The 72089-nt window shown below is 38.4% G+C and overlaps 2 protein-coding genes across 2 annotated transcripts; one reads left to right on the top strand and one right to left on the bottom strand.

Annotated features, from left to right (window-relative positions):
• Nucleotides 1-907: 907 nt before the first annotated feature.
• On the bottom strand, nucleotides 908-33694 carry atp8b1 (ATPase phospholipid transporting 8B1). The gene is made up of 28 exons (XM_034311358.2): nucleotides 33321-33694; nucleotides 21790-21944; nucleotides 21273-21370; nucleotides 20327-20440; nucleotides 19031-19129; nucleotides 18736-18797; nucleotides 16927-16999; nucleotides 16704-16774; nucleotides 14925-15007; nucleotides 14481-14639; nucleotides 14132-14220; nucleotides 13236-13426; nucleotides 12360-12568; nucleotides 11211-11254; nucleotides 10896-11052; nucleotides 10507-10695; nucleotides 8745-8857; nucleotides 8348-8512; nucleotides 7792-7903; nucleotides 7637-7712; nucleotides 7364-7490; nucleotides 6109-6394; nucleotides 5774-5997; nucleotides 5302-5385; nucleotides 4956-5201; nucleotides 4700-4838; nucleotides 3997-4127; nucleotides 908-2835 (listed from the first exon to the last, which is right to left on the bottom strand). The coding sequence occupies exons 2-28, from the start codon at nucleotides 21926-21928 to the stop codon at nucleotides 2614-2616; spliced, it is 3702 nt and encodes a 1233-aa protein (XP_034167249.1). The 5' UTR covers nucleotides 21929-21944; nucleotides 33321-33694; the 3' UTR covers nucleotides 908-2613.
• Nucleotides 33695-49698: 16004 nt separating this feature from the next.
• Nucleotides 49699-71839, top strand: mmp11b (matrix metallopeptidase 11b). Its single transcript, XM_026929191.3, has 8 exons — nucleotides 49699-50189; nucleotides 60775-61064; nucleotides 64468-64611; nucleotides 66772-66905; nucleotides 67484-67698; nucleotides 67806-68010; nucleotides 68817-69077; nucleotides 70196-71839. Exons 1-8 carry the CDS (start codon nucleotides 50094-50096, stop codon nucleotides 70321-70323), a joined length of 1473 nt encoding a protein of 490 aa, XP_026784992.1. The 5' UTR covers nucleotides 49699-50093; the 3' UTR covers nucleotides 70324-71839.
• The last annotated feature ends 250 nt before the right edge of the window (nucleotides 71840-72089 follow it).

The raw sequence follows: 72089 nt of genomic DNA, 5'->3' as shown, positions 1-72089 counted from the left end.
TTTGTTTCCCTGTTGAAAATGGATATATTTTGCTCTAAATTGGGTAGCAGGTTTTTTTAAAGCATAGAATTAGCAAATAACATCGGTGTTATGGCATAAGAAAATTAAAGACACTCTCATAATGAATAGATTATGTTGAGTATATAATCTGGTACCAGGGTTGTATGTTCAAAGTGATCTCATCTGTCAATGATCACAATATCACTGAAAATAGAGCAAAAAGAATGAGAGAGAAAATTGACTTTGTATGATCTTCAGGATATCCGGATGATGCAACTTTCTCTCGAACATGTGACTCGTACCATCTTTAGTATATATGTTTCACCTGGGAAGGTGCATGTGATGTACCTTTAATTACCTTTTAGAATAAAGCTTTAAAGGTAAATCAGTGCACCTTAAGGCCTTAATATGTGCCTTCGATTATTTTTAAAAGGTATACAACACTCTGAACAATTTATTAGGAACCACTGTACATCTGTTCATTCACACAATTATCTAATAAGCCTATCACGAAGCGTCAGCTCAGTGCACAAATGCATGCAGGCACGGGTCAAGAGCGTCAGTTAATATTAAGATCAAACGTCAGACTGGGGGCAATGTGATCTCAGTGATTTGACTATGGCTTGGTTGCTGGTGCCGGACAGGCTGGCTTGAGTGTTTCAGAAACTGCTGATCCCTTGGGATTTTCACAGATAACTGTCTCTAGATTTTACATTAGAGAATGTTTGTTGTAGAAACACACAGGAAGGGTACAGTAACTCAAATAATCACTCTTTACATCAGTTGTGAACAGAAAAGCATCTCCGAATGCACAGCGTTTCCCAGTTTCAGAATGGTTCCTAATAATTTGATCATTGAGTGTATATTCACATTTCCAGATGCACAAGGTACAAAGTACAAGGAAAAGTACAGTATGCTAACTTTTTATTCTCATTCTGGGATGCAACACAATCCTCAAACAAATTAACAGTTATTTGTACACCTTTATTTATAGTTATTTGTACAAAGTATATTACAATACATTAAAAACAACATTCTGTAAAATGTAGTTTTTTCCTTTTAAGCATACGGCACTGGCATTGCTGGCCATTCAGGCACCCGTTCAGAAAACAGCAGTGTTAAAAAGACACAGAACAAATAATCATCCGTTATGGCAGATTGAGTTTAAATATGTAACAGTTCTTTTTTTTTTGTTTTGTTAAAAATAGACACTTTTCTCAACTAACAAATTCCATTACCAATGTATTGATATTCCTACCTGGATCCGAATAAACTGTTGTTCATAAAGAGAATTGTGGGCTCTAAAGTAAGGGAAATGTTTGACACAAAACAAACATGAAGGAAAGAAAATGACAAACACTAGTCATAGTGTGCAAAGAAAATGATACCATTCTGATCAGAGCTGATCTTCTCAGCTAGAGGAGACGGAAGTGCAAAAGTAGTAAGATTAGTGTAAACATGATCAGAAGTTCTCCACCTGGAAGGCATCCCACATACACCCAGTCATCCCTTAATGCAAAAATAAAGTGTGCTTGAGCATAATCCATCATGCAGAGCGAAGTCATTAATATGGTAAAGATTAAAGCCTTACAGTCGAGAGTCATGTGATAGATGAAAAATATTCACAAATGTATATAAATTAAGAGACATTATATCGTGAGCTCCTTCTCTGCCCGATGAAGCTGCAGGTCATTACGTTACAACTGAGAAAGAAACAGAACATGACCTTGGTTAAGGTGTACGAGGCTGAGATCAGGGCATTAAATAAGCTTTTAAAGGTGCATTATGTAGAAACATTTCCACAGTACAAAATTTTATCCTATAGTCTGTGTGTTAGTGGATTTTGTAACAATATATAATTATATTCGTGGAACAAGGATAATGGCTCTTTTCATGTATAATATGTTTGATTTTTACATCAATATTTACAATTCTGGCATAAATATGTGAAGTCAGGAAATATGAAGCTACTTTTTAGTGATAACGAAATGAGCAGACTGAATTTTTGCATTTTAATCCTATTAAATGTACCAACTGAATAGTTACCCTTGTGTTTTTAAGCAATTACCTTTTTTATCTTTATTTTGTAATGAATTAAATTCCTATATAATGCACCTTCTAAAATAGTGGAAAGATAAAATCCTGAGATATCTAGTTTGTCATGCACAGTGTACTCTTTTTAAAACCAGTGCTGGTTTTTTTTGGGGAGTGGGAGAAAGTCTCGCTCACTACCCTTTGTGTAAACGTTCTCATTGGCTCATTCTGCTCTTTTATAGCTATTTCAAATCATGCTGTATAGAGTTCAAGTCCCTAAGTGTCCTTCCCTACTCCCTTTCCCCTGGGCTCGGTTTCATTTTCAATGGAAAGAAGGAAGCAGATCAAGTGGTACCAGGACCAGCAGTTTAAGAGCCAAAATGGAAAACAACCTGGAATCTCTTCAGATGGCAGGTGACAAAATGTGTCATGCGTCACGCCCATTTAGCTTTCGAAATTAAAACCAAGCTGAATGAGTGTTTCCTTAAACATTTTGATTCCACAATCAGGCTGCATATATAAAATAGGGAGAAATATTTCATTGTTCCTGCCTGTCCAAATATCTCAAGGTCAAATGTCTCATAAGGTTTCGGCTATGGGTTCCTCCCGGATGCTATCCCTAAGATCCGGGCGCCTCCGTGGCTTCTGGCGGATACTCCGGCCTGAAGAGATGAGGTCGGCGTAACCTCGGGAGTGAGAGAAGGCATACGCAGAGCGGCGTGAGCGAGCACCACGTTGCAAAGTAGGAACCCTCTTCTTCTCCTCTTCCTCCATCTCGTACTTCTTCCTGCTTCTAAGAACCTACAGGTTGAAAAGCAGATACGGAAAGAACGGGATGAAGTGCAACCAACTAAATGAAGCATAAACAGACTTCAGAATAATGAATATAGAATATATACCTAAAGAAATAGGTTATTTATGTAATTTAATGATTGTTTAAAATCTCTTGTGTTAACAAGAAGCACTACCTAAGAAATACTCCAAGATTTTTCAATCTCCATCTCCCACATATGAGCAATTTTCAACTGAATAATTTTTTCATTTTTTTGAAGGAATAATTTCCTGCGTTAATTTAAAATTCACTGGTAATAAAATTCTAATAGCAGTTTCTGAATTACATTGAATGTCTTCCTGAAACACGCTTTCGCGAGGCAGTAAGTAATGAATGAACACAACGGGATGTGTTGTTATAGGAAAATAATCAACGACAAGGTATTGTGATAAAGCAGCATTACTGTTTTTCCAATAACAGCATGCCCTGAAGTGTTTTATTCCAGTTATACCAGAGCAATTTGGCAGTTAATTAAAAAAAGTTATACTTTTTGTCTGTTTATAATTGTGCTTAAAGTTGTACACTGTTCACAAAACAAATTAGTTCCTGTTATTAATTTTTTTAACAGCTATAAACAGTCGTTCCCTCATCAGCCTCTCTTTTTTCCCTCTCAATTAAAGTTAAAAAGATTTTAAAAATGCAGCTTGTCACATTACCAAAAAAACCACAGAGCCCTGAAGACTTATCTGTATAGGAAAACTTAAAGTTACAGCTTTACCACTAACTGTTACAAAGCACTGACAGTGGTGACTAATTCCAAAAATGCTAAATAACCGTCTCCTAACAGAAAACTTTACCATATCAACAATTACAGGTTTTTTTTAATCACCCATAAAACCTTCGGGAAAGGAAGTACTTAGAATTCTTTTTTATTGTGCTCTCGTGTATAGAAATCCAATGACTGCTATTGTGCTTTTATCAGACAGGTTTTCCCCAGATTTGTAAGCACAGGGAAATATGTCAAAATGTTTGTGTGCTACAGATGTGGTGGATGAAGATTAGGCTGAAGACAAACTAGAGTGTTCCTTTAACTATGCAGAATTGAAAAGACATACAGAATAGGATTTATCGCTACAATCTTTTCAGTTCAGTATCCTGAAGCCGTGTACTTCAACAGGTTAATCCTGTACCTTGTCTCCAACAGTGGGCCAGATGGTCTTACAGAGGAACTGGGTACAGATGGCTGGCAGGAGGCTGATTCCCACCGTTAGAATGATGGTGAGCCACAGGTACGGCTGGCGAAGTGCATTAGCGGCAACACCTGCGGGGAAGAAAAGCACCGTTTATAATGTGGTCTAACCAAGCCTTATATTTAATGCAAACTGTGCAGTTAATAAATACGGTCCTCGGTTCTTGCTCACATCCACATAATTTATACTGAGTGCTTTGAAATGTACAAATGTACCACATAAAAGGGAAATACTTAGACCTGGATGTTTGTGGAATACAAGCTACCTCTATATTATTATACTTTTATACCACAGCACTGGTGAATTCATCCAATTGGTCAGAAGGTGTTGATTTATTTTCTCTAACAGCCGCTCTGACATTAGTTCAAGTTTTATATTAATATGCTCATTATAATACGTTATCGTATTCTATAGAAGCAACGAATTGACAGGATTTGTATGGCAGACGTGCCAAAAAATTTAAGATTAGTACCACACTGTTCTTGATTAGTTTCCAATGACAGCATGCCTTGTGATGTTTTATTCCTTACTTTTGATAAGACACCAATATTGAGTCCAAGTCAACCATTCTGTATCCATCCTACAGCCAGTGAACATTTTATACACATTTCTAATTTATGGCATTTCAGGGAGTGTTACACACCAGTGAATTTGAAGGATGATGGGAAGATGACGTGTATTCCTGCACTCTGTATATCGAACATGATGCCGAAGTAAATGGCTATACTGCCCAACACAGCAAAGCAGTTCACAAACGTCCAGTACGAGGTGTCCAAGGAGATCTGGTTGAAGACAGGAAATGACATCAATATGCAATCACCACCATTAAAATTTTTGGACTGCCTCTGGTACCGCTATTCACTAAACCGTTCAGTACATTTCATTTCAGGATCAGATACCTGCAGGTTGACTATCATGATAAGTGAGGATGCAGTGACCACAGCGAAGGACTGGTAATCAGACGGCGCCTCTCCGTCCTGACCCATCGTCTGCAGAAAAGCTCCATATGGGATGAAGAAGATGATGAGGGACGTGAAGATGCCATGAAAGAGGCTGATGAAGAAGTTCTTGTAATTAAACAGCGACCCTTGCTGACCCGGAAGATACAACCTCGGAAAGCGCAAACTCAATTTGTCGTTCACGTCCTACATATGAGAGATAAAAGAAATATTTGAGTTGGAATGCAGATCTTCCTTTATGGAGGAAGTATTTGTAGGATAAAGCAGTTTGTCAACAAAATGTCACCTGATCCAGCAACCCAACAAGGAGGACGGGTAAACTGCTATACAACACGTTGTAAAGGGTGATGAACCAGTCTTCATAGGCAATCTAGCAAAATAACAAAATGACAGTCAATCACAATGTCACAATGTCAGACTTTTCACAATGGTGCCAAAGTCTGTAAAGATAAAAAAAGCACAATGAATATTATTAAACATTTCTACACAAAAATTGACTATATAGAACAGTAAGTAAGGGAAAAAAACACTCGGTGTACTGTTATAGGAAAATAATCAATGTAGGGTTGGTGTAATGATTTAATGATGTACACACACCTGCTAGACCTGATAATTAACTTAATGAGGTGCATTTGAATCACCAAACTGTGCTCATCTCTCATCTTTCAATGCTAGGACGGGAATTAAAAACGCCTGATCTGATTTTAAAGTCCTACGAAGCCCTCTGCTAATGCTGAAATTTACATTTTGTCCCTCACCTGTGCAGAGTATCCACTGAAGAAGGAGTACCAGAAGTGAACCAGGGTGAAGGCAAAGTTCTTGTAAAAGAAGAAGCGCAAGAACTTGCACATGCGGATGTAGGACCAGCGGCCGTGCACCAGCAGGAGGCGCTGGAGGTAGCGGAACTGAGCGAGAGCATAGTCACTGGACATCACTGCCTGCATGCCTTCCTGCCCGCTGATGCCCACGCCGATGTCTGCAGCTGCACGGCGGAAAATAGAAAAGAAAAGTAGAGTTACATGATATCATTCCTTTGGCACTGCTCTGACCTGGCACTAACATTTAGATCTCAAGTGTTCCTTTAGCTACTCACTCTTTATCATGTTGACGTCGTTGGCTCCGTCGCCGATGGACAGAGTGACGGCCTTCTTGTAGCGCTTCACCAGGCTCACCACGTTGGCCTTCTGTTTGGGGGTGACACGGCAGCAGATGACAGCGCTGCACTCACAGGCCATGTCCACAAAGTCACGCTGCCTCATCTCCTTCTCCCGGTCGTTGATGGGTTGGCCGTCCTGAGGGGTGGCGGGGGGGACGCGCTTCCCGAGACGACGCAGACGCAGACGACGGCGCTTCTTCTTCTTCTCATACAGAATCTCATTCTGCAGATAAAGGCAAAGGAGAGAGAGAGAGAGAGAGAGAGAGAGAGAGAGAGAGAGAGTGGTGATCAGTACTGATGTTGCTGCTTGTTTGGCCTCCCAGTTTCCACACTTTGAGAGCTGAACAATTACACAACTACTTCTGGGTTGTAACACATGAGGTGTAGTTCAGTCTGGGTCTGTACTCTCTGTCCACCTGTCTGTTTCCCTCTATCGTTTTCTCTGTCTGTCTCTCTCTTCACTGCCCGTGTCTCTGTTTCTCTCTGACTGTCTTTCTCTCTGTCCATCTCTGTCTGCCTCTATTTCTCTCTCTATCTGTCATTCTCTCTGTCTGTCTGTCCCTTTCTGTGTCTCTTGCTGTCTGTCTGTCTTGTTGTGTTCATCTCTCTGTTTCTCTCTGACCACGTCTGTTTCTCTGTCTTTCTCTTGCTCTTTGTCTGTCTCTCTCTCACTGTGACTGTCTCCCCATTTCTCTCTGTCTGTCTGTCTCTCTGTCAATCTCGATCCATCTGTTTCTCTGTTTTTTTTCTGTCTATCTATCCGTCTGTCTCCCTCTCTTTCGCTCTCTCTCTCTGCCTGTCTCTCTCTGCCATGTCTGTCACTGTCTGTCTTTCCGTCCCTCTCTGTCTGTCCATCTGTGTGTCTCCATTTCAGTCTCTTTCCCTCTCTGTCTCTCTGTTTATCTGTCTCTCTCTGTCAGTGCAAAAGTTGCTTCGTCTCCATCTCTTGCACTCTGTCTCTCTGAATCGGTGTCTCTCTTCGTTTCTGTCTGTCTCGCTCCCATCCAGTCATTTAGCTTCAATTATGTAGAGTGTTTAATGTTTTTGTGCATTCATGCATTCATGTAACTGCATGGTAGAAAAGCATCATGAGTAATGACCAATTCTTTTTAAAAATGTATTGAGAAAATGACGGTTAATGTCCAGAGCTGAAGAAACATTGTGACATGCTGAATGAAATTTCTCCTCTTACCAGCCAACCTCCAGTGATGATGAGAGCATTCTTGCCAGGTTCGGGGAAAAATGGCTCCTGTGTCTTGTTCTTGCGCGCCGCTCCTGCCTCGTTCCTCCGGTTTGCCTGTCTGGCTGACAACTTCTGACTACACACAGGAAAAGACAGAAACGGCAATATAGGTAAGACATTTCTCTCTCTTTCTCTCTGTCTTTCACACACACACACACACACACACACACACACACATGCAGGGAGCAACAAAAGATGTGTATAGACCATCAGGAAGCTTACTTTACGTCCTCTCCATAGTGAATAGTCATGTCATCTGTCAGCAGCTCACAAGAATATCCAATGTTCTCAGCGGTCTCTGTTAAACCAAGAAACATTAACTACTCATGCTAAACTGAAAACATTTTCCACAAATTTACTCTTAGCTGGCCACCAACCTTTCTTGTCCCCAGTAAGAACCCAAATTTTGATCTCAGCCTTGGCCAGGTTGGCGATGGTCTCAGGAACTCCATCTTGAAGCTTGTCTTCAATGGCTGTCGCTCCAATCAGCTACACAAATGAAGAAACAAAATCAAGTTATCTAAAATTACATCCTACTGAGAAAGTAAGCGTTTTCACGCTGGAGGAAATTAAATCAAAATGAAGCACACGACCAGTAACAAATGTGTCGTAGAGCAGAATGAAAAATGTGCCAATTCAAGCTGAACTGAAATTTTTGCATTTGTAAGTGAAGGATTAAAATTGAATCACGTCAAATTGAAATTGTATTCTATGGCTTGTTTTTGTGTGCAAGGTTTAAAACTGTTATAACCAGGTGTAGAAAATTCAATTTTCAAAATACAAAATGTGAAATTATGCAGCCTCTTTACATTCCACAATGCCATAATGCCTCATGATCAAAGCAAACAAACAATATATATATATATATATATATATATATATATATATATATATATATATATATAAAATATAGAAATTCAAAGCAACTTTTACCATCAGGTTTGTCTCGATGAGTTCGTAGACGGCATCCAGAGCCTCGTCCCGGTTGATCATGGCCACGCTGGCCTCCTTGTGTTTAGAAGCCCACAAGTTAAACTCATCATTGCTGATGTCTTTATAACACAGACACAACGTGCGCAGAGTCTCATTGGCAAAAATCTACAAAATATATGAAACCAGGTCAAATTTTATAGGTTAAGCTTCAATACTGATCTGCATAAGACAGAATTCTTCCCCGCTTTTTTTCCCCTGTAGTCGACATTAGTCACTCTTTAGGGTGATTATCCTATTTTAGACATTACTGATTTGCTACTGTCATCATCTCTGACTTGAAATATCAACTATATATTATCTTATATAATATATATAATGAATATGAGATCACACTTACACCCAGGGCCTCCTCTGTGCTGTCACTGTGTTGGGAGTTAGGACTGAGGCGCTGGTAGATCACTGTGTCGGCTCCCTTACAATACAGACGGATACGTCCATCTGGAAACCTCACTATACAGAAAAAAAAAACAAGAGTTATTCTAGAGTATTAATGTGTTTACTTACAAAATTTGTGATATTTTCATACATATCATATCTGCACAATATCATGCCTATAAAAGTAATGATATTTATAATCAATTTTCTATTCTATCCAAGATGTTTTTCCTATTTGTTCTTTTATTGGACAATCATCTATACATAGCAGAAGTCCTGCCTCCCATCAAGGATGCAGTGGTTCAACAAACAACAAAAAAGATAAAGAAGTGAGTAGAGTTTTAGCACAATCAGGAAATCCAGATCTTTGAATACGTAAACAGGAAACATCCCCTTACACCACACGCACCTCCTGCTTTCTGATGAACTGGTGTAATAACAGATTTGCATACTGGCATATTTCCTTTTATGTTTTATGTACAGAATAAAACACTTGGAGATATGCTGTTATAGAAAAATTATCAACAACTGGGTGATGTGATGAAGCGGAGGTTGATTTTCCTAAAACAGCAGATCCTAAAGTGTTTTATTCCTCTTATACCACAGCAATCTGCCAAAGCTAAGAATTCTCATTTATTAAAAAAAAAAAGGACATATTGTACTTTTAATCCATTTACAGTTACATTTACGGTTGTGGAACATCCACAAAACAAGTTACTTCCTTTTGTCATAGCAGCTATTAACAGTCGCCCCCTCACCAGCCTCTCTTTTTTACTCTCTCTTGGACTTAATAAGACAAAAAAAAAAAAAAAAAAAGCAGCTTGTCATGTGATCAAGAAATCGCAAAGCGCAAGAGTTGAAAACTTTCCCTTGGTGCAAATCTTACAGCTTTACCTCTCATACTGGTGACTCCTTCCATACATGATAAATAAGCATCTTCTCACAGAAAACTTTACCATATCAACAATTACACACCTTATTTAGTGTGATTCTGTGGAGCGTCCACCATTAAAGTCTCTCTGCAAGCTGTTACCATAGAAACAACAAGCAGAACTATTATCAGTGCTGTTGTTATAGAAACACATTCTGACCCATCAGAATTGAGAATTCATAAGCGCTGTGGTATAAGACGCAGTAACATTTTATTGTTACGTGTTTGTCTAAGTCAGATTTTGCAATGAGATCTCCAGCTCCCCTTATTTCTTAAGATGCAGGAAATGCATGACGTTACCCCTAAAACAGCCACTGTATCAGGTTTACAGTGATTTTAACCTATGAGCTATGAATACAGCAAACTCTCTGTGTTTGTGGCTGGTGTGGGTTGATAAGGGCAACGGCACAAGTGCTGTGGAAATACTTTGGCTTTAAAGCAAATAATCCTAGCAAGCCAAATCAGGCCAGTATGCAAAGGATTCTAGAGAGCAGAACCAACACTGGGTGCTTAAAAAAAAAACAACAAATTTTACATAGCACCTAAAGGACTGACGTGTTAACGTTGTCATTGAAGATGTCAAAAATTACACAAGCAGCGTCAGAAACGCAATGCTGTTGGTTATATTGATTAACACCAGAGCAAATGAGTGAGAAAAGAAGCAGATAAAGAAGTTACAAAGGGAAGGAGTAGTAATGAATGAGCAAGGAGCATAGAGTGAAAAAGAAGAGAGAAAAGTAAAAATTTTTTTAAAAAAAGGAGAAAGAGTACTATGTAGGCATGGAGCACTCACAGATGACAGACATGCGCTTTCGGTCGCTGTTGAAGTCGAGGAGAGCGAGCATCTCGTATGTGGTCTCCGTTCCCATCTCACTGATCGTGATGGTGTCCTGCGTGCGTGACAGGAACACAAAGCCAAAACAGCGCGCCGCTGTGACCAAAGCACCTTCATCTGGAGATGCAGCCTGGTACACCAGATCACCTGAGAAAGATCATCATCATCATTACTATCAGATGTGTCACAATCGTTTTCACAATTATTTGAGCTGAAGGAAACAGCATTCTCATGCAAAAACAATTACTGCAGCCCTGGAACCCTTGCACTGTCTAGAGTGCTCTAGCATAGTGTCTCTACAGAACAGTGTAAAATCATTGTGACAGATGAATGTTAAACTTTCTCACCATCCTTCTGCTCCACCATAACAGTGTGGCAGAGTGAGAGCAGCTTGAAGAACTCCAGCATGTCCGAGTCTTTTTTTGAGCGGATGAGGGAAACGAGCTGATGGTCAAAGAACTGGAACTTTCTGTCGGTGTGCTTGTTCCAGCTGAAGTCAACAGGCTGCACAGTAAAGAACAGGGAGGATTCAAATAATCATAAGACTCCAAATGGCTTTTTCAAACAAAGTACAATGTAAAAGGAACTAACAAGCTACAATCACTTTGTGAAGACTTTTAAACTCAGTGTATGTAGTAAGAAAATAATGAGATGCTCAGTACATTTGTACGGTCCACGGTCATCCCGTCGTTATTTGTCGGATTTCCTATAGATCAGACAAAAAGAGCCATGTTATTGCATAAAACTCAGCTGATAAACATTATTATCAAAAGCAAAGGTATGAAAAAACACAAAATTAGTTAGCACAATAGAAAAATAATCAACAACAAGGTGCTATGATGTGGCCTGTGAAGTTACTGTTACCACCTCACATTATTTTGCAATAACAGCATGAACTTTACTCCTTTACTTTATTCCTCTTATACCACAGAACATGCTCTGACACCGGAGACTCCTTCCAAAAATGCTAAATAAACATCTCCGCTAATCTAGTTATGTGGTGGGTCCACCTGTGTAAGCTGTTTCAACAGTAAAAACATCACATTTGAACTAGTGCATTAATAAAAACCTGTGATTACTTTGAGCCGAAACAACTGTCAGAGCTGTTGTTACAGAACATTAATGAACACCTTCTGACCAATCAGAATCGAGAATTCAATAGCTGTGGTATATGACTGTTTGACCCCTGTGACTACGTGACTCAACCTGCGGTAACTGAATTACTCTGAAACTTAAACCTGACAAACTGTCGTGCAAAATACAAAGACACACAGACACAGACACACACACACACACACACACACAGGCACACACACACAGCCAAACTTACTAGCGTGCAACAGAATATCAAATACCCATCCCTCTAAAGATATTATGACAAATTGTCCAGGGTCCAAACAAACACACCTGACCCGAGATCCAGGGATTGAGTGTCTTATTAAGCTCAAACTGGAGTTAAGCCTTGCAAACTGACCTTCATTTACTGTAAACACTGTGCAGGTTTGATCAAGCTGAGGACGAGGTACCGTGTACACACTGCCCTATGCTTAACATTTACTGCAACGTCAAACAGCAGAGTCTTACTCCTTTGAATAATTCATACTTAGCAAATAAAAGGATCCTGTTTGACATTTCAGAAGCTCTTGCACTGTTTCACAGCTCACATGGCATAAGCAAGACGTCCCTGCTATCTCGGAGTTCAACAGGAATTATCTCTCAGCTGCATGACCAACAGTGCTTATCAAATAGCTCACGTTTAACCACACAAGCATTAAGCATTTAATCCCTCGGTGACGCTGCAATGCTCTTACCGTATGTGCGCCCGCTGATGGAGCACTTCTTGAAGGCCATGATGTTTTGCGTGAGAGTGCCCGTCTTGTCCGAGAAGATGTACTCGATCTGGCCGAGCTGCTCGTTCAAGGTGGTGGTTCGAGCCTTGGCTGGAGTGTCCTTCTCAGCGTAGTACATCTGCAGATCCCAGTTTATGAACTTACTCTGACCCAGACGAATCACCTCCACACTGAGTGTGAGAGAGAGGGGGACAGGGGAACAGATAGTGAGAATAGCAATGTGTATGTAATAAAATGCTTGGGGGTTTGATGTTATAGGAAAATAATCAATAATGGAATAAAGCAGAGATACTTTTCCTGCCCTGAAGTTGATTATTTTTGCATAACAACATTTCCTGAAGTGTTTTATTCCCCTTATACGACATCAATTTGCCAACCTGAATTACTTCTATTTACTGATGAACAACCCATCATACTTTTTATCCATTTATAGTTGCGTTTAATGTTGTGCTAGATCCTGTTATGTTAGCATCCATGCGCCTCCTTTTCTAAGCACCATGGTTATTAAACTGCAAAAGTTTGCACTCGGCTTTTAAAAGGAGAAAAGGAAAATGTCCATCTATTTTACAATTTATCTTCATAAAAGTCGAATTTAAAAAAATTGTTAGAATTGAAATGTCGCTGCTTCCTGAACAAGACATCATTCCAAAAACAGATAAAATCAACCAGAAAATATTATGATAAAAATTTCCTTGACCTCCAGATCACATCTGAAGAAGGCAGTGAAGAATTCAGGAGTGTGTCTACATTCAGCATTTACAAAAGCAATATTTATATCAATATTGATATATTTCTTCTTCCATTTCACACGTAAAATAAAAATATAAATATATTTACCTAACGTAGAGTGAGATGGGCACCATAGTGTTGAGGACGATGATGTAGCCCCAGAAGGTGAGGAAGCCTCTGTAGGACGACGCCTGGTTTTGGCCATCGTACAGATACCAGGCCTTACTGCCGATGTCCTCGTACCAGAACGTGTGCCCGATCGCCAGGCCGGCACAGATCAGGATTAGCATCACAAAGATCTACACACCACCAAGACAACAGCCAGTTTACTCTCTTATTATTAATGACATGCAATAAACATACAGAGAAAAGGGTTTGATTTCTGCTTTACGTAGTAAACTGAAAAGCTTACAGCATTATTTCAAAAAGTAATATGACAGAAATTTCCTAACCACATACACTATGGGGCCATAAGTCTGTGGACATCTGAACACCTCACACCCCAATCGAATTGAACATCTGTAATGTGGCTGTGGGGATTGGCGGCCATTCAGCCACAAGAGCATTACTTAGGGAAGGCTGTGATCTTGGGTGGAAAGGCAAGACGCGCAGTCAGTTTCAGTTCAACCCAAAGGTGTTAGTGTGGTTGAGGTCAGGGCTCTGTACAGGCCACTCGAGTTCTTCTGCACCAAACTTGGCAAACCATGTCTCCACGGAGCTCGCTTTGTGCTCAGGCGCATTGTCATGCTGGAACAGGTTTGGGCTTCTTAGTTCCAGTGAAGGGAAATTGTAATGCTACAGCACACAAGGACATTCTGTACAATTGTGTGCTTCCAACTTTCTGGCAACAGTTTGGGGAAGAACCACATATGGGTGTGATGGAGAGGTGTCCACATACTTTTGGTCATATAGTCTTGTTATTTACCAGTTACTTATAGAACAGTTCTTCGTTGTTCTAGGTCACCATACACTGCATTCATAGCATTGCTGTTATGATGTCTTACCGTGTACACCATGTAATTCATAAGGTAATCTATCTTGGTGCGTTTGAACCTGGTCTTTCCACCATTCCTCATAATCTTAGTGTCCGCTCCTGCAGAAGGAATAAGAAATTAAGTTTGTAATAGCCTGCTTAGCCTTATAATTTAAATGAAAGTGTGTGGGCTGAATTTATTTGCCATGCCATTTAACGTAGTCAAATGTAGTTTACACGACTTGAATACATGATGCCGGTTAATTTGCCTTGCTATCTGGTCAATAAACTACAAGTTGGCTGTTGAGATATTAAGACAGAACAAGAAGTCATATTTCTGAGTGTTCACTTATTTATACGTCAGTATGAGTAATCCAAACCTGCAAATATAACGAGTCCGCGGCACTCCTCCGTGTTGCGGACTTTGCAGCCTCTGAGCAGCATGTTGTCCAGTTCTAGTGGGTATGCATCCTTCTGCCACTTCATAGTGCCTGTGAACTTATCCAAGCGGTTATTTGGTTCCTCGCAAATAATCATGGCTGCAAAACAGATGCAAAGGAGAGAACAGAGATATGAGACATACGAGACACTTTGGGACAGAGGAGTGTGCTGAACAGTACACAAACATCTATTTTAGGATAAAACATAGTGCTCTAACCCTTCTTTTCCCACCTAACAAACCAATCAGCTGATTTGGTCATACACTGTCACAATAGGGTTTTAACTGTCATGTACATAAAATCTCACATTAAAGTGCACAGGCACTTCAGACCATTTATTGACTGATGTGTCAGCAAAATAAGCATATCTGGAGTTATGCTTACCATCAAAATTCGCCAGCTGACTCTCCTCCTGCAGCCTCTCATGGGTCACCTTCAAACCCATCTTAAACTTCAGATTGGTCTCTCTGGGAAAAAAAAAATATACAAAAGCAGTACCAATCAGCTTTCATTGCCATGGAGCAGTAAAATAAATTCATTTTACTGGATTTCCAATTCTTTTCTTAAAAAAAAATGCCACGGTCCATTGAATAGGATTAGCATTGTGTGGCAGAATTGTCTCTGTTCCCTTCTGCGTCATTTTTGTTTTTTGATCCATGACGAATCTGAACTGCTGCTGTCCATTTTGTCAATTAATGGTTATGAATACTGAATTGAGTTTCTGTCTCATCAATGAAACCAAAGATGGCCAAGCAAAGAAAGGCAATATTGACTGTTCAGGATCACATGCAGTAGAAAGGAATAGTGAAATACTATACTAAAAACATTGCACATTTAAAAGGCAGGGAAAAACAACAGGGGTGTGCGTCATGTACTTCTGGCTTTGTCGAGTTTTTAAAAACACCCTCAAATCAAACATTTGTCCATTTAGCCAAGATCAGTATGAGCTTAAATGTGTTTTGTTAAGCGGCATGATGCATAAATATGTGAAATAAAACATCATGCAATATACTCTTCCCTAAACAGCTGCTATCATTAAAATAAAAATACTTAGATCTTTCGTTAATATAACAGGTTTAAGAGCGAGATTTATAAATAATATATATAAAAAAAATCACCTTTCTTTTCTAGGTGTCCTTATTTTGTCCAATCTTAAATGAGAAGATTCATACTAATGTTCCATTGTTTAAAATTTACATTTAAACATTGCATTTAAAAAGCATAGAAAAAGAGCAGTGATGTGTGTGTCATGTATTTTTCCACTTTGTTGAGTGTTTAACACACCCTCAAATCAAACATTTGTCAATTTTTCTAACATCTAGACAGATCTTCATGCAAGCGTGTAAGTGTTTTGTTCAAGCAACATGATGCATAAATTTGTGAAACAACACAATGTAATATAGTCTTCTCTACACAGGTGTCAGCAATAACATTAAAATAATTTTCTAATAAAAATTTTTTTAAGTGTGTACCATTTTCAGTGTAACACCATTCTTAATAGAGTCACTTTTTGATCAGAGTCTGAGTCAACAGAATCTCAGCTGTACTTAACGGAGTTGGAGTCAGTCTTACCGGAGTCACTCCTAACGGAGCCCGAGTCACTTGTAACGGAGCCCGAGTCACTCCTAACGGAGCCCGAGTCACTCCTAACGGAGTCCGAGTCACTCCTAACGGAGTTGTTCTTAAAGAAGATATTCTTAATGAATTCTTAAGAAGTCCTTCTTAACAGAGTCAAAGTCATTCTTAATGGAGTTGGGAATGTTTGTAACAGAGTCTGAGCCGTTCTTAACAGAATCAGTTATAACAGAGTCAGAGTCATTCTTAACAGTCAGCGTTGTTCTTAATTGAGTCCTTTTTAACAAAGGCATAGTTGTCCTAAACAGAGTTGTTTTTAACAAAGTTGGAGTCATTCTGAAGAGAGCCGTTCTTAACAGAGTCCGAGTCCTTCTTAATGGAGTCGTTCTTAACAGAGTCGTTCGTATGACCAAGAATGTAAATTTGTGAAATGCCAACAAACTTTGCATATCCAGACTTTGGGCTTGCTGACAGCACATGTGGATTTACACAGTGTGTACTTTTGGGATGAACAAATAAAACAGATTTCCAAAAAAGGGAAAAAGATGGATTTGCAAACAGAAATGAACATAAGCAGGAGATTCTTACCCATCCAGTTCTGCTGTCTCTACATAACACAGGCTGTTCGGATCAGAGCTGGACAATAACAAAATGTCAGCCTACATGAGGTAAATGAAATGAAATTAAAATGAAACCATGGATGAAATAAGCAAGCAGATGTAGAAACAAAGAAAATGTGAACTGAAAAAAACAACAATCAAATAGTGTTGGACTTTATTCCCGTTTATTCTAAGTGAATGAAGAGTCTTACGGGAATGAAGTCATTTTTCTTTAATCGGACCACATCACCAACTTGAATGTCCATCCACTTGGCTTCCTGAAAACTGGTGTAAAATCATACAGCTTAAATGGATGGATGCAGAGTTGCAAACAAACTCATTTACAGATTGCACAGAAACATTATTACAGTCAGTTGCAGAATTTTTGGCACCCTATGGAAAAAAAAAATGTGCTCATGATTAATTAGCTTAATCTCACACTGAAAATCTAACCTTTAATTACAGTAAATGTTTTTTTTTTTTTTTTTAAATTAAGAATACCACAAGGAAAATATTAGGTGTAGAATTTCAAGGTAATATCAAAAAGTAAATAAAATCCAAAGTACCTGGATAGGATAGGACATATATAAATATACATAAATACAATAAATACAAAATGTTTTCAGTGAATTAATTTTATTCACATCATCAGTGTATTAAAAAAAATTCCACAAATTGTAATATTTGTTGAAAAGGCATAATCACATGATTATTCAACAGTCCAATTAACCAAACAATTTTCCTATTACAATTTACAGCATACTCAATCAGATGGGCTTAAAACAGGCCAATTCAACTGAATCAAATGAACAACTATTGGCACCCCTAGACATTTTTTAACTTTGCCTGAGCGTTTAGGAACTCTTCAATGGTCATCCATGACTTCCTGATTCACTGGAGCATAAATATGAGGCCAAAATTCCTTAATCATTCATCAAAATAAAGAGGTTTAGCGAATACACAAATTAAATGAGACAAAAGTATGTTCACCTTCACAAATCAAATCAAGCAATGGCTATAAAAAAAATAGGTTGATGCCTCAAAATGGCCATAGCCACTTAAGAAGTGTGAAACAAAAGGAGCTGTAAAGAACGTAGGTGTTTTTTGGCCTACGCACAATGAGGACCGTTAGACAGGCAAAAGTATTACGGATGAAGGTCTGCAGAACACTGGCAGCATTTTGAGTTTCCAATACTACAAAAAGACACCACCATGCCAACAAACTAATGAGAAAGTGTGGCAGAAGAAAACCTTTAAGTTAACCTAACCTCAAAAGTAAGCATCTGGAGGTTGTGTGGTCAGATAGAGCTTTATGGCAACAAATACTTAAGGTGGATTCACTGTAAAATGAAAGGAATATATTAAGTATGGTAGAGAATTTGTGATGTCATGTGGCTGGTTTTTTTCTTCAGAGGCCCTGGGAACCTTTTACGATACATATCATCATGGATTTTAAATGAAAATCTGGCTACTTCTGCCAAGAAGTTATATCTGGATCATAGCTGGATCTTCCAGCAGGACAACAGGTCCAAATTCATACAAAAATGATTCAGTGACCACAGAATCTAGCTTCGGACATGGCCATGCCAGTTCAGAGACTTAAACCCTGTTGAAAACCTGTGAGGCAAACTGAAGAGGTGAGTCCACAGGAGAGGACTTTGTAGGTTGTGGAGAAATTCTGTATTGAAGAACTGTCTGAGATTCCTTCCTCTGTATTTGATTTACAGGACAAGACTCAGTACTATGTCGCCAAGGGAGGTTGCGCAAAGTAGTAAACGCATGGGGTGCCAATTATTTTGACATGTGATATTGTTAGGAGAAATACTATTGATAAAAGGTTTTCATTTTTTTTTAACAAGAAGTTAATTAATGGTTATCTTTCTCTCATATTTTCAGCATGAGATTAAGCTAATTAACCACAAAGCCTTTTCCCCTGACCTTTACCCAGGGTGCCAATAATTCTGGAGCTGATAATAATTCTCCTGAGCACTTAATGAGTTCCTTAGTTCTCAGTGACTGACCTGCCATTGAGGAGCACCTCACACTTTCTGTTGTTGATCTCTTTGTCCAACCTGTGGCGAGCCTGTGAGCAAAATGGAGAACTTCATCTAAACATGCCAAAGCTTCATGGTTCATCACTTGGGTGTAAAAAATACCTATATATATATATATATATATATATATATATATATATATATATATATATATATATATATATATATATATATGTGTGTGTGTGTGTGTGTGTGTGTGTGTGTGTGTGTGTGTGTGTGTGTGTGTGTGTGTGTGTGTGTATATGCAGGTGCAGCGACTTACCAGGTCATCCATCAGATCTTTGATGGCAGTGATGCCAAGCACCAACACCAGGGGCACCAATGTGGTGTACCAGGGCAGCGTGGAGATTTGCGGGATGATCTGTTTAAAGAAAGAAAGAGAGAGGGGGAAAAATAACAATGCAGGAAGGATGTTACTATCATTGAATCTCTCATACAAAACTGCTACATGAAATTAACATCAACACCTAAATGCTGTACCTGCTATAGAAAAGCAGAGGCAGAAGTACTTCATTACTATACTTACAGTAAATAGCATTTTAGGGACTATCAATGAAAATTATTCCCTATTCCAGATGGGAACTAATCAGAAATCCTTTAGCTAGCTGACTAGGGAAGTAAAAGCTCCAATGTGCTGCCCGGAAGCCTAACTTACCAGGCTAAAAAGTGGTATCTAGCATTAGTTAGCTAGCAAGCATATGATCATGATCATATGATCACACTGTGTTTGTGCCATCACTGTAAAGCATATTAAGTTTAACCACACTGTACCTTAAGACCCATGTGAATGTGTGTTTTCTTAAAGTCAATAAGGAGTAGTTTTATTTTTACCCTTTGTATAATTTTCTTGCTCTCTATGCACCAAAGAATTAAAAAAAACAAATACATAAAGAAGGTTTGCCCTGTGCATCAGAGCTACTGATTAGTTCAGCACTACTTATACTTTTATTATTCAATTACGTTTCTGTGAAAAAACATTCAGACTTTTTACTCTTTAGAGTTACATCTTTTAAATACTCCTTATAACTCTTCAAGATTATGACTCAAATATTTTTCCTTTTGCCTTGCCTATTATGAGTTAACATCTAATCACTTCCATGCATGAACATGATCCTCACACAAAGACAGCCGAGTAGTTTTACGTGTAGTTGCACTTTCATTATAGTTTCTTTGATTTGACTTCATGAAGTATTCGTATAAATTCCAACAAAGGCAGGCAATGTGATTTCATTCTATTCACATAAACAAGGTCATAAGAAAAGCTACGAATGCTAAGACTTAACCTTTGCAACTTTTTACACAAATTGAGTCAAAATAGTTACGAATTTGCAAGTGAGAGAAACCGACGTCTGATTTTATTTAAAATCATTTCTTTTTAAGTACTTGAGAATGATTAAGATTGGACACTTTTTCTCAAATTTTCACTCGAGCTAATTTTGAGTTGATTTGGCTCTTTCACTTATAATTAAAGGCCAACTTTTCTGTGTGTAAAAAAAAAAAAAAAAAAAAAAAAAAAAAAAAAGTCAGTGTCAGTGTTAAGTGCGAGTCCACCACATACCTGCAGGATCAGCAAGACGAGGAAGTAGAAGTTGGCTGCTCTTTTAAACTGCTCAAATAGGTTCAGAGGCAGGAAGGTGATGACATTGTACTTATAGGTCTTGATTGCATTTCCCTGAAAAATAAATAACACAAATGTCACAAACATGAGATAACTCTACAGCAATAGATATTTTTCTCTTATGAACTTGAGCTTGTATATGAATTAGAGCTTTAAGGAACATGAAGCTAACAATTCAGGTCAGACTACTTGAGTCTACTATGCTTGCGTCACAGACATGTCAGCGACCTCTCCTGAGCTGTTCCTGATACAGCTGAGTCAGACTGAATGTCAGAAGGATTATTAGGACAGTAAGTGATCAAGGAAGTGATAAAATATTCCAGTTGAACAGGAAACAGATGCCTGAAATAGTCTCTCCCTGTCCATCTTTTTGTCTGAAACATCCAGGAAAATAGAGACATAACCTTAGTGCTGTGAAAATCTGCATTTTATATTTAGATCAACGACAAGTTGTGTCTTTTTGTGCTTAATTATGCACTAATTTTATTAATTAATGCATAATTATAAGAAATCATTAAGAAAAAAGGTCACAATAAACAGGTCTGTGTTTCATTAAGAAGAATCTTTTGTATTTATCACGTCATGCTGAGAAAGAAAGAAAAGAAAAGAAAAAAAAGCACTGAACCTGGTCTTGAATATGTGAGTCCAAATTCAATTAGTTGTTCATTTAGAACTTATGTAGGTCCATCTAATCAACAGAGCATTTCTCCAAAATAGAAATTTCTCCAAATTTGACCAATACAGTACCTCCAGTCCTCTCCGCTCCACTCCGCTGTTGTGTACATCACGCTTGGCTTCACACGCACACTCAGAGCTCTTTCACAACCAACCAGGTTTAGGTTTTAATCTACAAAAGTTGTAAAGATTCCAGATAGGGTGCACTTACAGAGTACTTGCTCTTCTTGAAGCACAAGAACGTCTTCTTCTTAAATTCGGGAAGATTGCAGAAATCTCTGTCATTCGCTTTGACCTTCCATCCAGCTTCTATAACCAAAAAAGAATATAAAAGTGTTAGAATGTATAAAATCAATGAGCTTATAATTCTCTATGATAATTATTATCTACTGATTCCGATGAATTTTCGATAAAACACAGATAACGGAGATCTGAGTATTAGTATTAGTAACTGAGCTTGAATTGAATACATCATGTGAAAACCCTTTGTCAAATTTGTACCTTTTTTTTTTTTTTTTTTTAAACTGTATATAAATCTCTCTCTCTCTCTCTCTCTGTGTACACACACACACACATTATTATATATTATAATATATATAATATATTAAAACATTTCAAAATCTAGATATTAAAATATAGATTTTCTCATTGTCTACACCATTGACTCACTAATTCATAAATACTTTACTTAAATATTGAATTCTTTCTTGATAGGAACCGACACTAACCAGGTTCTGGCGCGGGGACGCTCGGCTGCACTTCTTCATCCTCAGGCTCTAATTCGTCATCAGTCTCGTCATCACTGTATGGCATCACCTCATCATCGGGCGTCAGGGAGTCCTCAGAGTCCACACGTGGGCGACTCATCTTGAATGGTTGCACGCTAAAGAGAGGGGAGAGATGTTAGGATTTAAACGAAGAAGAAAAGATTAGATTTGATCCACAAAACTCAAACTTTAACATTGACCGGTTATGAGATATACACATATATACACACACACACACATTATATATATATATATATATATATATATATATATATATATATATATATATATATATATATATATATATATATATATAAATTCTATTATTTACTCCAGAGGTTCTCAGGTTTCTAATAATGTGTTTTTTTTTTTTTATATTTTAAATTCAGTACAAACCTTTAACATCAGATCAGCTGCTTGAAATCAGAATTTGCAATTGTTTAAAAAAAAAAAAAAAATACAGAAGACACCTGTGATAATGATCGTTCAATGTATTAAACACTGTAATTAATATAATAATATTAATAATTAGTCAAACTTAATGTGTTTAATTTTAGATGATGCAGTACTGAAAACGATTCTGATTATCAAACTTTCTTATCTCCAAACTGCCAGTGTTGTGTAAGAGCACAAGCAGAACTGAACAGGAGCACGAAACAAGATTTCAACAGAATGATTCAGCTTGTTTAAGCCTCCTACACACGGCCATACTTTTTACCTGCAACCACATTCTTCTAAAAAGTTGAGAAACACAATGCAAATAACGCACAACTGACTGGGTCAGGTTCTGCATATATGTATATATATGTAAAAAAGTGATGCAATGAGCTGATGTTCTCCGAGCACTCGTTTGAGCTTAAATTAGCATCTCTGGATGCCGTACATATTTTGAGTACAGGAATGAGTACTAGGTGTAACTACATTGCTCTGATATAAATTTATATTACTCTCCTGTCTATTTAATTAGGGTTAGTCTTACTTATTAATAGCTAGTGCTACACAATATTTAAGAGCGTGACCGAGTCAGAAAACAGAGCCTCTCAGTGTGGAAAATGTCAGCTCTGCCGTGGGAAATGCTAATTCCCCGGTTTCGTATTACACACCCGTAGTGGGCTGCTCTCCTCAGCGGGACGGCTTACATAGCCTTTTTGTTTTTGACAGTTAAAGGTTTGCAAAAATTAAATGATCTGATCTGGTTATCTCATCATCCAGCAGCAGTGAATTATGGAAACTTGACTTTAACACCGGCTTTGGGTTTGATAATCAGCTCTAGAAAGTAGTAAATATTCAGACATGTTGATGTGTATTCAGCCACGCAGGACAAATACAGATCCATATCAGTGAGTCGTCTGGAATCTTTACGCACTTCAAGACAAGAGAAAGTAGACTTGGGCCTAGATTATCTGAGAGACTGTCAGAAAACAAAACCAAACCAAAGCAGGATCCTCCATCTGTTAATACGGCATTATAAACACGTGTGGAATGCAGATCTGTTCACTCCACCTTCACCTTGCCTGTCCTGTCTGTAACGCCACTCTCTGCTTTTACAGCCCAGAAAAGCCTTTTTGGGTCTTTCTTTTTTCCAAAGTTTCCTATTCTAATGCCTCCTGTCACTCTCACTGAACACTTACTGTATAAACGTTAAGCGTATACATTTTAGAAAAATCCAAAGAAAGCAAAATTTCAGTGCACCTGGGTTTGCTGATTTTATTATAAGCACCTCATTTGCTCATTCAAAATACAGCCCCAGGTTCATTCAAAATAACTTAACAACGTGTATGTTCAGAAAGCAGCCAAGTACAGAACTGAGGTGGAAACTTAACTATGTGAAGCAGGAAAACTTGACATTATGACAATAAAAATGTAGAATCCCTAACTATATCCATTATAAAGGATATATACTCTCAAATATCCTTATCTATATCCATATAGTGGGCAAGGACTCCTAATATATCCAGATATCCATATAAAGCAAATATAACCATTTCCAGATCTATATTCATATAGAGAATATACTGCATGCTGCCTAATACAGTGTATATACCGCTCAGCCATAACATTAAAACCACTGACAGGTGACGTGAATAACATTGATTATCTCGTTACAATAGCACCTGTCAAGGGGTGGAATATATTAGGCAGCAAGTGAACAGTAGTGAAGTTGATGTGTTGGAAGCAGGAAAAATGGGCAAGCATAAGGATCAGAGCGACTTCAACAAGGGCCAAATTGTGATGGCTAAACGACTGGGTCAGAGTATCTCCAAAACGGCAGGTCTTGTGGGGTGCTGAAAGTGCCTACAATGGGCACGTGAGCATCAGAACTGGACCACTGAGCAATGGAAGAAGGTGGCCTGGTCTGATGAATCACGTTTTATTTTACATCATATGGACAGACGGGTGCGTGTGCGTCGCTTACCTGGGGAAGAGATGCCACCAGAATGCACTATGGGACGAAGGCAAGCCAGCGGAGGCAGTGTGATGCTCTGGGCAATGTTCTGCTGGGAAACCTTGGGTCTTGGCTTTCATGTGGCATTCATGTACCACCTACCTAAACATTGTTGCAGACCAGGTACAGCCCTTCATGGCAACGGTATTCCCTAATGGCAGTGGCCTCTTTCAGCAGGATAATGCGCCCTGCCACACTGCAAAAATTGCTCAGGAAAGGTTTGAGGAAAGAGTTTAAGGTGTTGACTTGGCCTCCAAATTCCCTAGATCTCAATCTGATTGAGCATCTGTGGGATGTGCTGGACAAACAAGTCTGATCAATAGAGGCCCCACCTCGCAACTTACAGGACTTAAAGGATCTGCTGCTAACGTCTTGGTGCCAGAAACAGGTACGTTTTTTGTTTCCTAATTTAGTGAATGACAGGCAGCTGATTTATTTTTTGTTGGACACACGTTAACACTATGTGGCTCATATCTGTTTGACATGCAGGAGAACAAAAACACACAGATTAGACAATAAAACACATGGAGACAACAAATTGGGTAAAAAAAAAAAAAAAAAACACTGGAGGCAACCAGAAGTGATAGCTTTGCTCACAACAGTATATTTTATTTAACTAGCTAGAGCTAGCAGGCCTGGAATGTGTAGTGACTTGGAGAACGACGCAGTACAACTCACATCATGAAATGATTCTCTGTAAGTTTACAATAGCATTTTCCTACCAGAGAGTAAAGAGTACTACCAAAATCTTACATGCAGCAGCTTTAAAGTGCCTATAAATATCGTTTTGGGGGATTCTGATCACAGGTCTTTCATTCATTTAGCATTTTGATATGATATTTTGGCTCTCTACTATGTAAGTGGCAATCCTATTACAGATCTTTTATGTAAATTAAGCATGTTATTTTCTAGTCAGTCATTAATAATTATCAATGTTAATAATAATAATAAATAAATCATTATTGTTGTGGGCACAAAACCTGTTTGTTGAGTTTCTGTAACGTAATTCTGGTCTATAGTGGTGTAGGTGCATTAGCAGTGGTGATAATTAGCAGCAGCAGCACCACACCCAGAGAAGGAAATGCTTACAAACACCCACACACACACACACACACACACACGCACACAACAGGTTTAGATGAATAAATGCTAAAAATAATTATGTAAGAAACGTCTGATCTGTGAGTATCATGATAAAGACCTCCAAGTGTCATGACTTCTTAGTGAATATGACGTCATTAAGCTATTTCACTTTTATTATTATTTTATTAAACAAATTCAGACATTAAGACGAGATCTAATGAGAAACAAGAACTCGGTCACACTGATGTGAGCAAAAACCTGATTTGGAGAGGAATGCTTTTTGGGGTCCAAATCTACAATCAGTCTCCATGGCAACAAACTAAAGGGCTTTTCTCTCATCTAATCACAAACGTGTGTCTGGAGATCATTAAATACTGACTGGAACCGGGTTACATGGTCAGACACGGAAAGGACGGGTATGTAAATGCAATCAGTATAAAACTCTGAATTGTTTGAGTGGTCAGCTTTATATACAGTAATAAATCAGTATGTTAGATATGTTTATCGCTTAGAGAGCCAAGTACGGTAATAGTTTGGATGAACCACTTTTACAGAAATGTATCTATTGCAAGCTAACGCTGGTACAGCTAATAATAATGATGTTAAAACACCAGAGCTGAAAAACTCATGAGAACACATTTTAAAGAAAAACAGGATTGTGAAGACATTCATGATTATTCTTGCATGTTTATATTGTTATAACTTGGCTTTCAAGCAGTTGAAAATGACCCCCTTAACCGATAGAGACCCAGTCTTGACAGATTTTGACTAATCTTGCCTAATGCACATCTAAAAATACACATGTATAAACACAAATTATCCCAAAAGTGTTCATATACATCGATTTCATCTTTGACGCATATGTGCAATCAAACTCACATCTGGTCGGAGAACATGTTCATTCGAGCACAACACTTTCATAACCACAATTTTCAATTAATTAATACAAAAATTTTAATTCTCTGATTTTAAAATGCTTGCACGCAACCTTTGCAAAACTGCACATAACTATTTGCTTATTCCTTCGTTCAACTCGTTCTGCTTGATGGTGTGCATTTCAAATCTAGCAAACAGCAAAACGTCAAGAAGAATCCAACCCAAGTCAAAAGGACATGCTTATTTAAGAACAAGTGCCAGCCGAAGTGTTTAACATTCTTCAGCTTTGTGTGTGTGTGTGTGTGTGTGTGTGTGTGTGTGTGGGGGTGAAGTGAATAGAGTCGTGATGAACGTGGCTAGTAATAACAGGAGAAGGTTTCAGATTCCGACAGACAACACACCCAGAAATCATTATTCTCAACATACCTGCCTCATTCTCTTCCTAATATAGCACTCTGCACTAATTAAAGTTGTTTACACTATGCTCACGTCTATGTAGAAGCAAAAAAAAAAAAAAAAAAAAAAAAAAAAAAGTCACGGTTACAATGGTGTTTCATAGGAGAAAAAAAATTTAAATCTTAAAAATAAGTGATATCAGTCAGGTTATGTTGTTAGCTCTTAAAACCAGAAGCTTCTTTTCTCTTTAACACCATATTAATGAGAAATCCAACATAAAGGTAGTTGAGACGTTGGTGCAAACGCTGGACTCAAGGTTCCAGTGTATATGATGCAGTTGTGCTGAGTTACGGCAGAGACTCAGCTCAGCTAGTTAGCGATTTGTGAGAAGACGAGTGTGATGGTGTCGACGATGGTGTTGACGATGGTATTAGCATGAAAGTTGAGGCTCTGGAAGTTTGAGCAGAGTGTCCAGATGAGGAGGTGAGAGAGCTGGACAGACTAAAGCGCTGCTGCATCACTCTCTATACGTACAGATGAACCTGAGGGGTAAATCCCACCTCAAACGATCAGCAGAAAGGCATTATGGGTAACTGTTAACCAAAGTGAACATAGACCAACATGTTGATGGAAGAGGTTTAAAATAAAACTTAAAAAATAGTCAAGCTAGGACTGAATAGAAGACCTCATGTTAATTATAAAGCTTAATATGCAAATTGTCAGGGTGGAATTTTCCCTTAAATTATATGAAGCAATAATTAAAAATAGTTGCATGCATTATGTCACATCACAAGCAAAAAGAGTTTCAGTTAGCATGACAGTCAGTGGATACTGGCCTCTATTTTGACTCATCCTCAGTGAAAAGGGAAGTTGTTCTGCTTCTGCCAGCCTAAATTCCACCTGTTTTTTATATCACTTTAGTTTGGAGTTCATATTTATAGCTCCAGCTGTACTGTTATAAATCCGTCACAGTAATATACCATCACCCCACATTTCCTACTGTTATAGGAAAAACCCCAACCCCGTCAAGGCTGAGCAGCTCTCTATAGAAGCTGACCTAACTCAGAGTTCAGACACACAGCCTAAGGCCAGCGGGGGTGAGCAAAGCCGTTTCACACACACACACCTGGAGTAGTGGTATAGAACCGGGGGAAGGCGGGAGAGAGAGAGAGAGAGAGAGAAAGAGAGAGAATGAAACCAGGCTCCTGGTCCGAAACTGAAACCCACGAGGGGGTAGATGGGCATAAAGCCCCATTCTGGTGTGCCATCTCACTGCTTCATCAAGCACAGACAGGCTTAACTGGTTCTCCATCATGTCCATTGCTGCAGTGGTACGGAGAGGAAAAGTACTAGCAATCATCTACCAGCTTTTACATTATTATTATTATTATTATTATTATTACTACCTCAGCGCTGTTGATTCCTCCTATCTGACTGAAAAGTGTTTCTATAATAGCAGCTCTGACAGGACTTCCACCTATAAGTCAAATCTGTTCAAACATTTTATTGTTTCTATAGTACCAGCTCATTCACAGGGACATGTAGGGAAACTAAAGAGTGAAAACTTTAGAGTAATCTATATGAAAACCTAAGAGACAAACCTAAAGCTCTGGAGTCTATTCACTGATTCCAGGCAATTAAAATTAAGAGTCAAACCCAAAGCTTTGGAGTCGATTCACTGATTCTTTTTTTCAGCATTAAATATTTGGATACTACTCTTCTTATAATAATGAAATATAGCTAGATAGATAGATTTATTATAATTTAGAATACTATTATTATTTAAACCACTACTGTAGAAAAACATTCCTAGGCCATTTTACCTGTGTATATGCATAAAGATAAAAGAGAGCCATTTTACACTGAAACGACCGTATAATTTTCCTTTCAAGTACTAAACCTCTTTAGGAATAGATTTTTCTAGAGAATATCCATTCCCCCCTTTCGTCACAAACACTAGTGAGCTCTTGTTTAAGAAGCCCTGTGACAATCTACTTTGCTATTCATTGGATTGATGCAAATCTGCACACATTTGCTTTACGACTCAGCAAATTCAAATTGCAAAGTCTTGACCAGCTGACTTGAAGCTATTTGGATGTGATGTCCACAGGGAAAAAAAGAGCATTTTACTAAGCAAAAGAGACACGCAGGTTGCTGCTTTAAGTAGCATGATGTAGCAACACAGTCACTTGATCACCGCAGAGTGACCACAAATGTCCTGTTCAGATAATGCTGGATCATCACAAGATGGCTTGGTAAGGTAAATCTACTGTGATATGGAAATCAGGACTAGGTGAAATGATGGCACAATACTGACACTGCAGTTTATAAACATCATGATGCACTTCTCTGAGCTGTCAGTGCTTTTACAACGACACTGTTACTCCCTACAACAGGTAGTTTAACTGATGTAGTTTTACTTTCCTGATATTATTTCATTGCAGCATGTAAGTAAGAAAGAAAGAAAGAGACAGTAAGGAAGAAAAGTAAAGGTAAAAAATGGAAAACTATTACAAACAATGAAATAAAATAACGACAGACAGACACACACACACACTCAGGGAATAAAAATGTCAACACTGATTCTAAGAAAACAACCTAAATTTTAAAGAATGTAATTTAAATGGAAATTTAATTGGAAGAGAATGCTAAAGAGTTTTCACACAGACTGAGTGTAGTGCTCTGGTGAAGAGTGGGATCAGTGTGATTAGAGCATGAAGGCCAGATTTATTGTAATAGAATCTGTCCTTATCTTCCTCTCTGATGAAGCTAAATTCTTTTACCACGACAATAATAAAAAAACACCTATATAAACAAGCAACCGTCACGTTAAATCTCAATGACAGAGCAATTCTCAGTTTCCTGCAGCTCACAATAAAAATGGAATAAAAGAAATCCATTGTCTCATAAAAAAGGTCCATACAGGAACTCACAATAGCCACAAAAGAACCACAGTTACGCAACACTTGAGCAAACACACACCCATGTGATGCAGTGTACGCACCGAGGTTAATTCTTCATTCATCAATCTGATATATAAAAAGCATTGGCATAACATTTATCATGTTCTCACCCAGCAGTTTCACTCCTGTTTTCCATAACTGTCACGGACATATATTAGGATTGCACCATGAGCAAATATGCAAATTAGCTCATGCATGTTTTTGTGTGTGTGTGTTATCCGACATGAAACCATAGAAAACAAACGCGGAAATATTGGTCATATTTTCTAGGAGGTGAATCTGCTTTAACAACCAAATGATCTCCTGTCAAGCAGAAACACTTCAATAGCATGACACTGTCGAGCAAACTAAACTCAACCTTCCTCACGACACCTGAAGGAACCACAGAACTCGGATTTATTCACCTTTTCTCCTGGACGTATTATAAGCATATTAGAGCTGCAAACATTATACCAAAATTCTCAACATTTTTATACTACAGTTACAAAAAAACAAATATGTGCAAAAATATCTTCTCACATTTAACATATTTAAATAAATGTAACCTATCATTTTAGAAATTTTGAGCTTTAATTCTTCTTTAGTAAGTTCATTTTTTTTATATAAACACTTGAGACAATGCAAAATAAGTATTTAATGATAATATGAGACATTTATATATGACTAATATCTACTAAGAAGATTGAACACTGGAGAACAAAAAACACCTCAATCACTACACGAAGTAAAGAAAAAGAAACATACACACACATAAGCGAGGGATAAAAGCTGACACGGAGTGCTGCTATAGGAAAATAAACAGCGTCATGGTGGTGTGACACGGCCCGACATCAAGCGCAGTTCCTATAATAGCACGCACCATACAACAAAACATCATACTTCTTATCCATTTAAATTTGTGAAATATCTGCAAGTTATCAGTTACATTATAGCAGCTGTAAAAGTCGCTTTTTTCTTTCTCTTTAAGTTACAAGAGAACTTACAGCTTTACCTCTGTCTGTTAGAAAGCACTGACACTGGAGACTCCTTCCATAGTTACTGAAGTGTTGATCTCCTCACCAGATCAACAATTAAAACATTTATCTCCAGCACCCACCATCCAAGTCCCTGTGAATTAGCTGTTACTATAGAAATGATAGCATCTTAAAACGAGCACATTAACACAAACCTGGGATTTGAATTAGGACTAGTGTCAGAGCTGCTGTTATAGAAAACTAATCAACACCTTCCTGAATCCAACAAGAAAACGTACAAAATAGAGATCAGGACCTTCACAACATTGGAGAACATTTTAGAATCAGGAGTGGCTTTTATTGTCCACGTAAGACAACAGGTTAAACTTTACATATGCTCAGGAATTACACACACTGGACTTTGGTAGTATGTACACTTTCAGGCAACAGAATTAAAATCATTTAGATTTCATGAACAAGTTCTCATGAACAAGTGAACAGGTTTTTTTCCTCCCTGATCTGTGGATACAGGCGAAACTGTGCAACTCTACACGTGTTTGTTTTCAGTTTATACATGTGTTTGACTCACCTCTGCTGTAAAGGTCATGGGAGGCGCTCAGAAACACAGCACCTACACGTCTGACACACTGACCGTGATATCTCTAAGCTGTCAGGATCAGCGTTTAAACCTGGGAAAACTCTTTACAAGTCCGGACAGGCCTGGCTTAAAATGTATACCATTCCCCCCCCACACACACACACAGAACGCAAGCAAACATGTGTTGAAACCGGATGAACACAACCGGATAAAGGGGTCTGTCATTGCTTTAAAAGGTGTGCACAACATATGGCCTTTCAAGAAGTAATTACGGACATTCTCTTTATAAAAAAGAGAAAAAGAAGCATCAAAGATACCTTCTTGCCTGCTGCACAAACTCAAGACATGTGTTTGTGTGTCTTCCTGCCTTCACTCTCCTCCATTAAAGATTAAGAGAGCCTGGGCAGGGCTGAAACAGGAGACGAGGGTGGGGCTCAAACATGGCCGCCGACCAGGCAGACTACACCAATTATCACACATCGAAGGATAATACACGAACAGGGATACAACACTCCTGTTTATTGCTTTCCAATTTTCACTGAATATCACTGGAAGGGATCTGAGTATCCCAAGTACACCATACTGAAGACCTCTTTTAATTTTTTTTTAATTTGGCTAAACGCAAATAAAATTTGCCTAGAGAAAAAAAAGTTTTCCTGATAAGTATTGGGGGGAAAAAAAAAGTGTGGGGAAATGAGTTTTTTTCCTCTTGTTCAACAACTGCACTTGCTGTTGACTTGCAAAACAAAAGTTTTTATTTCGTATGTATATTTAAACAAAATGGGTTTCAGGGTGACTTGACGCACGCTGTTGCTCTAACTATAACACGCATGACTCGTTCTGAATGCAACCACCCGCTGCACTACATACACCGGCATTCACTAGCTGGATTCATTAGCATGAACGGGTGACGTGATCTTTTCAGAGTCAGGAAGACGCAGGTATGTGGAAACACTGATTAAAAAAAAAAAAAAAAAGAAGTCCAACCAAAAGTCGTCATAATAATAAAATAAAGACATTAGCCAGACGTGTGTCGTGATGAGAGAAAACATCCAAACACTGACCAACGACTTGCTGACTTTTTGTCAAGGGCAAGTAATTGGAAAGCCATTTTGTAACGCAAAAAAAAAAAAAAAAGGTGAATAAACATCAGACATTTCAAAACAGGTCAAAATACAAAATATGAGTCCACGTGTATTTCAATGTAACCACGCCTTGTTCATATTCCTTCATCCACACTAGATTTATACATTTATTGAGGATATTCCCAGGCACGTCGCCTGAGGTGGATAAAGAGACGTAAATGTAAATGAGGTAGAAACTGTGTGTGTGTGTGTGTGTGTGTGTGTGTGTGTGTGTGTGTGTTGGTGAAATTGGCGCATTATGCAATACAAACATCTTTAATACTGTTGCAAGTTTTCAGGCAATCCTTAAAATGGCATCCTAAAAATCCTACCCATTTGTCTAGAAATGAATACAAATTACTTTCACTGCTTACAGATTTAAACTGATTCATTCTGGAAAAAAAAAATGAAGTCTGTATTTATTTTCAAATGATTTTCTTTTAAATCCTACATTACTGAGACATATGCAATAGATGTAGATTAAACAATTTACAGCCTAATGAATTTGGTCCAAACTAATATAAACACAAGTGTAGTCATGCCTGTTTATTCATTCCTTCACATGGTGTTCAGAAAATCATTCTGAAAAAACTGTAAAGTTTACAAGAATCATTTCTTACAGCAGTGTTTAGCAAGTCTGGAGAGATTTATCCTGAGATGAAGTGTGCTGTAAATGTCAGCTGGGCTTCATGTTCCTGTCAGCTCACACTGAGCTACACCGCTTCCAAAGCTACACACCTAAACAACTCGTTTAAACTGATTTCATACACTATAATACATAATACAGCTTCTTTAAGGTCTCTTATACGGATTATTTCAAGGTTAGAATCCTGTAACAACAAATTATTATCTCTAATTGGAGAGAAATTGAAATTCTTTGAGTTTTTAGGCAGCGCCGCTGAGGGAGATGAGATGCTATCCTGAACTAGCCTACCTGACAAAGACACACCTGAAAGGTGCTGCACTGGATTCATTTTCGACCTCGCGCGCGTACACACAAACAAAAACAAAACACAGGTTATTTAAAACGAGGAACCTTTTCTCTAAGCTTACCTTTTCTCAGACGAATTCTTTTAACGTCCGTAGACCAAAAATTCGGTGATTAATGGTTCATTGCTGTCCACCGCGTCCGTCCGTTTCAAACCGACTTCTCCCTCTCTGTCTCTGGGTCTCTCTCTTTCTCTTTCTCTCTCTCTCTTTCTCTCTCTCTCTCTCTACCTGGCTGACTGAAGACTCGGCGCAAACTTGAAAAACTGGCTGGACGAGATGTGTTTTTCTTTCTCTTTTTTTTTTTTTTTTTGAAAGAGGCAGGCTAAAATTCCGACGAGGACATTTTACACTTTCGGGTATGAAGTTCTTGCAACACGTCACGAGAGCAGCTTCAAAAACTATCTCGCGGAGTAAAATGAACTCGGTCACGTGACCGGGCAGGTGGGCAGGTAAACACGGTGTGGCCCGATTCGGTGAATACGGCAGGTCTGCTTGTAATGTTGTGTAATTACGGTAGTAGTAGTAGTAGTAGTATGTGAGTGCGCGTCTTTTATAAAGATTACGGCCAGGTACGCAGGTAGAACCTTACAGGGTTGCCAGAGTTGGTTCTTGGATCACGTGTAATCTCTAAATAAACACTTGATATAGGAAACTATTGAACGAAGGGGTGGTGTGATGAAGCCAAAGTTGATTATTTTTTAATAACAGTACATCCCGAAGTGTTTTATTCCTCTAAAACCACAGCAATTCGCTGACTATTACAATTATTAATTTGTTAATGACAATGTCATACTTTTATCCATTTATAGTTGCATTCAATGTTGTGCAACAACGTTACAACTAAACAAGTGGTTTCCTCAACATCCTCTCTTTTTTCTCTCTCCTGAAGTTAAGAAAATGAAAAGAAAAAAAAACAAAAACGCACACACACACACACACACACATAGCCTGTTACTAACAGTTACAAAGTGCTGACACTGGAGACTCCTTCCATGCATTAATATACACCTGTGATTTGGCTTGCAGCTGGAAGGATGTACTGTTAGAGCTGCTGTTATTGAAAATCTATCAACACCTTCTGACCAATCAGAATTAAGAATTCAACAGTGCTGTGGTATAAAGAGAAATAATTTCATTTCAAATCTGGTTGATCACGAGGCGTTCAGGTATATTGAAAACTAATATAAAATTAGTAATATAAAACTATTAACTAATATATAAATATTACTAAAATATATATTACTAATATTGCTAATATATTACTATTATATACAGTACATAAATACAGTGGATATAAAGTCTACAGACGCCTGTTAAAATGGCAAGTTTTGGTGAGGAAAAAAATTAAGCCATGTCAGAACATTCCTCACCCTCAATGTGAAATTAAAACATATAAAAATTAAATGAAAAACAATCAGAAATATTTTAGGGAAAAATAGGAAAATAATAACCTTGTTGCATAAGTGTGCACAGCCTTTTATAAATTTGGGGATGTAGTTGTGTTCAGAATGAACCTATCACATTCAAACTCATGTTCAAAAGTAATTATCATACAGCTGTCATCAATGAAATTATTCTGATTCACATCTTCTTGGTTTCATTTGACGTCTGATGCCATGGTCTATAGTTTCTCACTGTCGAAAGGAATCAATCAGGAGAGAGGTATAAAAAAATTTCCAAAACATTATATGTACCATGGAACACCGTGAAGGCCATCATCAACAAGTGGAGAAAATGGAGCACCACAGTGACATCACCAAGAACAGGACGCCCCTCCAAAATTTACAAAAGCACAAGACAAAAACTTACCAAGGAGGCTGCCAAGAGACCAACAGCAACATTAAAGGGGCTGCAGGAATATCTGTTAAATACTGATTACTCTCTGCATGTGCCAACATTCTCTCGTATTCTTCACGTCTGGGCTATGGGGTCGGCTGGCTAGACGGAAGCCCTTTCTCACAAAAAACATCCAAGCCCGACTGAGTTACCCCAAACCATGTGGCAAAATGTGTTATGGTCTGATGAGACCAATTCCAAAAGGTATAATAATTCTATAATTCCAAACGTTATATTTGGTGCAAAAAAAAGGCACATCAACAAAAGAACACCATACCCACGGTGAAGCTTGGTGGTGGCAGCATCATACTTTAGGGCTGCTTTTCTTCAGCCAAAACTGGGGCTTTTATCAGGTGGAGGGAATCATGAATAGCTAAAAAAAAAAAAACCTATTTTAGCGCAAGACATTCAGGTGTCTGCTAGCAAGCTGAAGATCTATATAAAATATATACTGTATAAGTTAAACAATTCTGTTTCCAAATACCAATTTCAACCTCTGTATGTAAATGATAAATAACATATAAATTATTATTATTATTGTTATTATTATTATTATTTAAATAGAAGAATACTTGTGAAATAAAAGCCTGAAAGTGATCACTTTCACTTTTGGAATATTTGCATATATTCTGCACAGCTGTCTTCAGATCAGATACATGGCATGTGCAATATAAAGTTCAAAAAAGTTAAAAATGCAAAAAATCCAAATAAACAAGATTCCTCAAAGTTTTTCACTCTAAATGTTCTGAAAGAGACATGCTTCACATAACCATTTACTTGTTCCTCCAGATGGACAAACCAAACAAACATGTAGGTTTCTAGATTTTTTTTTTTAAGAGTGTAAGTACAAGCTCAAAACTCATCTGCTCTCCTCTGCCTTTTTTAACACGTCACTCCAAATGCTCCCGTCGGTGTTCAGTTGGGTTGAGATGTCGTGAGCGTGAAGGCCATAGCATCTGATTTACATCCTAATCAAACCAGTCAGTGATCCCTGGTGCCCTGGGAATAGGGGCGGAGTCAAATGTGTCATCATACGATAAAGATGATGAGGCAGAAGAAGTGTGGATTGGTTTCCAGCAACGCTTCTCTCTAAGTAGAGCCAAATCATGTCAGTAAAATAAATATATGCCCCCCACAGCATTTAGCACAGAGCCCCAGTTTTAACTTTTTTAATTTGTCATCTATCTGTATGTTTGGGTTCATCTGTCTGAGGCCAAATATTAACCCCCTGGCAGAGGTGTTTGGCCTAAAATGTCCTGGTACTTTATGAAATTCATAATGCTATTAATCTTTACCTCTAGCTGCAAAACAGCCCCAAAGCATCAATGATCCAATACCAACAGTAGTTTCAGAGGATTTTCCTTCCATTTTTAGCCAAACACTTGGTCTCATCTGACCACAGCACACTATTGCATTTAAGTGCTAGAACTTAAACTGGGGTCTTCTTACTCTATGATCATGTGTCCTCCTCCTCGCAATTTTTTGGCCCCTGAATATGCTTAATGGTATTTCTTGAATGGTTTTGCATTTTTTTTTTATATCTATTATGATGGCACAGTGCAACAGTGGGTAGCATTGTCTCTTCACGGACACAGGATCTCCAGTTTCATCCTGAGCTCAGGTTACTTTCTGTAACAGTGTCTTCACAGGTTTCCTCTGGGTTCTCCGATTTCCTCCCTCCTCTCAAAAACATGCTGGTAGGTGGACTGGTTGTAGATTGGCTAGATCGTCCCTAGGTATGAACGAGTGTGTGAATGCATGTTAACGGTGCCCTGTAATGGACTCTTGCCTCCTGCCAAGTGTTCCCAGGATAGAATCCGGATCCCCCACATACAGGATATCAGTATGTTCCTGACCAGGGTAAACAGCTTATTGAAGATAAATGAATGAAAAATATATCCATTTTATCCTTTGTTATCAGTTGTCTAAGTCAACTACCATCTCTTTGGTTTTTGGCTGTTAATGGATGACAGGAATTTTAGGTGTGTATTGTTTTGGTAAAGACAATAATAGAGTTGTTAAAAGGCAACAACAGAATTTCTAAAATTCTGGGAATGATTTATTAAATTAAATGTATAAAATTTTTTAAGTTTTTTAAGTATAATAATATAACTTTAAAAGAGGTAGGCTATTTATTAGAGTAATTTTAATGAAAGAAAATTTTTATTGTTTTTCACCAATTTTTTTCCTAATTATAAAATTAAACCACTGTTTGTGGGGTTTTTTGTTTTGTTTTGTTTTGTTTTGGGGTTTTTTGTGGGGTTTTATCTGTTTGTTCATTTGCTTGTTTCTTTTTTTTTTCTTTAACTTTGTGTGAACCATTGTGTGTAATGTTGATATCATCCTTCTTTTGAAAGATGCCAATAATTTTGGAATTCAAGGGTGTCAGTAATTATAGGTTTAACTCAGTCTATATCCATCCATCCATCCATCCATCCATCTCTATCCTAATTCTTCTTTCTCATACAAAAGACAAAGAACTAGTTTACACTTTACATCACAAGATGGCGCTCTCACATCTGTAATTTACGTACCTGCACTTCTGCATTAACATCCACCTTACTCTCTGAAGTTCATGCTTGTCCATATATGTTTTCTACTGAATTTTGTTGTTCTTATAGAATTATTTGTCAAAGTCTGAGTTTTGTGAAAAGTCTTGTTGTGTGACGGATATGGTGCGTGTCTCTGCTGCATTACATCAGTGATGTTTTGGTCTGGATAAAGCATAATTACCCTTATTAAATGGAGATGATGATTGTTTGTGGCATTGTTAGAAGTGGTTGGAGTTAAAAAAAAAAAAAAAAAAGGAATACTGGGTTCATTTAAGTCATCTAGTTGGTGGAAAAATTCAGTCTAAGTTGTGACCAAAAAAAAAAAAAAACTTGTGTCAGGGCTAGCATATGGCAGATGGACAGTGTGATATAACTAATTTATAAGAACTGCAAACAAGCATGAACTGCTTGTAAATGTTTCTAACAAATCTTGGCAAAGATTCTTTTTACATGCTATTGATACAGACTGCTTTTTTGCTCTTTTCAGGAAAGACATAACTAAAAATGAGGGAGCAAGTGATAGTCCTCTAGTGTGATGGAAGCATTAGTCACAGAGCATTTAAAGCTTTGAGTCAAACCATGAATGATACTATCTACAAAGACACGTTCAGATCTACTGAAACTTTCTTTGTAGATAGTATCATTCATGGTAATATCCTTTGTTCAGTACTTCCAGAAATGCCAACTAATGGCATCATTGTATTTAAAGATTAAATTATGAAGAGCCTGTAGACAAGCTTGTTCAATTTAAAACTGCACTAACAATGGGTAACACTTTATTTTAAGGTCATCTTAACTTAATAAATTATTCACAGAATAATTTAATTTACGCCTTCATGGACCATTGTTCATTCAATCAATGAGGAAAAATAATTCCATAAAAAACAATATGGCTGAATGAATGTCTCTAGTGGCTGATTGGTGAAATTTATAATTGAGGCTGAATGGTGGGTGCCAATATTTCTGCCTATTAACATGACTTGCGTTGCCTTACCAACATTTTGTAACAAATGTGGTTTTTGATAAATTATGTGGACACGTAAAACATGCAGGGAAATTATTGATAGTTTTGTTAATGTTGAATTCTTGATTCTGATTGGTCAGAAGGGTGTGGATGAAGTTTCTATAACAGCAGCTCTGACAGTAGTGCCGACTGTGAGGCAAATCACGGGTTTGTATTAATGCGCACTTCGTTTCTATAGTAACAGCTGATTCCCAGGACCTTTTAGAGCATGTAATTGTTGATATTGTGAAGTTTTCTGTGAAGAGATGTTTATTTAGCATTTATGGAAGGAGTCTCCAGTGTCAGCGCCAGTGTAAAGCTGTAAATTTACGTTTACAGACTTACCTCCACATCAGAGGGGATCTCTAGTATTAAAGCCATGATGATGCCGATTTCTTTACATTTTGAAAGCACAGTATGAAGAGTCTTCATACCGGTGTATAACCTACACTCAGTGAAGTACCATGGACTGAGAAAAGCAAAATTGCCTCACTAAACTCTCTATATGCCCAAAAAGATTCTGTGGTTTCCAGGGTCCTGACAGCATCCGCTCAGTGTGTGGCAAAGCAGCACTTGGGGGTCTTCAAATGAACTCAAATTGCAGTGATTCACACTCTATTCCCAGATAAAAGTTAGTGATTCAGAGCACATTTTGCGCTGTGTATGGTCCTGTTTCCTTTAGACCGGATAAATGCTCTGTCGTTACTCCGTAATGGGGTCTTTTATTTATTTATTTATTTATTTTTTAGGGTAGTATTCTTAAAGCTTAGGACTCTTTAAAATACAGGCTAATTTGTGCTACCAAAGATAATCCTAGAAGACAAAAAAATAAAAGTTAATTAGTAAATTGAAATGTACCTCAAGCAAGTAGAATACCATGGTGCTAAAGACAATGACTAATGCTCACAGTATATTTTAGAAACAATAGACATCTTTCAATCAAGGAAAACCAAGAAAAAGCAGCATGCTCAGACTATTAAACAGAACTCCTAAACACTAGATCCTTTAGATCACTAGATCACTAGATCACTATCATTGCATTTGATCGATTTTCCAGTTCCTTTCTTTGCGTGTTTGCTTGCAGCTGTAGAAACAGGGACATGAACACAGTTTGAGAGACGGTACATGACAGGTCCAGAAGAGAATTTAAAACTTTTAAACTGGCAAGATCCAGACAAACCTGGAAGAAAATATGCCAAATCATGGTAAATAAAAAAGCATGGAGAAGTACAGTATACAGGGGATAAATTATTTTTAACCAAAATTAACCAAAATTATTCCCCGCCCCTTTTAACCGTCTGTAGAGAACGTGGCTCACTAACATTCTGCTTCATTCACAAACGAATATTTCTTTTGGAACTAAAAGTCAGGAAAGTGAATAATATCAATTTCAGTCACTACTATACACCGAGTTGCTTGTTAAGCATTGTTGAATTCTTGATTCTGGCTGGTCAGAAGGTGTTGATTAATTTCCTGTATTTCAAATCACAGGGTTTTTCTGTATATAAATATATATATAATTTTAGGAAATGTGTTATTTTACAAAGAAAAACAAATAGCATGACAAGATCTCCAGTGTCAGTGCTTTGTAAGAGTCCAGAGTGCTTTTCCTCTTTGGAAGCAGTTTATGCTTTGAGGTTTAAAGCTGAACTTGTTTCATGGATGTTCCACACCATTAAAAGTAACTATAAATGGATTAAAAAAGAATGACATGAATTAATAATAAAAAAAAGGACTATTTGGCAAATTGATGTGGTATAAGAGGAATAGAACTAGTAGTGCAGCTGTTGGAAATAATCAACATCTGGTGGTAACAGCAACTCTGCTTCATCATGCCACCCTGTCGTTGATTATTTTCCTATAACAGCATACCCCTAAGTGTTTCATTCTGAGTTCTACTGTATCTATTTTTGCAGAATATCAGTAGTATGTATTCTTTTGTCTTGGTTTCACCAATGTTACTTGTTACTTATCCCACAGCTCCAAGTACATCACATTGTCTTTCCAGGTGAATGCATGATTCTTGATGTATGATAAATTCCAGCACATAATAACTCCTGAAATGCATGCAGGAAGTGTCTACATGACCTGGATGCAGCTGGAGGTCACCTGCCCTGACTCACAGCTGCTCTCCTGCTCTTAATTACTGCTCTGTGGACAGGCTAATAAACGTGGTGTCAACCTTTAAATTAACGACCTTCCTTTCTCGTCCCATTAAGCCTTTGTTTAGCCAACGTGATATGAACAAGACGAAGCAAAATCATGAGATTTTTTCTTTTCGTCATGGCAGCATATATGTGAAAAAACACAACACACTATCAGCTATATCGTAAACTAGCATGTTTTTTTTTTTCCACTCTGTCCTAAAACGACCTCCATCCTCCCCTTACCCTTCTTGTGGTCAGTGGTTCATGGGAGGGGGACAATAGAGAGAGAGAGAAAAAGGGGGTGAGTGAGCGAGTGAGTGATTCATCACCCCAGGGCTCTTTCATGTTACAGCCTGAGCATGTTTACCCGAATCTCATTTGTACTGGTGAGACTGCTTAAGGAGTCTGGCTTGCGTTTTTATCAGATGAAGGAACCTCACACCCCCTCTACCCATTTCAAAAAAGGCTGACAGCAGCACAAATTTTTAGCAAGGATGCGTTTTATGCACAAAACAAATTCTACATCATCCACTATCTCCAATCAGCATATCGAGGTAAACATAGAGGTTTGCACGCACACAGTTACAGCCGCAAATATAGGTTTATGACATATAGGTTTAATATATAATACCTGTTTTGTATAAAGATACTTGGCAGAACAGTATTCTACAGTATTCTATACTGGCTTGCACTAATGAACGTGGCTCCATTTATGAACAGGAGTGAATATGAATACCATGTACTGTGTGATATTGTGAGCTTAAACATGCAGATATGTTTTATTTTATTACAATATTTTTTCAAACAAAGGGCTTTCTTAAGTTCTGCAATACTTTCTTAAGTATTTAAGTACTTCTTATGTACTACATCTATGATTATATCTACGATTATTATGGACCGGGCTGTGCTTAATGTTTAATTGCTTTTTATATATGTCTGAAAGTTGGGATAGTGCGACTTATCTCAAACTGCCTCCCAGATGATTTCATTTTTATCTGCATGCCAGTAAAACTGCAAATGAAAAGATAACAGCTTCATGTGTAGTGTAAAAATGAAAACAAACATAAACACTTTTTTGCATTCTAGGACATGGATAGAGTTATAAAGAAAGGTAAACACAGAGGAAATCCTATCAGTTATGAATGTTTCCAACGCCTCTTCCTTTTAATTCCAAGTAGAATATCTTCAAGTCCAGTTATCTAAACAGGAAATACTTCCTGGCGCTATGGAATGTATTCAGCAAAAGTACAATTACAATTAGATGTTGTGCTAAATATAGTCTGAGGGAAACATGATGCACATGGAAATCACTCTTTTATATTTTAAAAAAGAACCAGAATCTAATTTACCGTTGGTGTAGTTTGCACAATTCCAGAAACATGATAAGAGATTTTATCCATGAGCCCATGTTCAGATTACATGGGTTACAGATTGCATATTTACAGCCTTACAGAGTCAATTCATTCCATTAAAACTGCCAACCTGATTCATCTTAACAACAAAAAAACAAGAGAAGAAAAAAAAATTCATCCATTTGAGCCGCATTCAGGGTTAAGGGTATATTTATGCAGGGAAAGTTCCTCGTATTCAGAGATGGGTTACGCACACACCCCAATCAGAGTGTGTAAATCATCTGTGTGTAGTTCACAGCTCCACGGTTGTCAGATTTTTCTTGAGTAGAAGCATCAGAGATGTTTTTTTTCCATATAGTCCAGGCAACCAGCTTTAAACACATGCAGGTGGTATAGAAAATACAGACTGAAGAAGCAGATAGGGTTTTTTTTTCTTTGCTGTCTAATGTAACACAGTTTAACATAAAAGCAAGAGACGATTTAAAAATAAAAAAAGGCTAATATGATATATGAATGAAAAAAAATGGCATGCATTGACTTACAAGCAAGGTCACCTTTCAAAAATATATAAATAAACAGGTTAGAGTTAAGAGATTTTGCTTAACTATTTTTTACCAGAGACCAAAAAAATGGAATTTCTGCCTGGATTGGGGTGCCCGTGTTCAGCATTGAATTTATTTGTGATGTCACACTCCAGTAGTGGTTAATGGCTCATATGAAAGTAGACACTCAGTGCTTTAAGAATTTGCAGTTTATGGTCATATGTATTTCTTTTTTATTTACCCACTAGATTTAAATGTTATAATTGTATTATTGTATACAGTGTTATGCTATCAAAAAAGCTGTATTTGTGCACCCCTTCCCTTTCCCATCACCTGCTCACCAGTAGCTAAACACAAAGTTACAATACTCTATACACAGAAACCCAACAGTGTTCTGACTAATCTTATAAAAGACTTGCGGCGATAAAATAATTCATTTGTTTATACTGATTGAAAAGGTCTGATAAGTCAATTTCCATTCTGTCACAGAATGGAACGCCAATGTACTGCTAGAAAGGCTTAAGAGCCAAACGGCTGTATTTGACAGTCTTGGGATTTGAACTCAGAACCTTTTGCATGCACCTTAAAGTTGGCCAGTGATTTTTTTTGTGATCTTTGGCAAAAATCTCCTTCCATCAATAAAATATCTATCTGGTCTCTTTGGTGACCCAGACTCTGTAACTATGAAAGGAAAAATTAATGTGGAGCACAAACATTCAAGCAGTTAATCAGGATTAAAGGTAAGGAAGAATCTCTACTTATCTGCCAGTCCAGAGAGCTCACTTTCTTTCACTAGAATCAGACGAAAGGCCTAACTTCCCGAAGGTGTGAATGCTGAAGGGAGAGGCTACATTTGTTTGGAGTTTGAGTTTCAAAACAGCTAGCTTCAGCAAATTTCCATCACCACCAAATTTCTACCATTGTCTCCATCAAGGACTGCTGCCCAAAATGACTATTTAGATCATTTCTGCAAAGGAGCATGGCGCAAATTAAACTCAAATTAAAGTGTTTCAGTTTGGTACAACATGGAGCTTCTTTTTTTTTTCATTTATTTCACAATGCTGTAGTTTGTGCAGTGTGTTTAATTCCCAGATAGTAGATGCAATGATTTTAAAAAAGTGACATTTACATGTTAGCAAAGAAAACAGTATAATCAAGGATTTTTTTTGTTTGTTTTTTTTAAATGTAACATTTATGGAAGGAGTCTCCAGTGTCAGCACTTTGGAATGGTCAAGAAATTTTCCATAATAGCAAAGTCTATGAATAGATGAGTTAACTGAATTTGTGGTTTCTCTGTAACATGACAGGGTGTTTTTTTTTGTCTGATTAACTTCAGAGAAAAATTAAAGGCTAGTGAGGGAATGACTGTTATAATGTTATAGCTGTTATAGTGTAAGTAATAACTGGAACTAGCTTGCTTTGTGGACATTCCACAACATTAAATATAACTATAAAAGGATAAAAAGTATGATGTGGTGTTCATTAATAATCTTACATTGTAATCAAGTTAACTGTAATGAGAAGTTCCTGTGGTATAAGAGGAATAAAACACTTCAGGGTGTCTGAAAATATTAAACTTGGAGTTGGTAACGGTAACCCCGCTTCATCACATCACCCTGTTGTTGATTATTTTCCTATAACAGCACATCCTGAAGGGTTTTATTCATTACTTTGAAACCTGGAACTGTGAAAGGCCTGTGTGTGAGAGATAAAGCTATAGCGAGGGAAGTAGATTCGTGCAGTCAAGCAGTGACAGTAGTGTCAGGCGATTACACAGAGGCACACACACGTTACATTTGATCTCCATTTTGACTAATATTTTCAGACACAGTCGTAACTTGTCATGTTGTGATGACTGTGAACAAGATAGATTATTTACTCTATCATCCTTTTCCCCCAAAATGACTTTGGATGAGAAAGTAAAAGCAGATAGACTAAGCAGACTGTCCAATCAAGGTACAAATAACACAAAGGACAGATGACAGATCTATAAGTTATGAAAGAGTTATGGCCTTTCTGTTTATCGTATATGGTATTCAGAGGAAACACCACATGCTGGTACAAAGTTACAGACTTAAAACATTTTTAAAAAAACTTTTAAACACTTGAATGCAGCTACCTATCTGCTTTTATCTGTGTATCATTGTTAAGTTATTGATATTAGATATTAGATTTTAGCCCTCACATCTATTCTGTATGCCTGAGTCTCTAGAAAGAGAAAAAACAACCAAGCTATTGTGTTTTTTTTTTTCTTAAGCCGTTTATTTTGGTCATTTGAGATGTCTCAGACTGACTGTGGTTCCTCTTCCACCAGAGCGAGCGGTGATGGCTTAACGCTTTAGTTCAAAGGCAAATCTGTCAGTAATTAAAACCAACAGCCTGCTTGTGTCCTCCAGAGGCTGTTTAGTGGTTATAAGTGATTCCATGGGGGAAAGTTGTCACTCGCTTGCTGGTTTATTAGGTTTTGTTGTGGCTGGTCCTGCTGGTGCCTTCCAACGGCACACCAGATCAGTTCCAGGCCAAACCCAGGCAATCAAAATCAGCACTCGCTGATTAACAGACAGGGATTTTACTGAAGGCAAGAATAACACGACTTTCCCCAACACTGACCTGGGAACAGGTAGAAGGGTAAGAGGTGTAGCATAAAGATTTAAAGGCGCATGCATGTTCTTCCACTGGGTGGTGCTAGAATGGCCCTGGAGGCATCTTTACAAATGCAGCACTTTATTATTTAAACCAGGAGTCAAGAAAAACTGGAGTTTTTGTATCACAAACACAGAGAAAACATCCCAGAGCTAGTTTGGGTTTAGAGTATGTCTTGTGTTTTCATGAACCATCATCATGTGGCTGTTATCCCTGATTTTATAGTACAATTATAGCATAGGCATATAGGCATATTAGAACTAATGACTATTACTAATAGTATAGGTACCTATACTGGGCCTTCATAATACGTTCATAAGCACTGAATAAACAAAACCTTGTAATTATAATGTTCTATTTGTTAGCAAAAATAAGTTAATGTTATAAATATGTTACTTACATGCCACTAAATATATGTAACAGGTTTTACACCAAAATCATACACCAAGTTGTAAAGTCACAGAATTGTCAGATCCTTTATAATTCCAAGTCTCCAAAAACTTTTATAAAGCAACGCTGGAGGATTTATAATAGGCTTAAGGCTATTATAGACAATTCCTCAATTTTGATTATAGGTAGACATTTTTATCCTTCTCTTGCAAGTTCATTTTGTTTTTTACTAATGACATATTCATGAAGCTTTAACACAGTATATAGGACGTATCCATTCAATTCCTATTTATTTAGCTGACATCTGGGCTTAATGAATAAATAACAAGTGATGTAGAATGCATACAGTATTGCAAATGCGTAATTGATTAGCATTTTACTTTAGGACATGAAAATCATTCATTCAGCTCACATACAGACTCATTAACTAAGTGATGCTGCATAGGAATTGCGCTTTATAATGCATTTTAATGCATTCTTCGGCTTAGGAACATCTAATTCCATGCTCCCGTATGATGCAGACATAGCAAACACATTTCCACAAAGGTAAGATGACATGCATATACTTTAGAGAAGATGTCTCGAAGCTTCATGAATGTACTGCTAGTAAAAACCAATAAGCAGCAAGATAAGGATAAAAATGACAACCAGTTTCAAACAGCCAATCCGTAATGATAAATAACTGATACCACGAGACTTCCATAAATCCTCCAGCATTGCTTTGTGAAAGGTGAATACAGGGTCTATCCCGGGAACGCTGAACACTCTAGAGAGAACAAAAAAAAAATGGTTCAGTCATTTGGGTTTAAACTGGAATATGAACAGGCTGAATGACATGAACGTTCAGCAATCATAACATTCTAACTCTTAGCGAATGGTAACCAGCCAAATTTCTGTCCTCAAGTTCTCTCTTTCCTCTCCCTATCCAATAAACCTTTAGGATAAGGTCAGTCCTTCTCTGAACCCTAAAAAAGTGTATCATTTCAGAGCCCATTCATCTTAATTAGCATTCGTTTATGTCAACATTGAGGATAACTCTAATTAATGCCATGGTCTGTGTCTCCAGCTGCCAAGAGCAACATGAGATCTGGTATGAAAGTTGTATATCTTGGCTCACGGTGGTCTAAACCATCTTCGGATATGAAACAATGCACCATAAGGAAGCTTTTTGTTTCACTTCTGACAGAAGACAGGGCTTTTTGTTACAGGAAGACAGACAGAGAAAGGGGGATGACCGATGGTTATTCGACAGGGTTTGCAGAGCTGTGACACACACTCCGACATCACTCCGAGAAGATACAAAGAACGTTTGTTTTACTACTAGGAAGTTTAAAAGCAAGTATCTTAATGGAAAAAAGATTCAAAGACTGATCAGACTATATCAAATTCAAAATATCCAGTGAAAATTGGCTGATAAATTTAATTATACTGTACCACAGTGCTGTTGAATTCTCGAATCTGATTGGTCAGAAGGGTTTTGATTCATTTTCTATAACAGCAAATCCCTTCTTTAGTAACAGCTTCCACAGGGACTTGTACAGCACATAATCTAAGCCAAACAGTAAAAAGATTAAAAGACGTGTTGTTATTTAACAAAGTAAGACATATAATCATCGACATGATGAAGGAAGGAGTCTCCGCTGTCAGAACTTTGCAAGTTTTCCTCCATGCGAAAGTCTTCTGGACATAGAACTTTCCAGTTTCTGGTGAGGAAACAACTGTAGCTGCTATAACATAAGTGATAACAGGAACTAGCTTGGCTTAACAGAAATTCACATTAAATGTAACTATAAATCGATAAAAAGTACAACATGTAGTTTAATATATAAGAAAACTGTAATTGTTGATCAATTGCAATGATGTACAGTATGAGGAATAACACACTTCGGGTAGTGGTGTTATAGGAAAATAATCAACTTTGGGGTGGTAACAGTAACTCTGCTTCCCATCATTGATTATTTTTTTATAACAACACCCCCCAAAGTATTTTGTTACTTCCATAGAGAACCTTCATGTTAAAATGGTTTATGATACAGCCTGACACATGGGTTCAACAGAACGCATATAAAAGTTTACAGAAGAAATAGTTCATTTGCTGAGTATCAGCATTACATTATATATTTTGTACAATAATGACCCGTGTGTCCCTATCCAATCTCTCAAGTGCACTGTAAATTAACCTGCCTTGACTCTGGTCCATTCAAGCCCGATGACTTAGCGTCCATCTGCATTGTAAAACGGGCAGACTGGTCAATCTCCCCAGAGAGGAAATGTCGTGATGACAGCCCTCACTGATTCTGTTCAAAAGAGATCAGTGACGGCCCTTTAATTTACTGATGCATTCCGAAACAGTCAATTTCCTCAGCAATGAACCTCTGCGGTAATGACACCGTTCAAGCCTTCTAACCAGAGGCATTTGAGAAATGTGTCTTCTCATTGTCCGGTGTTTTGAGGTCGGGGCGGACAATTCAAGCATGCTCCACTCTGGCTTGGCTCAAAAACTCTGTTACTTCTGTTGAGAAAAAAAAAAAAAGTTATGTTGCATAGCTTTACCTGAGATGTTCTTACTGGCCTGAGGGCTTCCTGTTTGATTTTACTAGTGGATTAGCAGTGAAGAAGGAGCACTTCATGCGATAAGAAGCTTAATACAGCAGCATTTCAGAAAGACTTACACAGCAAAATCCTCAGTGCTGAACTTGTGTACACTGTCAGGAAAAATTGGACCTAATACTGTCAACTGCGCAATTGTTAGAAATCAATTATGTGGTTTTTATAACATATTTACACTCACCAGTCACTTTATTATTCATGTAATTAATCAATCAGCCAATCGTGTGGCAGCAGCGCAGTGTGAAAAATCAAGCAGATATAAGTCAAGGGAAAAAAATGTGATCTCTGTGACTTTGACTGTTGCATGTTGTCAGTGGCAGACGGGTTGGTTTGAGTATTTCAGAATCTCCTGGGATTTTCACACACTACAGTCTCTAGAGTTTACACAGAATGGTGAGAAAAACAAAAGACATCAGTTTTGAGGGCAGAAACGCCATGTTGATGAGATAAGATGAGGTCAGAGCAGGTTCTAGCCAGGCTGGTTCGAGCTAACGGGAAGGCTACAGTAACTCAAATAACCACTCTTTACAACCACGGTGAGCAGAACAGCATCTCAGGACGCACAACAGATCGAACCTTGAGATGGATGGACTACAACAGCAGAAGACCACACTGGGTTCCACATGTGTCAGTCAAGAACAGGAATCTGAGGATACACTGATCACTGAAACTGGACAGATGAAGATAGCATAAAGACCAGGTGATGTTTTTCCAATCTATAACTGTCCAGTTTCGGTCGGACTTTTTCTCATAATGGTGAGATGTATTCTGATAGTAACAAATTACATACTTCATAATAACAAGATGCTGATGTTTTTTATTTATTTAATTATTTATTTTTTTGCATTGGAGCAATGCACTTCTGCATTTTTTAAAAGTATACTATTTACATTTAGAGGTATGATGAAAAGTAGTTGTACATTAAAAGGTGCACGTGAGGTCCTTCTTTTCTGGGAGTGCATAATCCACCAGGACCCAAAGAGTTAACAGAATGATCTCAGACTTAATTAAACTCTGAGGGCTCAATTTAACACCATCACGATTAACGCTGGGCTTTTTGTTGTCTCCCCCGGCCGCAGCTGCAGTGTAATTATCACTAACACTCAGGATCAAACTTGTATCTTCAGCCTCCACACTTCTGTCACATGATGTATTGCTGGATCAAGTCGAATAACAATACATTTATTTGTTGCACACACACACAGACACACACACACATTTAACTGCACCAGGGTACTGTGGGTGATGAAAACCTGCCTCCCCTCGCGCGCTGAGGCGCACGCATGAACACACGCATACGAGGACGGACCAAACCAAGTCACGTGAGCACTCATGAACTTGTCCCTCCGGCCTGAAAAAAAAAAAAAAAACAGGGATGCAATTTGAAGAAAAGGAGAACAAAGAAATCGGAGGGTATAAAACCTCTGCAGAAGCGCGACTCTCCTGCACTGCACCGGCTGAGGAGCGCGCGCGTCTCCTTTCCACACTTCTCTCTCTCTCTTTCTCTCTCTATCCCTCTCTCTTCCTCACTCTCTCACTCTCAGTCCCTCTCTCTCTCTCTCTCTCTCCCTCTCTCTCTGTCTCCCATCAAGTAACCAGCGCGTGCGAGTTCTGGTCCGGGTCGGATCGAAGCGCGCGCCGTAGGTGCTGTTCGGGTTGGAGGTGGGTGAGAGTGCGCGCGGCAGGTGTTGTTCGGGTTGGAGTCGCGCGCGAGTTTTTGCTTTTTAATAAATAAATCAATCAATCAGTAAGCCATCCACGATGACCACACTGCTGCTGGTGCTGTCCTGTGCGCTGTGCGTTCACTCTCTTCCGCTGGGGGACGACAGGAACAGCCGCAGGTACAAAGATCTGACGGTAAGTGAAAAGTTCAGGATAATCAACTCATTTCTGCAAATGTTTCCAATTTAGTTTTGCAACTTTTTTTTTTTTTTGTTTGCAAAACTCTCACGCTCGATTCACCTCTCAAGTCTTACTATCAATAGTCTGCGCACGAGAGACCTGTCCCAATGAAAGAGAGCACTACCTGCCTCTGGGGCTGTGCAATGTATTGTTTCTTCATCACTATTCTAGGTACTAATAAAGGTCCCAAACTGTTGGTGCATGTTTTGTATACTCAGTGTGTATCTTTTAACCTTTTAGACCTTTAGAACCACCACATGCATTTTCCCAAAAAAAGATACAAAACATGGAGCCTTGATGGTATGACCCCTGCAGAGGTTTGGTACCTTTAGTTCTGAGAGTATAATGCCATCTAATCCAGATGTTCATTACCTTTTTGCAGCTAGGAACCTTGTCCTTTGTTGTAATTGAATCCACAGACATCCTTACGATCTCATGATCGATTTATTATATCACAGATTTATTATATGAACCAAATATTCAAATGTTGCAGATGTGCACCATCATGTGAATCTGTTAGAGGCATGCATTTCATTGCTGAACTTTCCCCAGTCAGAAATCTAGCATAAACTTTTGGGGGGAAAAAATTCACCACTTTTCATGTGTCTATGGGTTAAAATTTGAAATTTTCAGTTTGGATTAAACCCAATACACACAACCCATCTATTAGGCTTATAGGAAAATTTATATTAAATAATTACTATTAAATATTAGTAATATTTTATATTAAATAAATACTATTAATAATTATAATAAATTTGATAGTGATTGATTGTGATGTCCATTGTTTTTTTCCTTAGCCACACTTCATGGACCCACCTTGAGAACTCTGACCAGTCATTCAAAGTTTTATTGAGGGTTAATATGACTTTTTTCTCGTATATTTAAACAATGGTGGTTCTGTTGTGATGTTTACTGAACACACGTGTGACATATTGAACTTAAATTGAGACCCATTTGTGTCAGGTTTCAAAGCACATTCATTTGTTTTAAAGAAGGAACAAGGGATCAAGCACCTTGAGTCTTTCACTCATAGTGTGTTTAGAAATCAGAGACGTGGGTCAGTAGGTCAGTGTAAGTCTCCTACATCGCTACATCTGTTATTCCTGCTTCAGGCTGAACGTAAAACAGTAGTAGCACGTTTCCTAACGTCGGAAATCCCTTTGGCATACAGCACAAGCTAACCATATCAGTTTTTTTTTCTTCTATAAGCTCTGAATGCAGCTTACTTTAAAAATCCTTTCAGGTCACTCCCAAACATGCACTGATGCATCGAACTACATCAGCGAGTCTTTCTAATCTCACTGGTGATCCGCTGTTTTGTAAGATGTAGATGTGTGGAAAGTTTTTGTCCCCAGCCCAGGCTTCGAGAAGGCAGACAAAGACAAGCCACAGCTGGCTGTTTTAACCCAGTTGGAGGAAGTCCAAAACCATTTTTAAGATTTCCCGAAGGAAATGTTAGTATAAAAAATGAAGCCAAAAATAATAACCCAGAGAATGAAGAGCTCTTTGTGTATGCTCCCCTGATGTGCTGAGGAATCACAGACACATCCGACCAAATTAAATATTACACCAGAGTGAGACGGAAACGTGGGCGCCTATAACACTCTCACTTAATACGGAAATCTGTCATGCTGCACTTTCTCAAACATGAACACTAACACCCGAAACTAAAGCATACCCGAAGCAAATCTGATCATCCCCAGACCCCCTGTGCGGAAGAATTAGGCTCATCGTGGACGGAGTGCTGCGATGCCTCACTTGCATGTGCACTCAATTTGTTCCTGACTGTTGACAAAACTGCAGAGTGGAGATTATGCAGGCAGGGGCAAGCCATTTGGCATGTGGTGCAGAATAACAAACCCAAAGTTTGCTGACACAGGGAAAAGGGAAAGAGCTAGATAGCTGCTGCAGCTGCATTCTCTGACCCCTCTAAGAACACACTGCTGGCCTTTAGGGTACACTGTTTGGAAAAAATATACATCACAACCTACAATACCTTCCAAAAAAGATGCATAAATGCATTAAAGTCGGTGACTTCAGTTAAAAGAATGATGTCAATATGTATGCTGGGAAAGTTTTGCATATTCAGAGTTGGGTTACACACATGCTTAAGTCGATTTTCAGATTACTATTAACAACTATTCTGGTTATTAAATTCACTTGCGTAGTTCATGCCTGCTAGATTTTTCTTGAGTAGGGGCGTCCGAGACAGGGTTTTTAATAGCGCCTAGACCACAACCTTTAAACACAAGCTTGAAAAAATTAGGGTTAGAAAATGTGGACTGAAGAAACAGATCTTTTTTTCTTTGCTCTCAAATATGATCAAGTGAAAAAATAACTAATGGCTGATATATTAAATCAAAATCATGATATCGTAAATGTGTGCACGAGATATAATCTCTTTTATCTCACTTTTAATTCGCTATTTTGATTTGCCAAATTAATAAAATAATGTCTATTTTTTGTTAATTTGACGTACTCTCCTGTAAATAAAACATGCCTGTGGTTTGAAGGATAAGCTGACCTAGCACTCATCCGCTACACTTACAGCTTACGTACTTGCTTATGTGTTATTCATAATTTTATCCATAGAAATTTGATTAAGATTTGATTAAAAGATGCTGTCTCCTCCAATGTCCTCTATTTGGGATTTTTTTTTTTCGTAATTATGAAATATTTATTTTTCAGTGTATATTTTCAATGTATTTATAGCCCAAAACATGAAATATTTCAGCATGAAACATTGTGATTACTGTGAGGCAGTGGCTCTGGACTTTATTTTTATGCACAATATTGGTATTAAATCCTTGTTATGCAGGCTCAACTCGAATGCAGCCCTATATGCTCTAGTAAACATTAGCGGTCTTGTGGGAGACGGCATTGAGTTTGTCAGTCCAATTTTAACATAATTGATTAATTGTTCTGCTCAAACAGCTTGGTGATGCACTAATTCAGTGAAAGAATGGTGCCTCTTTGTGCTTTAAAGCTCTTGATGGATATTCAAACACTGCAAATCCTCACAAATCCTGTACATAGTAAATAGTGTGAATAGTAACAATTAACAATAAAGTGTTTTCTTAACCAACTCTCCTGTTCATAGATTTATATTTGAATATTGACTCTAAGAGGAAAGCTAAGGCTACAGTTCACTAATAGTCATCACTGAATCTTTACAGATACAGTGAAACATCTGTAGGAAACGTTCAGAGATAACAGAAACCTGGGTGAACAGTGCAGTCTGCAAACGTGCGCTCACCTGCTTGGATAATTGCAGCTTTAATGTGATATATCACAGAGAAAGTCTACATTCTCCTGCTATCATTTTTCAAAGAGGGGTAGGCTTGATGCCTAATTCAAATTCTGCTCAGCGTCTTCACCACCTTGGCAGACAGGCAGCTTGAGCAGTTGAAATACTGAAATACACTGAAATAATTTTTCCTAGAGTTACTCTTCAGTGCTATTGATGTTTTACAGATTTTGCACAAATACAGATCACGGGTAATGGATCAGGATGAGAAGTAAAAACCAACTTTAAAAGATAAGAAATGTAGAGTTCCGGATGAAAAATGAAAACTTTAAAATAGATAACTTCAAATCTTAACATCAAGAATGAAACTAATATATTGTTAAACATGTAAACTTAAAGTTAGTTGTAAAAAGTCAAGTTAAAATGTTTAAAAAGTAAAGATAAACCTCGGTTGAAAAAGTAAATTTAAAACCATTTAAAAAAGGAAAATTAAACTTAGTTTAAAAAAGAAACCCTAAAATATGCTTAGTTAAACAAGTAAACTTAAATTTAGTTTAAAAAGTAAAGTTAAAAACTTTGTTTAAAAAAAGTCAACTTAAAGTTAGTTTTAAAAAGTAAACCTAAAAACATGTTTTAAAATGTAAACCTAAACTTAGTTTTAAAAAAAGTGCATAAATTTTTTTTTTTTAAATTAACTTTTTTTAAAGTAAGCTTTAAAAAACTTTAAGAAAGTCACTCTACCTTTAACTGTAACGTTTAAGAGAAGAGCGACGTGATGCTGCTTCAATACTCAGTATAAAAGTAAGCTTTGTCTCTTTATAGCTCAGTTGTTACCGTGACAACAGAGACGATGGATTGGTTTGGACGACGTTCTTGTGAAGACGTCTAACATTGTGCACACTGATATTTACTCTGCATCCTTAACCTCAAGCCTCGCACTGCTTTTCCATGAGTGCATCCCCAGTTACATGACCTAGATACTGCTCATTTCCTATTGACTAATGACATTTTATATCTAGCATCGCCCATCAGCTTTAATCCTTTTCCTGTTCCTACGAAAACATTATCCCTTGGCGGCGTAATCACTTTGCGTGTGTATACAACCTCCGAGCTGTAAGGTTCTCTGGAAATTTTTTTATGGGTAAATATTTACCCAAGTCTAACTTCCTCAGGATTGTTCATTTTTTATCTCAAGTGTGGCCTAATTTTATCTGCTGAAGGATGCCTTAGCTGCCGGGGACGGGAGTTTATCACTTGCCTTTTAGCAACCACATGTTCACAGGACAATGGCATGTTGTGAAGAATGGGATGTTGTGTACTAGAGGGTTAACGCAATGACACAATGCATATCGGTATCTGTACTCCAATTTAAACCTGTAGGCGTGGCCTAAACTGGAAAGTGTTTTTTTTCTTTGCACTGCGTGAATTCTGGCTCAACCTCAGCTACATCACTCAAGGTCATAATCTGTCTTAACAGAGACGGGCATGGCACTGTTTTTTTTTTTTAAATCCCGCTCACGCAGTTATTATTTTAGTTTGTACATGCCTGCGATATTTTCTAACACATTTAGTTGGTTCCCAAACTAGAAACATAGTAGCCCAATTTACATTAAAGGCTGAGTGAATGAATGATAGAAACATAGTAGCCCAATTTACATTAAAGGCTGAGTGAATGAATGAATGCTGTAATGTTAATGTACCCGGTCTTTCTTTGTCCCACAAGCTTCATATCTGGCCACTCGCTTGTTAAAAACCTCAAACATCTTTTTTTTGTCGTCCCGCAGGATTCCAGTCCTGATACACACCTCAAGTCTCAACCACATGCCCTGTGAATGTTTCTAGCAAGCTTCCTGAAACAAACAAACAAACAAACAAAGAAACAATAGTACGCCTCCTATTCGTATCTGTACTTCCATCGGTTTATTCTGAATAATGCCTTCGTATTTTGGTTACATCCCTACCGCATACCGTAAGCTGTTTCATGCAAGGTTAAACCATCTTGATGTGAATTGTGGGTCGCTAATTTCTTGCTTGTATTTTGTGGAGAAATGAGGAGCAGATGATATCACCCCTGAATGCCCATCAGATGATTGGTTGCCAACAGGGAGACAATTATCTTCATGAGCACTGGAGAATGGGAATTAGGCCAAGAGCTCTAAAACACACAAACACACACAAACATATGGTTCTTTGGGTTTCAGCTTTAAGCCCGGTCTCACTAGAAAGACAAGGAGAAAGAAGATGCATCTCCGGCCCTTCGTTCTTGTTGTAACATGTCAGCTCTTTTCATCTGCACCCATGGCTCACATGAACACTGACTGAAGGAGTTTAAACCAGTGTACAAACCTGGTTGATTATCTTCTCTCATATTCACTCTGTTCATAACATGATCCCTGATTAAAATCTGATGAAGAAAGCACACTAACATTATTTTCAAGCTCTCTGAGGGACAATTGTTTCTTTACGATGCAATGGAATGGCACGAGGAGATGATATCTTTTCAATTTGCCCAGTACATGATGTATAGTTCTGTTTGTGATCTGCAGAATATATCGCATTCACTTCAGCATCAGTTCACAGAATCCACCCCTATAACCGATGCTTATCATTATTCCAGGAATAGGAATCAAAAACAGAACACAATGTCACAAACAGTATGTGACAGTGGATTGTTTTTTAATTCCTCTTTCCGGATATAAAGATGTTTGTGACCAGACCGTTCCCTTACACTAAAAAGATACTACTTAACAACAGGCAGTAATGTTAACTATTTTGATAGCTTGCTTGTGAGCGGGATGTTATTGATACGTTCGTAAACAGTTTGCAAATCTAGACGTACTTAAGGAATAAGCGTCCACCATACAAGTCAATGTGTAGGCTGTTACTATAGAAACGATAATGTATTATAACGTGCGCATTAATATAAACCTGTGATTTGCCCTGAAGCCGAAACTACCGTCAGAGCTGCTGGTATAGAAAATTATTCAACATCTTTTGACCAATCAGAGCTGTAGTAATGGTAATTTTGTAATAAGCTAGACATTAAATTGCATGTGCCTTCTAAGCCATGACCAATAATTTAGCCACTAGCATTGTAGCCACTAGCCAAGGACTTTATTTCTACATTGATCACTTCCAGATACCTCTTGACCTGTGTGTGCTTTAAACTTGCCACCAATCCAGCCATCTAATACCACGTTACATTGTAAAGAACGAATACGCCATCCAATATCAAGTGCAAACAATGCCTTCACTATTTTTCTGAACTCCTGCAGCTTCTCAAGTGATAAATCCTTCAGTGTAGGAACATAAATCCGACAGACACACGGCAGTGTTCATGCCTAGCTCGAGACACACTGTTATCAAGTAGTGCCAAAAAAAAAAAAACATTGTGTGAAGCGTCATGGTAAACTAAGAGGAAGGCATGCAGGTGTCATTCGTTGCCTCACCTGACTTGCTGCATGCAGGTGGATCCTGTAAAATTTGTCCACACATGAATGATGGTGTAAAAATTCCCCCACTTCTTTTTTGTTTTCAAGGTAAAATTGTTCTTAGGCAAAATATTCCACAATAACTGACGTGTACATTAATAGTCCATCTACCAACATATAATGGAGTGCAATTAAGGAAGGTTCTCTCTTTTTTGGTTTGTGGGTAAAAAATAAATAAATAAAATGTGCTTTGAATGCTGTCCAAATGCTTTTCCAGTGAAAAGCCACTCAGAATGCCCTTTATTGGCAAACTAAGAAGTTTGTATCTCTGTTGATTTGAAAGCTGGAAAAGCGAGCACAAAGACACACCCAAAGTGTGAAAGAAAAATAACTGAATATGAAAATTCATTCATATTCATTAACTGCTTTATCCTGGTCAGGACCACACTGGATCTGGAGCATATCTTTTTTTTTTAGGAAGGTGGAAGGCAGTCCACAAGGACAGTAACCCGAGGTCAGGATCGAATCAGGGACCCAGGAGCTGGTCTGGTAGATTTGTTAAAATCCAAAACAAAGAGCAGCAGGCTGGAAAAATCACCAAGCTGAATAAAAGTTTCTATTTATGAATATTACAGTTTCTCTATTCTCTTAGCGTACACATTTTTATTACTTGCGATAACAAAAGAACCAAACGTGTTGGTTTGATCATTTCAAAGTACGGGTGTGCAAACTTTTGCACTCAACTGTAAAAGCTGATTATAATGATGAGTTTGCGATGGCACACTTAGGGGCTTGTTCACAACTCCATTTTTAGCTCCTCCACATGCACTTATTTCTGACCCTAGTATTTGTGTTTCTGTCACTACAGCAGGTAATCTGCTGACTCAAGAAGGTCCTCCAACAGCTTTTTTTTTTTTTTTTTTACCTCAGGCACTGATCTAAAATAGCAGTTAGGCTCTTAAGAAACATGTAAAAGCACATATAGGGAGCATGCAGAGTCAATACTTAATAAACTCTATATCTCAGTCAGAACACTTCGTTTTATGGAAATAGTGATCTAACCAAACTATCCCTGGAGATAAGTGCAAAGCTGACAGATATTAATAGTGCATTTGAAAGTTGTTATTTGTTATGTGACACTAGCTGTTGTTTCTATCATCCGGTCCTCCTGCTAGTTTTTTGTCCCTAATGGGAGTTCATGTTTGCTCTGACTCAGTGGTCCTGTCTTGTTGATTTAGCCATTGACCTCTACTCTTTGACTTGTGTTGAACTCGAGACACCCCTGTGTTTTTCTTCCATCTCAGTCGCTCACTAAGTGGTGCCTGAGGTCAGTCTGTTGAGAAGGCAGTCATGAGTGTTCTACGGTAAGCAATCGTAAAAAAAAAAAAAAAAAAAAAATCCTTACTTAGCTTTAGAGAGTCAAGTATAGTAACAAAATAGTTATTTGGATATTTCACTGATTATACTTGTGTTCAGCAAACATAGTCTAGTTAATGATGGTACAGCTTGCACAGAGTGCTTGCTAAGTCAGCAGAACAGCTCAGATGGAAATAAACCCTTAAAGCATAGTGATTGTTATGTTGTGGAATTCACGTGGCTGTTAATTGCCTTGGGGCCATGTTTTTTAAGTAACAATATCAAGTTGGGCATGCCTGTCTTGACATGTCATTCGTTGTCTTTTCATGAATGTTGTCCTCACTGTTCTGTTGAAGTTATGCCATCATTGTTTGTTAATTTTTGTTACATTTTGTTGTAACCTTTTACTCCAATTTCATCCCCCATCCCCCCCTGCCCCCTCCATTTTGTACACTTGTGCGAACACAGCGTGTCATTAACTAACATGATAGCCTTTAACAGCCTCCCTAAGAACGAGAGAGGTGGAAGCATTTTTTAAAGGCATTAACAAGATTACTTCAGTCCTTATGCTATTCTCTGGTCCAAATAACACTAAAGAGAGATAGAGATCATGTAGGTACATTGAAAGAGGGATGAAAGAAGGATAAAGGGACATATGAGGTTGATCAAGAGAGTAAGAAAGAAAAGAATGAGAGAAAGAGAACAGATCTGCAAACTGCACTAAAGTGACTTTAGAGAGAGTGATTTCTGCTCCCAGCCAATTAACAGAGCCATTTCCTGTAAATACAGCCAAAGGAAATTGACAGTAATAATCCTCGCTGTGATTACAAAAAAACATAGCCCATAAATGGAAACAGACAAAATCGAAACAATCAAAATGCCCGAGTTAATGGAGTTATGCAATAAAAGATGTTTGGGATGTTTGGGAAAGATACCAGTGAAACTGCACCTTCTGTGAAAATCTCTGTAAAGCATCCACCACCCCACCACCACCTTCCCGTCATCTTCCTGTTGCCCTGCTCCTATAATCTGCTTAGATCTTCAGAAGGTTTGGCCTTCTAACCCAAGGCAGAACTCCAGCTCAGATCACAGAGTTCATTCCTCCTTCTTTAGATTTGCAATCAAGCAAAAAAAGTTTAAACAGGAACTTATATGAAGGATACATCACATAAAGTGATTTAAAAAAACATGTGTAATTGTTGATATGGTGTAGTTTTCTGTGATTGGATGGTTATTGGGGCATTTTTGGAAGGAGTCTCCAGTGTCAGTGCTTTGTAACATTCAGAGGTAAAGCTGTAATTTTCTGCCTTAGGAAGAGACACTGAGGTAACTGTTTATATGACAGGAACTAACTTGTTTTGTGGATATTCCCTTTACATTTATATTTATGGCATTTGGCAGACGCCCTTATCCAGAGTGACTTACAAAAGTGCTTTGAAGTCTCTATCAATAAATACATTCTGATACTAGTTCGCTTGTGCACAAACTAAGAATACCATCAGTTCAAAAACTCTGTTGGGAAGGTAATATAGTAACAAGCGCTCAGACAATACAAAGTCTTTTTTTTTAAATAAAGTGCTAATTTAAGTACTTCAGCAAGAGGTAAGTCTTTAGACGTCGTTTGAAGACTGCAAGTGATTCAGCTGTTCGGACATCTAGGAGCATTCAGACATTCCAGAGCATAACTACACTGTATGGCCAAAAGTTTGTGGACACCTGACCATCACACCCATGTGTGGTTCTTCCCCAAACTGTTGCCAACAAAGTTGGAAGCACACAGTTGTCTAGAATGTCTTTGTATGCTGTAGCATTATAATTTCCCTTCACTGGAATTAAGGGCCCCAAACCTTCCAGCATGACAATGCCCCTGTGCACAAACTGAGCTCCATAAAGACGTGATTTGACAAGGATGGAGTGGAAGAAATTGAGCGGCCTGCACAGAGGCCTGATCTCAACCCCACTGAACACCTTTGGGATGAACTGGAATGCTCTAGTGGAAAGACTTCTCAGAAAGGGGGACTAAATCTGGAACGAGATGTTCAAAAAGCACATATGGGTGTGATGGTCAGGTGTCTATAAACTGCCATGCTGGAAGTTTGGGCCTCTTAGTTCAAGTGAAGGGAAATTGTAATACTACAACATACAAAGATATTCTAGACAATTGTATGCTTCAGACTTTGTGGCAACAGTTTGTGGAAGAACCACATATGGGTTTGATGGTCAGGTGTCCACAAACTTTTGGCCATATAGTGTATTAATGCATGAGTTGCTGTTGTTGGTAAATTGCTATGGTATAAGAGGAATACAACCCTTTAGGACTTGCTGTTATTGTAAAATAATCAGTTTTGCGTTAGGCCGCATTCACACCACCCCATCACTGAATAATTTCCAAAGACAGCACAGACTTACACTGTGATGTGTCTTTTACTATAATCCAGTGTTCCTCCAGTTTCCATCTGTATGAATTTAAAATAACTGATAGTTCTTATGTCTGTGCTTAAAGGCTTGGCCAGAGAAGATTCATCATTATGCTCTGACAAAGAGGGAAAGACTGCCGCACGCTCAAAACACGCTAAAAGAAGACGTTGAGATTAAGAGGTGGCAACATCACCCCGCTGTCCCCAAGAACGGCAGTGATGTCTGGAACAGGCCACGGTGTGGAGTCCCAGACTACCCTTCAAAGCAAGGAAGCTTCTATAATGTAGTACAGAGAGGGGGCCTACATGGTGGACGGTACCGAGGCAAGCGCTTTGCTTCAGTCAAGGGATGGAACAAGACCAGCTTCACTTACAAGTAAGGTGTATGACTGTAGCACTGTAAGTAAATGGTACAAAGTGAATTCCTCCAGGTGGAAAGCATGAAAAGCATAATTTACTTATATTACATATTAGTGGTAACTTCTGATGCATTGCCAGTTATGATGGAGCAGACTCTCTCTAATAATTCATGGCCCCACACAGATCAGGTGCCTCTGGCTAGACTAGAGTTTTTATATATCTGAGGAATCCTCCTCGACACAGACACCTTGTCTTCTCACAACCCGTAGTAAAGTGTTTATGAAAGGCTCTGAGTAAGTGATATTTCACAGCGATTGATAGTGTTGTTTGGGAAAGAGTGTAGGCTGTGTTTTGCTGTTCTTCCTCTTCTTTCATATCAAAAACATCCCCTTTTTCCAGGCCACCCAGGATCAAGGTATTTTATGTGTTTCGTCTGGATGTTCCCAAACGCATGGTCCAACGTCTCAGACGGTCACATGGAACATTCCATTGGACTATAGTACAATTTTTCCTTCCTTACCATCGTAATTAAAAGTTAAAAAGCTAATGTATTTTTACTGCTTACCTTCCGTGGTAATCAAGCCTGCATTTCTTTGCGCACCATTAGCATGTCTTGGGTCTTTTATGAGTCTTAAAGCTTCAAGCTGACTTAAACTTCATCATTTTTACGAAGCTTTGTGATTAACATTCTGACCTCTGCTCGAGACTGACTCGCTCCTTCCATTTCGGTCACTGGAGGTCTCCACCGGACATTTGCCTTCCCCTGTAATTTGAAAGCAGTAGGGTCATGACCTCGAGGTACAGACAATCTATCCATAATGTGCTCATTCGTGTAGTGGTGGTGGAAACCATGTGATTCCAGTCTCACCTCTGCCATTCCTCAGGAGAAATTCGAGAGAAGCTGTCTGCCTGTTGGAGCCGCTGTTGATTAAAACTCCCCCAGGTTTATGGCCCACTTGCTGGAATCATGACCCATAAATCTCTCATTGCCCTCCATTCAGTTCAAGAACTCGATACTTTTGGCTAGACTGGTCTGCCCGGCCTCTTCCATAAATACTGAAGGCAGAGAGACAAGGGCTTTGCTGCCTCATCGCATTCTTAAAGATGGAAACAAAAATATAGACATGTAGATAGAGACAGAAACAAAGCAGAGAAAAATGGAGAGAGGAGACGTCTGTCCTTAACTCCACCCTATGCAATGTTTCTGTAGTATGTCACTTTGCCCTAATGACTAATGTCTCAAGGAGGTTGTTTTTTGGAGTTGTTTATAGGGCCCCTCTCAGCCCTGACCTAATGATGGACTCTCCAGTCAGAAATGCTGATGTAGGATCAGATTCCTCGCCTAAGTGTGCAATCTTAGTCACAAATCCAAGACGAGACTAGACTCCTGATCCGCAAGGTTTTATGAAACCCAGCCAAGAGCTCTCTAATTTCCAGATGGGGAACAGAGGGCTCCAGTTCTGAGATTTCTGAGTTAGAGATCATCCGGAATACTTGACAGTTTACCAGGAGGGTTATACAAGGTGGCACCCTTGAACTTAGCCTTGCCACCCTAATTAAAAATAAAATAAAAAAAATGAAAAACCAACATAAAATGTCTTCGTAAGGTTTTAGGTCACCGTAAGCTGCCAGAGCAACTTCAGTGTACCTTGATCTCTGCAACCATACTGGACCGATGAACACCATTTTTCCAAAAGATATTCCCCCACTTGGTGTTTTCGTGATGGTAGTCCTTGAGTGCTGTCTAACACGTCACTCCAAAATCTTCCGTGGCATTCAACTAGGTTGAGATTTAGTGACTGTGAAGGCTATAGCATATTATCATTTTCATGAATCTGACCCTAGACCAGAATTAATGGAGGTGCTTAGTCTGCCACAGTGGGTTCTTCTACTCTTGTCTAGACTTGCAGAAACAAATTGTGGCTCCAACAAGAACCCTGACCCAGAGAGCTAATTATGTCTTGAGGATGAAGGGTGCCTGGAACAAAAGCCATCGAAAGCAGTACAAATGCACAAGACCAAGCAAAATAAGTGGAGGTGACAGATGGCACATTATTTTAGACATGGCGCATTATTTTAGACATGCATTATTTTAGACATATACATGGCATTTAGCCATGTATAAGGAAGACACAGTGGAACATGACATGTTTCTGGAGACAGAATCTGCACTGCCTGCTTAATTCTGCTCTCCAGGGACTAAGCTGGTAAAACAAGAAGTTTGTAAAACAGCACACTTTATTTTGTCTAGGAGTAGTATCAACTGCTGACTTCCCCATATGGCAACCAGGTAATGCTCTGCTTTATGGGGAACCTGATCCAGAAAACATCCCAAGCATAACCGCAAGTCAGTGCTTATGGTCTAATTGGTGAATAGTACAATTCAGTTGTATTTAGAAGATATAACGAATTACTTACTGTCAACTGCTGAAGCAGATCCTTTCTTTCTCCATGACGAAAGTGTTAACAAATTTTTTCCAAGGTTTCCACCATATAATTACAACTTGAAGGCACATTCCTGGGCAACTTTAATGTCAAGCACTTGCATTTACAATGATTTTTGAAGTGAATATGTGACATGTATGGCGGTCTGGGAAAATCCATTGGATGTCACTGTGGCTGAATTCAGGCAAACATACAAAAAAAAAACAGGTTTTGGTCAAGTTTTTTTTTGCCTATAACATATTTTGACACCTGAATATTAAGAATAAATACCGTAAATATACTATATTTCACAATACTGTATTGGATAGCTGCATGCCATAATGAAATGGACATAAACCTAATAAGGTGGTATATATAGTGTACATGTAAAACTATATTTAGTAGAAAAGCTTGACGTTTCACCATATGAAGGGCTTTTCCACTCTGCCACACATCTATGAATATTAAGCTTAAATTCAGGTTTAAAATGCTGGCATCAAAGGAAATGTCTTTTTCATGCGTTTGATTGCCTTTGATTCATTTTTTGAAAAACAGCTGTAATGTAATAGCTCATAGCCTGATGCCAAAATTCTGCACACCCTTTCTTTCAGGTATTTATACAATAATATGATGGTCTGAGGCAATGAAAGAGGTGTTTGGCTGATATTACCATTCAGTGGCATGAGGCTAAAACCCAAACACTCACTAACCCCTATATTGTTACCATGTCACGCACACGCTCACTCATGTATCAAATCCTTTAGGGCCTGTCTGTGTCTGATGCAGGCTGAACAAACACCCCGTCAGTCCTCCAGAGGCTCAGCTTTCTCAGCAGACAGATTAGCCGAAAGCAGTACTCTGTGGTTCATAACTCACACTCCTCCATGGTACCAGACACCTTGCTATAGAGGATTATGGCTGGCATCTGTGAAACCTGTTCATATTTGTGTGGGTGGTCTGTAGTGAACGTCCCTTTGTGTGTGTTTGTGTGTCAGGATCCTAAGGACGCCTGGGCAGATGAATTTGGAGAAAGTGCGTGAGGTATTTCAGGACGCTGTACAGGTCTGGAGTCATGTCACGCCTCTCACCTTCACCGAGGTCCCAGGGGGCCATTCTGACATCACCATCGACTTTGTTAGGTAAGACGTCATTGCTTTGCATCACACCTGGAGATAACAGATGTTAGGAATTTCCAGTCATCTTGAGGTTGGCTCTGTGGTTTTGGAGTTTCCCAGATGCGTCTACCTAAATTAAGGCTAATATCATTTTTGCAACATGATTCATCCGCTTGACTCATTAACTCTCTAGTGTTCGTTTACACTAAAGAGATTTTGTTTGGTTACCTTTTTTTTATTTTGGTATTAAAAACCAATGCATTCACATCTGCATCCGTTATTATTGCTTGTTTAATCCCAGAAAAAAGAAATCTCTGAATTTGCTGAGAGTAAATAATGGTGGAGCCTAAGCTGAATTTAATCATTTGACATCACCACTATCCATTAATATGTTAGCATAAAAATGCTGATTTTAGTCAGACAGTTTAATATTTTGCATCTAGCCAGATAGCTGACTAGTGTTAAGTAGCTAGCTAATGTTAGGTATTTTGTTGGTTAAAGTCACATGATTAAGTTTGTGATTTTTGTTTGGCTGATTTAACTTGAGCTTTGCCCTTGTTGACCTAGTAATGACCTTTTGGCTAAGTTTGGCTGGTCTGGTTAATAGTCAAATGGTAACAAATTCATGATGTTTTTTCCTAGACCTACATTCAAACTACGTAGAATTATCTGACAACATTTTTTTCCAAACGACATTTCGGCGCTTGTGTCCAGGGTCATTTTAGATGAATACCCCTGATATACGTGTTTATGCTAATATAGTAATTCCTTTTTATAGAGGGGTGGAATGTAAAGCCGTATTCTTCTCCGTCCCATAGATATTATATTATAGTTATAGTTATAAGTAGGAGTATTAGATCCGATTTGAAGATAGTGCCATCAGCCAATCAGAGGTGTTAGGACACCATATTTCAACATTTATAGAGAGGAAGCGATGATAGATTATGTCTTCAGTACGTAAGCCTGCATGTTTCGAAGAAGACCATGTCTACGACTGCAATATGCAAATGAGCAAATAATGAGGGGCTAATGCTAACTGGACCCTCTGCAGTTCTTATAATGACTTCATGGTGGAAACCACCAAGAGAAATGTTTTTCGCACCACTGCACAAACACAGGAGCCCCTCTCACTGCTAAGGTGAGATGATCAGAGAAGGGTAGCATGAGATCATGTGCTGATAATTGACACTGCATCTCTAGCATGCATGTATGCATGAATACCGAGTCTGCAGCTGGGCTGGTAAAAGGAGAAAGGCTCAACAGTATGGTCACACCTTCACACACCTGTCAGGTGTTTTCTTTAGACCTTTGTGTTATGCCCTGTACTGAGACCCCACGGTGAACTAATCCCTCCCTCAGTCCCTTTTATCCTCTTTGAAACCCTGATGCAAATATTGCAAACCAGGACTTGTTTTCTCTGCAGTTTATTAGCGCCGTGTGCCTTGGAGCAGTGTTTTTTTTTTTTTTTTTGCTCCAAATATATGCTCCTTCAACATGTTACTCATTTTACAAAGTGCTTGGTTTACAGTAACCTGCTACACACTAGACGTATATAAATATTTTTATGTAACTTTTCACCTGAGATTCTGTTTCCTTCTGAAAAAAAAAAAAAAAAGCGTTGCTTTAATAAGTGCATCCTAAAAGCCATAAGTTTTCCCCCCCAACGGCTTTAAGCTGGAGACAGTTGTGACTGACTTGCTTTCTGTTATTGTCAATAAGCAGAAAAATGCTGATGTTCAAGACTAAATATACGTGAACATACTGGCTGCTGCAGTTAGGGACTGCCCCGAAATGTTCTCATGCCCAAGCCTGTAAAGTTGAATCAATCAAACTTCATCTCTATGAAAAAAAGAGACTGGGCATCTGTCCAGATTTGCCATAGTGTTGTGGATGTGAACACGCATGACTCACTTTGCAAGTCAGCTTTTTCTTTCTTCAGTCTGGATGGCATCCAGGACCTTAACCCACTTTCCCTAAAGCGCTGGAGTGTTAAGATTATCTAACCCGCTGCAGGAAGTGTTTAAAGAATGAAAACTTGCACCAGACCAGATCAGGTGTCCGTTTTGCTTTCTTAGGTCATACCAGATGAATTTGTGTGTTTATGCCATGAACTCGTGAAGCGTTAGGGATGAAATCGAGACTTATGGTAAGCCAACCTTCACACTGTCCTGTCTTGATGTTCAGGTATGAACATGGAGACAAGCTGCCTTTCGATGGTCCAGGAGGAATCTTGGCCCATGCATTCTTTCCTAGAACCCACCGGCAGGGAGAAGTGCACTTTGACTATGATGAGTATTGGACTTTAGGCAACAGCATGGGTGAGTTATTTGCGAAGTCAGTGAGAGTGATAAAGCTAAACAGTAGCCATTATGAAATGTTTGGTTGATGATTTTAAGACATTATTCTAAGATATTAGGTATGAATAATGCTCTTTTTTTTAAAGGTGTTCAGTTCAAATACTCTGATTAGCGGTCATTATACCACATGCCATGAAATACTATGAATTCTCGATTCTGATCAGAAGGTGTGGATTAATTTTCAATAACAGGAGCTCTGATAGTACTTCCAGCTGTAAGGCAGATCACATGTTTACGTTAATGTGCTCATTCTAATACATTATCTTTTCTACAGTAATAGCTATTTCACAGGTTTTAAAACCAGGTTGTTATTTAGCAGAGAAAATGTATAACAAAAATGTATAATTCTTGGTATGCTGAAGTTTAGATGTTTATGTAATATTTATGGAAGGAGTCTCCAGTGTAAGTAAGTTTTCCGCCATGGGAAAGGACTTTGCACTTTTTTTGGGTGCTTGGTAACATGACAAATTGTGTTGTGGTCTTATTAACATCAAGATTTTTTTTATGAAACAAAATGTATGTGCATCCATCTCCTTCAGGCACAGACTTGCTGCAGGTGGCTGTTCATGAGCTTGGCCACACTCTCGGGCTGCAGCACTCCAGGGCTCCTGGCTCAGTGATGTCTCCCTTCTATACCTACTCCTACCCACCACAGCTAAGCAAGGACGACGAGAGGAGCATCCAGGCCCTGTATGGCGTCAAGGTTATTCAAGAGAAGGAGCCAGAGTTAGACACCAATGACATCATGATAGCAGTGAGCCATACAGTTTTCTTACTGCTCTGATCATTTAAATGGTTGTCAGTTGACTTGACAGAATGGTAAATATTCTGAATCTCTCTTCTGCTGTCTTCTGCTTTCAGCCTAATGCCTGTAACACAGACTTCGATGCAGTGTCGATGATCCGTGGTGAGCTGTTCTTCTTCAAATCGGGCTACGTGTGGCGCATCCGTGATGGTAGACTGCAGGACGGGTATCCTGCTTTAGCCTCCAGACACTGGCAGGGAATTCCTTATAATATAGATGCAGCATATGAGGACACATCTGGAAACATCTGGTTCTTCAAAGGTGAATAAGGCTGAGGAGGATAACACCTTTTTCTTAGTGATCCAACTGGCAGGACCAAATCCGGAGATTAAATCTGAAGCGTTTCACTTCTTTGAGTTAGAGATGCAGTTTACTTTTTGGTAAAACTAAAGATATGGTTTCCTTGTGTCAGTTTGCCAGAACAGATCAGTTTTTATCTAGCATCTTTGTTGTTGATGTATAAAGTGAGAGTTCAGACATGTTTTTTTTTAGTTTTTAGTCTCTGGAAAGTCAGACCAAAGCCAATCAGAGGTGTATTTTACTGCCACTGAACAGGATAAACTAGTATAGTTGAACGAAGGTGTTATGGGTAAACCTGGCTCTATATACGCCTGTTATTCATGCCAGAAGAATCAAACATTGTCAATATTAGATCAAGGTTTTTTCTTGATCTAGTTCTATTCCCATTAAATCCCTTTAATGCGTAGGTTTGTAAGCATTCCATATTTCCTGTGTTTTATAAGCTGGTTTATCCATTAAAACTCACACCTGTGTTCAGTTTCTCAGTGGGCTGGATGGTGTAATTAGCCAGTCCAGCTGAGCATAAGATGTTTGCTCTGGTCAGGTGTTCACAAATAAACAATAATCACTACTTTCCACATTTAGAACTTTAATAACGTCTCAAAAATGTGTTTTTTATTTCAAGTTAAAAGACGCTGTACCCCTGTCATTCTCAAGCTGACTTGCTTCCATAGTTGGCCAGATCTGATCTGATCTAAACTAAACTGAACTTTAGTTATGAAGTGACATTGACATAACCACCTCTTCCCTGCCTCCTGGTTCTGCAGGTCAGAATTACTGGGTGTACGATGCTGAAAAGCAGATCAGCGGGCCGGACTCAGTGCAGAGACTGGGACTTCCTGTCAGTGACATCCAGGCAGCCTTGATGTGGGGTGAAGACAAGACCCAGAAGGTGTACTTCTTTAAGGGAGAAAACTACTGGCGTTTTAATCCACAGGAGAACTGGGTGGACATGAGCTATGCTCGCACCATGGTGGACTGGAGGGGAATCCCGAATGATATTGATGCTGCTTTCCAGGATCGCTATGGTGAGAAAAAAAAAAAAAACTCAATGTCGCAAAAGAATATAACATAACTTTCCTGCCAAGTCAGCTTCTTACTATAATCTGTATCTTCTGTGGTGAACTTACTCTTGACTGGAAAAGGCAGAACATTGTGTCTTTTCATTTCATTTCTGGATTTTCCAAGTCTGGAAATAAATAGAGCAGGCATAGTCAGGAAAGCTTGTATTCTTCCGATGGTGTGAAAAAGAAACTTGCAGGATACGATGGTTGATGTGATCAGAGAAGTTAAGCCATCTGAAATCACATCACGATTCTTAGCCATGTGCCGTATAGACTATGAGGGTGTCGATGGTGCTTGCCAGGTTGAGCAGAGGAGAGTAGATGGTAGATCAGTTCAGTTTTTCTAGGTTGGGTTTCAGATGATGAGGAATGGATCTTGGAAAGGCAGTCAGATATCTACTGAGAAACTTGGAAGGTGGATGGAGAAGTATGTAGCAGTGATGAAGAGAAGCTATGATATCTGATCACTGAGCCAAGGGATGTAGCATGCTACATGGTAGGATTGTTTCTATACTTATGATGAGAATCAGGTCCAAGTGTAACTCCAAATTCCCAGGTCAACAAGAGTGGAAATCAGGTGGAAAACAGTATGAAAGACAGCTTTGGTTTCGTATAAAGCTTCAGTGACTAACAGGAGAGCAGTTTCCCTCATATTTACTGAATAATATGCTTTGGAATCAAGTAAGGAATAAAGCATGTTGTTATAGGAAAATAATCAGTGATAAGGTGGTGTAATGTGGCCTGACACATTGCAGAGTTACTTTTACCCAAAGCTGATTGTTTTCCAATGACTGCAATCCTAGAGTGTTTATTCCTCTTATACTATAGCAATTTGCCAACGCTAACAATTGTGTATGTATCAAAGAACAATAGCATACTTTTTACCTGTTTAGTTATGTTTAATGTTGTAGAATGTCCAGGTTATCAAGTGACAACGTTCAAATTCCTGTTATCACTTATGTTATAGCAGCTGTAAATAGTCATCCCCTCTCCTGATTGCAGATTGAGTTCAAGTTTCACAAGTTGAACATAAACAAAATGGAGGTTTGTGTATGATACATTCTCTTTTTCTGCTTTTTCAGGGTTTGCCCACTTCCTGAAAGGAAGACAGTACTGGAAGTTTGACCCAGTGGGGGTCAGGGCCCTCGAGGGATACCCCCGCTACATTGGCATGGACTTCTTCAATTGTGCCGCCTACAAGTATCAATAAACCTCCACCACAAATGGAGCTTAACCAACTGAAATTGTTTCAAACTTGAAGATGTTTCAGGACCTGTTTATGTTTAAACCAAGACCAACTGCCTTGACTTACTACTTTTAATTATTCAAAGTGACCCGGGTGACTTAAAGATGTTATATAATCTTGGTCACCCGCATTTCACCCTCAGACATGTTGTGTGCTACAGGGTTCTACCTTATCACAGGTACAATAATACATATATCCTCACATGAACACCAGTCAGGTTGGAACAAACCAGCTAATGACTCATGAATTGCTGGAAGATTTCCAGCCACACACAACCTTGACACTTCTCAGGAAAAGCACGTATGCCCTGCCTTTCCAATTTCTCCATTTTCTGCTGTCTTACACAGAATTTGATTATTTATTGTCTGTATATTTTGCCGTCATCTTCAGTATTGTAGTCACAGAGAACTCAATATCTACTTTGTGAAGTGCCAAAATGTGCTGTTTCTCTTAGGAAAAAATACTTTTTTCTTACACAAAGGTGCTAAAATAACAAACACGGAAGGCATCCTGTACCTCCGATATCAAATTTTTATCCAAAGAAATACAATAGCTCAGGTGTGTCAGTGAGTGCTGAGCTAGGAAAGAGAAAAGGCAGTCAAATTATCACAGCAATTTGCCAATGATTAATTTTTTTTCATTAATTAAAGAAAGACATGTACATTTTATCCATTTACAGTTACATTTTACATAAAAGTTTCACTTCTCTTAGAAACAGCCATTCCTTTGACCGCTTCTCTTTTTTTCTCTGTCTTGAAGTTAATAAACAAACAAACAAAAAAAACCCCACAGCTTGTCGTGTTACCGTGAAACTGGACAACGCAGTTCCTGAAGACTTTCCTGTGGCAGAAAACCTACTGACTGTTACAAAGCACTGACACTTCCATAAAGACTCCTTCCATAAATGTTAAATAAACTTCTCTTCACAGAACACTTCAACATGGTAAAGTGTTGTTAAATATCCACAGGTTTTAAAAATCTATTTATTATTAGTCTTTAATTATGTGGAACATCTGCCATACACGTCCCTATGAAATGGCTGTTATTAAAGAAAAGACAACTGTGAAATTATTCAATGCCAGCCAATCAGCCAAGAGTATTTTCAGTGCCCATGGAATAGGATGCCATATTTCACGTTCTGTCCTGATTTCTTCACTCCTGGATACTGTATTGTAGCATGGTGCAGTGCAGGCCACTGATGCTGCCGTGTCAGTCAACGTTGCCTTGTTTTAAATGACTAGAGGACATTTTTTGATACTTTCCACAGCTCAGGAAGTGAACTGTGCTCTAACCCAGAGGCAGAAGCACTGGTAATGTGTTAGCGACCTTATAAAAGGAACAGCACTGTATCACTCTTTAATATAATCTTTCATGTAATCTGTGTTCTTATCTTCTACCGTAATCCGATGTACTGTAAATAGTTTTGTAAAAAGAATTGTATAATATGTTTCCTTCAATAAACATTTCTTGAATTATTCTATCTTGTCTCGTCATTAGTACACCAGAGATACACACACCACAGGAGAGTGGTTGTGTTAGTGAAACCTTAATGCAACTGTTTGTTAGTAATTGGTTTTTCAGCCATCTTGAAATACCGAAGCGTGCAGTGTTTACGCTCTGAAGCGGAACGAGTGTATTTCCTCTCTATTCACTTGATGGTCTGGTTCTAATATAATTCGAGCAAAGGTCACACTGTGTAAATGTGATCCAGCTGTTTCCGTGTGATGCTC

This window comes from Pangasianodon hypophthalmus, chromosome 15, assembly GCF_027358585.1.
Source record: "Pangasianodon hypophthalmus isolate fPanHyp1 chromosome 15, fPanHyp1.pri, whole genome shotgun sequence".
Classification (NCBI taxonomy): domain Eukaryota; kingdom Metazoa; phylum Chordata; class Actinopteri; order Siluriformes; family Pangasiidae; genus Pangasianodon; species Pangasianodon hypophthalmus.
Note: the sequence above shows the minus strand (reverse complement) of the source record. Positions and strands in the feature narration are given on the sequence as shown.

Bases quoted from the DNA above. Each gene is read 5' to 3' on its own strand.
- atp8b1 (XM_034311358.2), bottom strand. From the start codon at position 21,928: ATGAGTCGCCCACGTGTGGACTCTGAGGACTCCCTGACGCCCGATGAT. The intron at 14,640-14,924 runs GTAAGCATAACT...TCTGTTTTGCAG, and splicing joins TCAGCTGGCGAATTTTGATG to CCATGATTATTTGCGAGGAA. The intron at 11,255-12,359 runs GTAAGAGCATTG...TCTGATCTATAG, and splicing joins CATCAGCGGGCGCACATACG to GAAATCCGACAAATAACGAC.
- mmp11b (XM_026929191.3), top strand. From the start codon at position 50,094: ATGACCACACTGCTGCTGGTGCTGTCCTGTGCGCTGTGCGTTCACTCT. The intron at 66,906-67,483 runs GTGAGTTATTTG...CATCTCCTTCAG, and splicing joins GACTTTAGGCAACAGCATGG to GCACAGACTTGCTGCAGGTG. The intron at 69,078-70,195 runs GTGAGAAAAAAA...CTGCTTTTTCAG, and splicing joins TGCTTTCCAGGATCGCTATG to GGTTTGCCCACTTCCTGAAA.